The sequence below is a fragment of the Buteo buteo genome, chromosome 10 (assembly GCF_964188355.1).
Source record: "Buteo buteo chromosome 10, bButBut1.hap1.1, whole genome shotgun sequence".
In the NCBI taxonomy this organism is placed as follows: Eukaryota; Metazoa; Chordata; class Aves; order Accipitriformes; family Accipitridae; genus Buteo; species Buteo buteo.
Genome location: NC_134180.1, coordinates 4,275,251 through 4,345,398, shown reverse-complemented (window position 1 = coordinate 4,345,398; position 70,148 = coordinate 4,275,251). Strand labels below are relative to the sequence as shown.

Below are 70,148 nucleotides of genomic sequence, written 5' to 3'. Positions count from 1 at the left end.
CCCACAGAGGGTAAGGATTATTTCAAACTTCATTCCCCTGTAGCCGCAGGGTGGAGCGGGCTTGATCCAGCACACAGGTCCAGACTGTGGGCACTTGCTGCTCCTCCCCAGCTCCCACATTTTGCCCATCAGCATCTGCCATTCCACAAAGCACTGGCGCCTTCAACCAGCCCAGGCAGCTGCAACAGGCTGAGCCCCAGTACCATGCCCTCCTCCCCAGACAAATCAAAGTCTGTCAATGCAGCAATTTCGCGGAGTTGGAAATCAGGGCAGAATATTTTCACTGCATTCATTCGCTAGGTATGTTTAAAGGAGGTTTACGACTTCCTGTAATTACTAGTGTCCAGAATACCTCCCTGCTCCAGGCCAGGTGGCTTTGCACATGACACTACAGGATGTCACCTCAATCCTGCCTGTTCCTACCTACCAACGTCCTGCTTGTCCTGCTCTCCACTGCACCCACTCCCAGTTAACAATGCTTTTCCTGACAGTGGCTTGCCGTGGTGGCCTAGCTCCTCACACCCACCTAGCCCCTCACAGGGGGTTGGGGGCTGGCTGAAAGGGGCACAAGCCATCCAGAGAGTTTCTGGCAGGTCTGGGAGAGGGACCTGGCTGCAAACAGAAGAGCTTTGGCAGCTTGCTTGAAGACACTGGGCAGCTGAAGCTAAACCATCACCCAAAAGGGGCACACCAGCTCACCCTGGGCTTGTTCGCCCTAGAGGTGCCTGCAGGGAGATCATAGATGTCTGCAGCCATTGCTGTCACAGCAATAGCTGTCCTTCCAGTTCCAGCCTCGCTTCTCGAGAAACGCCTCTGCCCTGTCCCCGTGCCAAGAGTAATACCTGCTTCCATGAGATGCTTTCCACTAGAGATCCGTATCCTCTTCACACATGGAGATACTGAGGCACATGGTGGGATGGTACTTGCCCAAGATCATGCAATAAGCTGAATGTGCCTCTTGTTTTTCAGATCAGCAATGTAAGCTTCTTTGTCCTTTCTCCCGCCTTGCTCTACCTGAACCGGCAGTACCGTCAGCACCGTGCCGTGCCCATGTATGTCGTCTCCTGCCTGCTTTTCTGTGTAGGTGGGTGCCAAGGTTGTGAGAAGACCAGACAGGTTGCCAGAGTACCTGACTGTTCATTCATTATACCTTTGGAGGCTGGTTCTTAGTGGCCAAAGCACAGGGGCAAGCTGGGGTGGAAAACCAAACAGCTGCGTCTGTTTGAAGCCCTGCAGCTCATGGTTCCTGCTGGCTGTGGATGCACAGCTTCCAGCCCAGTAAATCCCCGTGGTGCTGTGTGGACTGACTCACTCAGGCCTCCATTAACACCAAGGTCCATGCCCTGCTCTTCAGGAACAGTGTGTCTTTAGGAATGGCCCCCGAGAACTTCCCAGGCCAGACAGGCTTGTGCAAGTATGCAACTTTGCTGACACAAACTGTCCTTGCTCCTCGCAGGTATCTTTTCCATGTACTTTCACATGACCCTGAGCTACGTAGGACAACTCTTGGATGAGCTCTCTATCCTATGGACGCTGGCTGTGGCATATTCCTTTTGGTACCCGAGGGTTTACTTCCCCAGGTGCATCAAGACCAGGTATGACTCAGAGGGACATAGGGTTGCAGGCTCTGAGGGGAGGGATGGGACATTGACATTGATGCATGTGACCCACAGATCCCCCCAGCCCACAGCCAGATCCCCTGCAAGGGGTCAGCATTAAGGTTACTGCGGTTTGCTTCGGGACCAGACCCTCCATCACTCAGTGGTGGATGTGCTGAGAGAGGAAGAGTAAGAAACCCTCCCACGGGGAAGGGCTGTGCTGTTCCTTGCCTCACAAAGCTGCAGGGGAAACTTTGCATGGAGAATTTCAAAATTAATTGGGAAATTAAATGTTCCTGAGCACTGACATTCAATTACCCATGCTGTCAAACTGTTATAGTGTCCCCTGCCATCCACAGAGAGCTTTCCCACAGAGGTGCCGATGGGGTTTCACATAGGACAAGCTGGTCCAAGTTAACACCCCACATTTCAAAGGTTGTTTGCAGGGCTGGCTGGGCTAGAGGAGCTCAGCAGAAAGGACAGGGACACTGGGTGAACAGAAAGAGAAATGCAGCAGGGCTTTGCTCAAAGGATGGTCCTATCCTGGCAGGCTTGCTGGAGCCCTCTGAGCCAGCCCAGTTAGAAGCCTTGCAAAGGCCTGCTCCAGGTCTGCTCTTCCCATGCCAAAGAGGAGGTCACCAGGAGTTCACTGTGGAGACATGGCTGGGGGAGAGGGGAAGGCACTTGGGAAGGGATTTGCATGTGAAAGGCCCCTCTGAGCCCTATTGTTGTTCAGTCAGCCCAAATCTGCATGTTTGCACAGCTCAAGCCCCTGCCCGCCACTGTTGGGACTCCTGCTTTGCAGCCCTTCCCTGTCAATGCCTTTGCCTCTCGATGCTCCTCTCTGGCATCACCGTGAAAGTGCACAAGTTACCTTCTGGGCTGTGTTCCCCACTCTGTCATGAAGTAACTGGGTGGCTTTGGGCAAAGCACAGATATAATCACATACCTCAGCCTTCCTGCCAGGACTACTGCAGAGGCTGAGGTCAGCCACGTGCAAAGAGATCTGAGGTGCTGGAGAAGGGTTTCCTCTCTCAGGCAATGAGCAGAACCTCTCCCATCCTTATCTTTCCATACTGTGAGCCTTGGGGGCACTGACACTCACTCCCAACTCCCTTTAGGAAGCATTTCTTCTGGTTGAGTGGTATCACCACCGTGATCAGTACCTTGATGTCCTTCATCAAACCAGCTTTCAATGCCTATGTGCTCAACTGCATCGCCTTCCACCTGCTGTACCTGACATGGCGTGAGCTGAAAAAGTAAGGAGGGGGCTGAAAGGGGTTATCTGCAGGTCCATTGCATGCTCTTGGCAGGCTCACATGTGGCAGTGACGCTGTGCACAACAGTGAATTGAGCCTAAGTCTTCAGCCACATGTTGGACTGTCAATCAGCTCTGCAAAGAATTGGGGCAGCCTGGGAGGGACCAGGAAGAGGCACAGGAAGGACTGTGGGAGGTTGGATGCAAGAAGGCCATCTGGCTCAGGTGCCACACAGAATGGGGACAGTCCATGGGACAAGTGTATCTCCTCCTCCCCAGCTGCCAACTCTGCAGCTCTTTCCCCTTTGTGGGGGATTTGGGAACCAGTGTGGGGTTGGGAGAACCCACCAGGATTTGGGGAGAAAGATAAGAGTGCCTCAGCATCTCCTAGCATCATCCTCACCTACAGAAAGTCACAAACCCTCTCTACAGAGCCACACTTCTCCAGTTCTTGTGCTCTGATTAATACCCTCCGGAAGAAACTCGCTGGGTTTTGCCCTGTTGCATCAGCATTTGCAGACAGGAAACCAGCCCTCTTTAAAACTCACTTTCATTCCAACACGATACTCCGCTTTCTCTCCCTCGCTGTGTCTTCCAGGTGCAATGACAAAAGGGTTCACCGGATGGCTGCAGTCATGGTCTTGTGGTGGGTACTGGCCATCAGCAGCTGGATAAGCGACAGGTGGCTCTGTGGGCTCTGGCAGGCAATCAACTTCCCCTACTTCCACAGCTTCTGGTAAGGGCTCCAGCATAGAGGCAGGAACCCCAACCCAAACATTTCAGGGGCTGAACGGCCACAGCTAGGGAGAAATGGCAGCAGAGGTGTGATACTGGACCAGGGAGCAGCCTCATCTCTGCCCAACCCTCTCCCCCTTTCCTCTGTTGCTATTGATGCTGCTCCTCACCCTGGCCCCAGGTCAAGGATTTGGTCCTAATCACTGCTTAATATCCCTTACCTCCTCTGCACCAGCCAAACAGTGTTTTGCAAGTGAAATTGTTCTAAAAGTCCCTCCAGGTAAGCAGCTTGCTTTCAAAGGGCTGCATCTGCTCCCAGGAAGCTGTATGAAGTGCAATGTTCTTTGAGTTATTTTACTAGCCAAACTGGATGACATTGATTTGCTTGGGCAAGATATTTCAGTGCCTGGCCAAGTATGGCTATAAGTGCTGCACACAGCTTGCATTCTCAGATTAATCCTCACAGATCACTGGCATGACTGGGACAGACACCGAGCGCTGCTGGGCTAGGCCAGGCAAGGTGGAAGGGGTGGTTTTGTTTAGGGCTTAAGTTGCCTATATCACCCCATCCTCTCTGCGCAAGGAATTGCCCCCGCCCCAGCTCACAGAGCTCTTCTAGGATTCCTGCATAGGCACAAACCCCGCAGGACCCACACTCCCTGCAGCCCTCGTGCATCACGGGACTGGGACCTTTGCCTGCCGTTACTGTACCCCTTGGTTCTAGCCTCACGGTGACAATGCCAGCCACACACCGCTACAAGGTGCAGAAGCAGCAGATGGAGTTACCCCTGTCCAACACATGTCTTTTTGATTTCCTTGCCAGGCACGTGCTGATAGCCATGTCCCTCCTATACTGCTGCCCACTGGTCATCTACTTTGATGTCTGCTACGAGATGCCATCATTCAAGCCAAAGCTAGAATATTGGCCCAGTGACTCCTGGCCGGTCGTGGTGCCTTACGTTACCCTGGAAGAACCCCACAAGCAGTGCTAGAGCCGGTTGCCCTCGGACATCCCTTGGGCATGGGGTGCGTGATGCACACGCGTGTGTCTGCATGGGGAACACCTCGGCTGTGCGCCTGTTCCTCGGACAAGGGCAATGTGGCTAGCGGATGGGGCAGGGAGCAGCTGAGGCCTCATGATGCCGGGCATGAAGCAGGGTGGGAACCCGCAGGTGCCCTGGAAGACTTTGCCCAGACTGGCGTCCGGGGAACCGAAGATCTCCTCCTCCAGCAGATCCCCACTGAGAAGGGGAGGGAGACTGTGCTTCTTCTGTGTCTTCTGCATTAGTCAAGCAGTGGCACCCCTTGCTGACAAGGGCACAGTGGAGAACACAGAAGCCAAACTGGTGGCAGCTGGGTTTGTTGGGGCTGCTCTAATTATTATTATTAATTTTATTTATTGATATATGTGGTCTTGCTCAGGAGGGCTGTGCATTAAAGCTATGGACACTGACTTGCACTGCCCCTTTCTTTTCCCTGACTGCACCACATCCCTTGTTATCTGCCAGTCACTCGCACAGACAGGGTGACCAAAGCTCTCTCTGACCTAGGGAGAGTGGTTTATAAAGAGAAATCCTCCTGGGTGACAGCCCAAAAGAGGCTCTGCTGGCCCAGGTCCTGGGGTGCTCTACCCGAGGCTCTACCCCTTCTTCAATCCCCAATAGCCCTTGTTCCTCCCCAGCTCTGACAGTCTCCAATGGCCATGTGCAACTTGGAGACTCCTCCGCTTACTGAAAGGGCTGGCTGGTGGCAGAGAGTGAGGTAAAGAGCCAGTACATTAGATAAACATATCGGTACCTTTGCAAGAACAAAGAGAAGATGTAAAGCCTCAGAGAAAGACCACTGCTGTGCCACGGGTACAAAGTGGTGCTTTCCAGGTTCTCCCCACAGTGTAACAGCAAAGAAATTGCTCTCTCAGCCACGGGACACAGTCTTGCTCTCCGAGCCTTGCTGTGTTACAGTGACAAGTTGAACCATGTCGTGGGTCTGGGTCCTTGCACAACGAGCGGGGACTGTCTCTGGAGAGCACCAGGAGGCTGGCAGAGTGGCTGAGGTTGGCTCCCTGCAATGCAGCCAGAACAAGGTAATGCCACTCCAGGGACCACAGGATTTTGGGGCCCCTGTGAGTAAAGCAAAAGCAGAAGTATTCTGGGCTTAACCTCAGAGGTAGAAGGTGCTGCACAGCGTGCCACGCAGCGCCTGTGCCATGGCCCTCCCATGGCCACCGCTGCCTCGTGGGTTCCTCTGCAATGGTCCCCAGAGCCACTAGATGGCAAATTTGGCTCGTGAACCCCAAGCAATACTTCATCTCTGGAAAGGGATGCCTTGAGCAAGGACTGAACCCCCAGGCCTGGTCCCCCTGCCCTCTCCATCCCTTGGCACCGGGGTCAGACATCTCTCCGCCAGCACAGCCAGCAATAAGACACCTGCAGAAGGTGCAGGACAAGGGGGACACAGACCTCCAGCCTTTGTGTGCCCTTGCCTCCCCATGCCCGTGCCCATCTCCTCTGCCTGCCTCTTTGTCTCTCCTGCATGCCATCACTCTTGCCTCTCCCCTCATCACCCCATCTCCCTTTCGCTGACCCTCCCTGTTTTGCTCCCTCTTGCTCTCCCCCTGCCTCACCCCTTCCCCAGCCCATCACATTCTTCTACAGCCTATTAATAACTTCTGGGCAATTGCACCGGGTCCCCGCTGGGCTCGGCCCCTCCGTCGGCGCTGCCCTGCACAGCCACTGAGCGCGCCGGCAGCAAGTTCAAAAGTGCAGCGGGGCTTTCACAGCCCCTCTCCCCGTCAGGGGGTGGAGGAGGCCGCTCGCAAAGAAAGGCCGCGTTGCCAGGGAGCCTGGCACAGGAAAAGGGGGTCACCTTCACCTCCGACAGGACCGCTGGAGATGGACAGGCGCCAGCAGGCCGGAGATGCTTGAGAGAGCCACGAAGGGATGGACGGAGGCTGGGACGTGGGCGAGGAGGGCTAATTGGCCGTCTTCGGCCGCGGAGCTGGTGTGATGCTCGGCAGAGAAACCCAGCGGCAAAATCCCCCGTGCGGTATGGTAATAAGGGAGGTGTCCCAGGCGCCGCTGCCTTGAGAACAATGTTGCTGCAGTTGAGTGACTGTAACAGGCCCTGATGACAGCCGGGGCCGCGTTAAAAATGCCTATTCAAGCAGATCAAGACATTGAGAGGCCTCGTGGGGATCTGAAACCCTCAGGGATTTCTGGATGAAGCCAGAAGCTGAATCCCCAGCCCTGGGAACCTGGGGGGGGAAAAAAAAAAAAAAAAAGAAAGAGAGAAAAGAAAAGAAACCCACAAAGCAGCTTTAAAAGGACTGCAGCGCCCGAGGCAGGGCCTCCTGCTCCAAGCGGGGCTGTAGCCTGAGAAAGCGAAGCAGCCCTGACACCAGTGTGTCCCCAGTTATCTGAGGCTGGGGTCGCCCCTCCAAAAGGTCCCTGAGCTGCTGGGGATGCTCTGTCCTTCCTGCCAGGGGGCCACGGCTCCAGCTTGTGGGGTGCAGCCTGCACTGCAGAGCTGACAAACACCCCATAAAAACGAGCGGGGCTGTCAAAGGGATGAGTCAGGGCATTTTTGCCTTGAGCTGAAAGGGATCCTGCAGGGATGACCAGCATGCTGAGCGGGTAAAGCTGGGAGCCCTCAGAGGGTGAAAGGCAACAGTGGCTGCTTCTTGACCCCCCCAGGCCATGGGGAGTTCTGATGGTACCTTCTGCAGCAGGACCCTTGGCCATGGGAGTGCCTCTCCGGGTGTAACCAGCCAGCTCGCTCGGCAGAGCAACACAGGAAAATAAGCAGGGCAGGAAGAGCTGCAAACTCGTGCACTCGGGGATTTGAGTTAGGACTGGTCAAAATTAAACCTTTCCTTATTTTTGCCAGATGAGCCTTAACCCGGATCATTTCCCTGATTTGGGTCCCCATGTGGCTGCCTAAACCACAAGAAAAGAGGCAAGAGAAGGGAGCAGGAATGAGGAAGAGGATAGAGGCTGCTCCTTTCAACTGATGCCAGATTAAAGAGGTTGTGAAACAACAGCATCAGTTGAGTCTATTTGGTGCAATTGCAACACAAATGAAATAATAATGTTGATAACGCACCAGTCCTGCAGCATCAAAGATTAACACTTACCTGTTCTGCTGCACCGAATTGTCTCCTGCTGTTACAGATTTACACTGCAGGATTTGGCTCGCAGAGTGGAAACTTTTCAAGGCAGAGTGATTTATCTGTAAAAGACATTGCACATTCATGGACCTGCATAAATAATGCAAAACTAATTAATAATAACCCAGTCCCTGCTCTTAACAATGCCAGGAGAAGAAATTGCTTCACTGGAGTGTCTCTTACGCCTTTTGCAAAAGATCTTTATTTGTTAACTGTCTCAAAGAGAAGGAAGATAATAGTTTTGAAACACAGAATGGATGTCGCTAGGTCCTGGCATTTTATTGCCAGCCTGGCAATCTTTACAACTGATTTAAAGAACCCTCTGCTGGAGTCATGTTAAAACAACGTTGATTCAGCTTTGATTTTTTTTTTTTTTTTTTAGTTTTAATCTCCAAAGTCTGCAGTCAAAAGTTTGAAACCATGAATACAAAGGGCTAAGAAACCCAGGAAAGAAAGAGATAAGCTCAAGAATTATGACCTCTCAAAGTTTTGTCCTTTTTACTCTAAGTGCTACTTTTGAGATTTGACACAGGATTTCTAACTCGGGGGCTGGCAGTTCTGTTACACCTGCATCACAACTGCTAGGCAAGATGTTTCTTCTTTTTTTAACTGTTCCACCTACATCCTTGCTCTCCGCTTTTCACATAAGACAAAATTAGCCATAGGGACATAAATGAATGCCACAATTTTCCAGATTTTGATGGCTATTCTGGACAGATGAAAGGTATCAGGTCTGGATTATCTGAAAGTCATATTTCAGCAAATATTCTGTCACCATGTTTACAGCAGTCAGGATCTTGAGGTCCCCTGCCTATGTCTTTCTGTATTAGCTCACGTGGTGGCTGCACATATAATCGGGGCTGGTTTTGACCAGTGACCACAGAGGAAATGTGGGTAAAAGTCACTTCTCAGTAAGGAGAAGCACAGCCATTACTTGGCCAAATAAACCAGTTGATGAAAAATGATTTTTAATTACAAGATCAAATGATTTCTTCAGCTGTTTCTATAAAACCCCATGATTTGGTTCCACTTAGTAAGACATTCTCACTGCTGTTTTCAGAAGAAAAACAAGCAGTTCACATTTGTCTGACAAAGTGGTTCAAATAACTTCAATTCTCTAGTAATGGCTGCTATCAAAATACCTAAAATGGGAGGATTAATTTTTCTGTGCCTTCACATTACAGCTCAAAACATGGTTTCAATTAGGACTGTTCTCTACTTTCTTTAATTCACTTTCTATGAACATTCAGTGACTTGGGTCCCGATTCATGAGCTCACTTAAGCACATGGGTTTTTATAAATGTGTTAAAGCGTAAAACTGAATCAGGTTGTTCTGAAATGGCACGCTTAGTTTCACCGTTACAAATATTTAACAAAAGGCAAAGATTTTTCTCAAATGCTGAAGTAGTCACCAAAAGCAACATTCAATTGTGCATCGGGTTATAAAATTCACAACCTGCAATTGATGCTGCATTTATTTAGATAGGCCTTCCATAAGAGACCAGCTGTCTCAGTTCACTAAAATGCTTAAGCATATGTTTAATTTTAAGAATATGAATAATTCCATTGATATCAATGGCACTTGCTTACATTTAAGAATATATTTTACTGGGCTGGAGCCAGAAATAGTGCCATGTAATGCCAATAAAGTGCAAACAGCAATATTTCTCTAACTGCTTTCTGGGACCAATTTAAAAATTAATCAATGAAGAACTGTAATGTGAAAATGCAAAAAATTAATATATGTGAGATTTTGCTGTTTACTATCCTAATATTGCCAAGTATTAACATCCACCAGAGCACTGCCAAGTGAAATCAAAACCAAATCTGTGAAACAGAGCAAAAATGGCAACAAGTTGAATTTGTTATTCATCATGAATCATCCTATCTGACTTAAAGATTTACTCATGTAACACTGAATAGCATTTAGCATCCTTACAGAAAGACATACATAGAGATTAAAGACAGGGTCTGACCCCATTTGTACCATCCCCAATGTGTACTAACTCTATTCAGCCCAGAGAGCGAGTCCAGTCCGAAGTGAATGCTTGAAAGGGAGAACAGGATCTGCTCTGTAACAGCAGAAAAGTGCCATGAACAAGGATGACTTAATGATCAAAATATCACAGAGCAAAGGGTCACTAGAAACATGATTCTGCTCTCCTGCTTACCGTGCCTTACCTTCCACAAAACTGTGAATTGATCTGTTATGAGGAACAGATGAAAATTTCCAGGCACCGAATACTTTAGCTATGTGTATGTGTTCTCATAACTTTACTCACCACGAGTCTGACAGTACCGACATTGCCAGTGACCTATGTGGACCTGGGACATACCCCTTATTCCCCTATGATGGTATCATCATATAAACAGCTATATATCCATATGCAAATGATTGCTGTTTTCAAGCTGTTCATGAGCGACCTTATACACTGCCCATACGGTACAGTAATATGTTTTCCACATATGTCAGATGTTTCATGACACATTTCACGCATATATTTAAAATAGATTTCATAGCATATAAAAATGCACAGGCAATGGAAGAAAATGGCCTGCATCTGCAATGTTTACATAATGCATTTCAAAATTGCATGAAATGTGTCCAAATTGATTGTATTCTTCATCTATCTAAAATATTGATGGCATCTAAAATGTATGTGTAATGGATTCACTCATGAGCATGTATTACATGCTTTATTTTGATGCCTGAGTAACAAAGGGAAAGAATTTGTTACAGCTCTGCCTCCACAGTGTAGCTACAGAGACAATTCCCACTTCTCCCTGTGTTGGTTGGAATGGTTATGTCGCATGTCGCTTTATATTCCAACCTGACTCCCTTGAAACTACACTGGCTGGGCCTTTATGCAACAAAATCAAGCTCCAAGGTGTTTGAGACGTGCCACACTGCTGTGATATGACTTTGCTGCAATCAGGTACACTATTGTCTCACAGGTGGCGATATCAGTGATAATGTTTGTTTCAGCGGGATAAATTTCAGTGTGGTAGGGCCAGCCAGATTCCCTGGGTCATAGGCAAGTTTGTATAGCCTATACTGCAGCGTGGGGGATTATCTGAACTGCTATCGTACCTGAGCTAGCTAGATTAGAGGTGGTTTGCATACATTTACATATGTGGCAACCCCACCTCCAGTTGCTGTGTAGACAGGTGAAAGCTCATTTCATACCATTCCAGCAAAACAGCTTAGTTTTGCTGGAATCTGTCATGAGAGCAGCTGACCCAGAATCCACAAAAATCAGAAATTCATGCTAATTTGAATGTTACAGGCTCTGAAACGCTGCTCCACTGGCTCTGAGATGTCTCACAATCTGCTCTGAGTATAGAGAGGATCAAACCACCAGGCTGGGTATCTGCTGATGTTGGAAACAGCCAGTTGCTCTGAAAACCACCAGGCTGACTTACTGGGGTTGGAAATAGCAGAAACACCAGTCCCAAGAGGAAAAGGCACCACACAATGTAAGCCAGAGCTCAGGATGCTCAGAAACATGGCAAGCATGAGTGTGCAGCCATCAGACTGCTACATTAGAGCCCTAGGGAACTCCAAACACTGGGAGTGCCTTGGGAGAGGTTGTATCTCAGACAGTGTATTTGTCTGGGATAGTAATTCCTACTCGCTTTTTGGACTCTTCAATCCAGAAAACAATTCAGAACAGGCTTTTTGGTGCTGGTCAGACTCCCCTGCTGATCTTCTCCTACCATGTACTACTTTTCAAGTTATTTTTTTCCCCCATCTGGTATTTTTCAGTGGCCTAAAGGTTACCCTGTCTAGGGTGACAGTCACCAGTCAGAAGCTGGCCTCTCTCTGAGCATGCAGATGAGCACCTTTCAATGACTTTGGCATCAACCAAAAGAAGCCCCATGCAAAGCAGACACAAATTTCGGCAGTGAATCTCACTCCCTCCTATTGTACCATCATTGTGTTTGCTCCAACGGGCACATAAGGTGCCTGGGCCCATCTTCTCCAGCCTGCACTTCTGCCAGCAGCTCGTATTCAGTGTTGGACAAATCCAGCTTGTGAAATGCTCTTCGTGGCAGGTCCAGCCGGCTGGTGGGTTTGGCACGACACAGACCGTTACATCACTTGGCCAAACCTGACCTCTGTCTGTAGAGTACAAGAGAAAGGTACCGTCATCCGACGGCTGCTCAATAGCCAGGCGAAACGAATTGATAGGTATCAATTCAGCCTGCAGTGGACCAGTAGCTACATTATAATGCCAACCTCACCTTTGGTGTTAATGAGGCCCCTTCATTAACAGCCTTGAGCAGAGGGGTCAGGGACTGAATAGAGACAGACTCCTTTCTCACCCAGAAAGCTGGTCCTTCTCATTCAGAATTGAAGCACGTTAGCGGGGCAGTTTGAGGACGCTTGTGCTGCCCATGTTGCATCTGCAAGGGACATGACGTATTTGTGACTATTCATCTGGCTCTTTTCACCAGCACTAAATACACAGAGAGAATAAAATAAATTCTCATTGTGTTCCCACTTACTAAGAAAATTTTCCCTCTTCCTTCTGGTTTGGAGGGTTATTGTACATTAAAAGCCTTTTGCATTTTTCAGTAGCTATAGTACGCTATAATTTAGATTTTCCTCAGGCACAAAAGAACTTAGTTAAGCTAAACTGTATTACAGTGTGGGGTTTTTTCTACTAAGTCCTTCATTAATAAGGGAACTAAAGAATTTCCAAGCTGTCTGTAATTTTTCCCAGATGCAGCTAGTAGTTGCTAGGAGTATCTTTTTGGCAATCAGACTTTTTGGCTATTAACAATCTGGACTTTCGCTATACTACCCTGGTGTTAAATATGTGCTGTGAATACTGTAGTGTGGAGTGTGAATTGGAGAAGGAGGGGAAGGCAAAGAACAGGCAAAACAAAATCATTTTTAGAAGAATAAATATTGCTAGGAGTAACAGCTGATTTGAACAGATATTCTTCCCTGCAGGGATCCCAAAGCTGATCAGCAAACCAGGAGCCCTGCTACACCAGAACAAGCATCGCTGCGGAACTAACTCCTTCTCACTCACAGCTTCTCTCTCTGTTACTACCTGTTCTGTTTTCTCCCTGGCAGCCAACACGGACAAGTCCAGCAGTGAGCCTGTGCCATGAACTAAAGACAACAGAGGCCACAGGCAGCCATACACAAACCAAAGCAACACCCAGCTCTCCTTGGTGCCACCAGAGAAACCAAATCCTCTCTCGATTCCTGAGGCTGTATGTAAGGACGTGACACTGTTGTTGGCAAAGCCATGGTAAGTACCAGGAGAAAGATGTCTGCCCCTTGTTACCTAAAATATCATCAGTTCTTTGTTTCGACTGCAGGTGTGTTCATCTTGGAAACGCCACAGAGTATTTGGCTTATTGGAAGTGCTTCATGAAAGTAGATGAAGATCACTATAAGAATTTTGCATCTGGTAAGAGAAGGCAGTGAAGAGACTTACACATGCCCAGGAGAGAACTTAGGGGTCTTTCCACTCAGTCATGTTGCATATGGACATGAAGTGGAGGAATGTATTGTCTCAGAGAAACCCTGTTCAAATGCAAGATTTGTGTCTTAATCGTTAAGTCTGTGGAACTATTACAAGACCATCATTTTTCTGCACTACCTGACTCTTTAAGTGCTTGTTGGCTGGCTGGTGTCCAGGCACTCAAAACACAGACTCACCGCAGAACTTGCGGTCTTCAGTTCAAGAGTGGAAACAGGAAAGATGCAACTAAATTAGTAATGGGAAAATAATAATGAATGACAAAAAAAAAAAAGTGAAACAAACTTGTTTCTCCAGGGATAGGAAGGGCAAGCCACAAACGTACAGATGCACACATACAATTTGACAATAGGGCCTTACAGCAGATGTACAGCCAACCACCCCGATGAGTGATGCTAAGCCCAGGAAAGTACTTTTGCTGCAAAATGAGAGATGTTGCTTGGAGGCTGGCGAGTAAGCAATTTGGGCATCTTGGATTGCATGGCAATTGGGATTGTCTGAGGGGGCTGCTGGCGGGGTGTGAGGAGGTGCTTGGTGGGGGTCAACATTGTGTTCCTGCAGAGAGGGGGAGATGAGGAGGAGGGAGGAGAGGTGCCTCGAGGAGCAGTTCTGATGGTTGTTGCCTGCTGCCCAGACAGAGCCTCAGAAAAGCTGGGGTGGGCTCTGTCACAGTTCAGTGCCTGCTGGCCAGTCCTCTCTCAGGAGGTGTCTGTGGACACCCAAGCGTGGGCCGCGCTGTCCCAACTCACACGTGACATGAATTTCCCCACCAAAGCACTAGGACTCATCTCTTCTCAAACACGCCAGTTCTTGCCTCCTTCCCTCATGCTCCCCAAGAACAGCCAGGTTTGGTCTGTAAAGCAGCCGTGGTGTGTACTGGCAGGAAAGAGAAAGGATGTGTTGTACTTTCCCAGGACTGTAGATTAGCCTGTGCTGGGGGAAATGCTCCAGAAATCTTTCCCATCCCTGGGTTTACCTGGCCAAGACAGGGACAAGTGCAGTGCAAAGTCTTTTTTCCACTTTATTTTCCACCATCCCCAACTCTCAGGGGACAGACCCAGTCCTTGGCGTAGTCCCCTATCAGGAGCCAAGCCAGATTAAACACACACCTTTCAGTCCAAGACAAGGATCTTTGAAGCAAGACTCTGGAAAGAAAAATAAAAAGCCCAAACAAAAATTAGGGAGAGCTGTCATGTTTCATTTGCATATTTGCATATGCAAATAAGACGTGTTTCTTATCCATTGGCACTGGCCCTACTGTAGATGGCAGCAACACAGCAGATCTCTGCCAGCATACAGTGCCACAAAGAAAGACGCTAATTGGATTTGCAGACGCTTATTGCAAAACCCAGAAGTTGCTGGAATAGATATAAAGAAACAGGAGCTCAGCCCACGGCTGCCTTGGGTGCGAAGGCACTCAGCTGACAGCTCGTTAGCTTGAGATGTCCCTGCAAAATTAGAAGTTTGGAGGAGCCTGGATGGCTGCTGGCTCCACCTTCCCCAGCACTACCCGGCACCTAAAACTCCCAGCACACTCCCATAGAGCCTGGCAAATTTTCTACCCTTGGCTGTGATATTTTTTTTTTTTGGGGGGGGGGGGGCAGGGGGAGCTTGAAGAGGAAATCGTGGGTAAGCTTGATCAGTCATTGGGCTGGAAACCATTCACAACTGGGAACTGCTAGTGGAGCAAAGGCTGGTTATAGGAATTTCTCTGCTTGAGTATTTTTGCAGTTGAGTGCAGAGAGCTGGGGCTCATTTTAAATTAATCCACTCTCACTACTTGTCCCAGCACAGAGCCCTGGGGTGCTACCTTGCAGCAGGCGTCAATATAATGATGTGCTTGCTCTGAATGGGGCACGCCAACTTCTTCAGTATAGTTTAATGGCCATGTATCAGACTGCCTGCCTGAGGTGCCGTGGAAGCTGAGGCGCCTGACCTCGGGGTTTCCCATCCCTGACCTGAAGTGTCTAAGCTCTTGCTCAGATCCCACCCCAGGCCACAGAGCAGCTGGAAGCTGGAGGAGCGACTTGTGTCCAAACCAGCAGAAGTAAATACAGGTGTGCTGAAGTGGGAGGGCAGTCCAGCTCCCGCACTGGGAGAGCATGAAAACAACCATTAACACTGGGCTGGGCAAAAATAAAGACACAGAACATTGTCACCAATGGGAATTAGAATAAAAAGCAAATTCTAATGATGTTTCAGAGGAAGTCAACAGACACTTTTTCGGGAAAGGGAGAAGTTCAGGGTCTTGAGTGTCTGAGCAACACCTCTTGCACAAGAAGGAAATTCAACAGAGCGAGAGTGGAGTCAAAGCTGGGAAAGACGGAGACATTTCCAGGAAAGATTCAGGCCTGGGAGCATGTAACCACCAAGGAGTGTGATGAGGCTGTGAGTGAATAGCTAGGACTGGGAGTTAGAAAATAAAAGATTTAGACCTAAGAGTCATGTGCATGGGAATAATGTCCACAATTAAAGATATCAATGAGAACTCCCAGAGAAAGAGGCCCTGTCTCAATGGAGAAGAAAAGAGACTGTCCAAGGAGATGTCTCTTGGGACTGCATCAGACAGAAACATGGAAAATTAAAACTGGAGCACTTAAAAGAATCCAAATCAGGCTCTTTTTTGTTGTTGTTGTTGTTAACTGAAGCGATTAAGCATTTTGCTTTACTAATATCCTCTATCAGGTTGATGAGGTAAACTGCCTCTTTAGAATGATTTGGGAACCGATTAATCCTTGCCTGTGGCAATCAGTTAGCAACACACACAGCGTTATTGGCTAACACGCACTTTTCTGCTGCCTTACAGAGATCAACAAACTATTTCAAAAAAGAAACTTGCACGAAGAAAAAATTCTGCCTTGCATCTAAAAGAAAATTTGCTCAAGAAACAGTCACAAATTGCACTTGTAATGACGGTCCGGCGTTAATTTAAGGCTCACAAAATCGAGCCCAATAACTTGTCATTTAGAGCTCTAAGAAAAGGTAAACAAAACCCACTTTTCAGATGCAAATGTCACGCTCAGAGTCAGCAGCGGTGCTGAGAAAACCGCGTTTGCAGGGCGGGCGGCTTTTAATGATGCCCCCGCCGCAGCCAGCAGCTCCTTTCTCAGCCAGGACAGTGACCTCCGGGCTCGTCACCCAGCTGAGCCTGCGGCTGATAACCACCGCTTCACTGAAGGAATCCCTGGGCCCATTTGCATTGCAAATGCCTCCCGCTACAGACCAGAAAACGAGATATTGTTTCCCCTGCCGCGAACACCTCTCTACCCCGCGGTCTCCATCACGGCACGGCCGCTGGCGGGGGAAGGCGGCGGGCGGCCCGCGAGGCCCGGGCCGGAGAGCGGCGGCGGCGGCCGGAGGGGGCCGAGGGGAGAGCGGGGAGGGAAGAGGGGAAACGCGGGAACGTGAGAGAAACCGCAGGGGAAGAAGGGGAACGTGAGGGACAAAGAGGAGAAAAGAGGGAAACTGAGGGGGAAATGGGGGAGACCGAGGGGGGGATGAGAGAAAATGGGGGAGACTGAGGGGGGGAATGGGGGAGAATGTGGGAGACTGAGGGGGAAATTGAGAGAAACTGAGAGAAAATGTGGGAGACCGAGGAGGGAAATGAAGGAGACCGAGGGGGAAATGAGGGAGATGGAGGGAAAATGGGGGAGACCGACGGGGAAAATGAGATAAACTGAGAGAAAATGTGGGAGACCGAGGGGGGAAATGAGGGGAGATCAAGGGAAAAATGAGGGAGACCAAGGAGAAAACTGAGAGAAAATGTGGGAGACTGAGGCAGGAACTGAGGGAGGCCAAGGGAAAAATGAGGGAGGCCAAGGGGAAAAATGAGAGAAAATGTGGGAGACTGAGGTGGGAAATGAGAGAAACTGAGAGAAAATGTGGGAGACCCAAGGGGGAAATGAGGGAGACCAAGGGGAGGGGGAATGAGAGAAAATGAGGGAGACCAAGGAGGAAAATGAGATAAAATGGGGGAGACTGAGGGAGGAAATGAGGGAGATGGAGAGAAAATGTGGGAGACCAAGGGGGGAAATTAAAGAAACTGATAGAAAATGAGGGAGACCGAGGGGGGGCAATGAGAGAAAATGGGGGAGACCAAGGGGGGGAAATGTGGGAGACCAAGGGGAAAATGAAACTGGGGGAAAATGAAACTGGGGGAAAATGTGGGAGACCAAGGGGGAAAATGAGAGAAACTGAAAGAAAATGTGGGACACTGATGGAAAAATTAAGGAGACCAAGGGGGAAAATCAGAAACTGAGGGGAAAACGTGGGAGACTGAGGGGAAAATGAGAGAAACAGAAAGAAAATGAGGGAGACCAAGGGCAGTTGAGAGGACAAGGAGCACAAGGGAAAACTGAGGGAGACTAAGGGAGAACAAGGGAGAATGAAGGAGAGTGAGGGGAAATGAGGGAGAACAGGAAAAAATTAAGAGAAACTGAGGAGAAATGAGGGAAGGGAGGGGGGCACTGAGGGAAAATGAAGGACAGTGAGGGTGGAAGATGAGGGGGAAGAGATGGAGGGAAAATGAGGGAGAAGGAGAGAGGCTGAGGGAGAACAAGGAGAACCGAGGGCGAGCAGTGCCGCCAGCTTCCTCCCCAGCCAAGCCTCAGCCCTGCCCAGCCATTCTGGACTGCCGTGTCCGCTGTACTGGGAGCTGTGGTTTCCCTTGTTCTCAGCTCGTTTGTGTAGGAAATTAATAAACGGGTGAGATTCGCTGCCGCCAGCGGCGGGGAAGCGTGGGCCGAGGGAGGGAAAAGGGGCGGGTTGGCGCGGCGGCCAGGGCGCACGACAAGGCCCAAGCGCTTGATCCCGGTGCCCGGTTGGCGGCCGTGCTGCACCGCCCCGGGGGTCCGGGGCTCAGGGCCAGGAAAGGCACCCGGGAACGGGGCGCGGGCCCGAGCCCGGCCACGCCGCAGGGCAGGAGCGCAGCGGAACGCCGCGCCCGCCGCGGGGGAAGCGGGGGGGGGGGGGGGGGGGGGCAGGGGAGGTGGCGAGGCCTCACTCCCTCCCACCACCCGCCCCGCCTCCCACTCCCCGCTTGACCCAGCGCTGTCCCCGCCCCTGCCCCCGCCTCCTTGGCAACCCGCCCGCCGCCGATTGGGCTCAGCGGCTGCCTATCAGGCGGAGACGGGGGAGGCCGGCGGCGCCCGGGCGGAAACCCCGCCTCTAGGTGTGAGGCGGTGCGGCTATTGGCGGCGGGCGGGTGCCTCTCTGCTGGCGTCGGTTTCCGGTTCCGCGGGGCGGGCGCCGGCGGGGGGGGGGGGTGGCGGGGCTGCTGCCTGTGAGTGACACACAATGAGGCGAGCGGCGGCGGCGGGGCCGTGAGGGGCCGCGACCGAGGAGGCGGCGGCGGCGGCCGAGGCGGCGGGGAGGGGGGTGGGGGGGGACGGAGAGCGGCTTCGCTCGTAGAGGGGGGAAAGCAGAGGAGGGGAAGAGACCCCCCCCCGCCGACCGGCCAGCGTTAAACCACCGCGGCGGGAGCGAGCGAGCGAGCGGGGCCCGCTGCGCTGCTGCGCCCAGCCATGGACAATCAGGTGAGGGGAGCGGCGGCGCCCGCCCCGCCGCGCCGCCGTGGGGGTGGGGCCCCTCGGCGCCGCCCCTCCCTCCCCCCCGCGTGGGGGGCACGCGTGGGGAGGGACCGGGCCCCCCCTCCTGCACCGGGGGAGGGGGGCCTTGCATCGGGGGGGGGCCCACCCCCGTCCTGGAGGGGGATGGGGGGGTGTGATTCTCCCCAGTGGGCTTTGGGGAGTCACACGCCCTCCCCACACCCCCCTTTTTTTTTTTGGAAGGGGGGTTGTTCAGCCCTCGCCCCTTAATGGGCGGCCGCGCTGCAGCCTCGCCCGCGGCGGGGGGTGGCAGCAGCAGCAGCATTTCCCGCAAATTCCTGCCCGGGCTTATTTACGGGGAGGGGTGGTGCCGGCGTTCCTACCCCCATCAGCGGCGGTGTAAAGGGTTAATGCCACCGAGAGAGTTACTACCGCTCCGGGGAGGCAGTGGGAAGCCGGCGGTTAGCGGACGGGTCGCGGCGGTGCTGCAGCGGGCGGGGATGGATGCTGGAAGTTTACCTGAGGTGATCTAGAGCAGGCTGGCTCAGGCCTTTTGTGTGCGAGTGCGTGCGAGCTGGTAACAGGTTACCTACGAGCCTGAGGTTCAGGAGGTGAGCCCCGCTATCCTTTGAATAATCGGCCAAAGGAGAGCGAATGGAAACTGGTTACGGCTTTCAGGCAATTAGCACATCAAACAAAAAACCGGAGCAGCCTTCAGAATGTTTATTGAGAAGTTGAAAAGCAGACTCCTTTGTATTACTACAAATTGTTTGAATAGGATCCTGATTTCCCTTTGTTGAGAGACACGCTTGGAAAAAAAACCCCTCCATTTTCAGTGGAGCAACTTTGGATGTTTGTTATGTTGGGAGATCTTATTTTCAAATGTGTTTCAACTTCTGGCTTAATTCGTAGTGATTGTTAATTGGACCGATATGTGAGGAGTATAGCAAGTACAACTTTCACTCTCAGTTAAGCAGTTCGCTTTTATGTTTAATTTTGTTCTCTTCCACATAGTCCCATCTGTTTCTCAGCTAAAATTTCTCAGCCGTTTCAACTAGAAAGGCAAATTCTGTAGACTGACAGTCATTTGCACTTCTCTGGAGAGGGGTAGTAACTGGCAACAGTAGCACAATTTAAAGGGTAATTACGGAATCGATAACGTGAAGCTGCAGAACAGACTGGCTCAGTTGATGTGAACGCTTGCATGAACACTGTGGGAAGTATCCCAGATAAAGCAGGCCTGCAAGCACCCTTCTATGTGAGCTTAGGATTTAGGCAGCCTGTCTCCACGTACTGTTCTTCCACCATAGGAGAGATTGGTGTGCTTTGAGTGAAACACACCTTGCTTTTTTTCTTATTCTTTAATACAACATGAAAGAACAGACAGCCGTGTACCTTCATTTTTAGCGCAGGAGCGAGATGGAGCCAGTGTAGATAAGCTCTAAAGCGCAGAATGGGAAAAAAATGGCCTGCCAAGAGAACTTGCAGAGGAAGGTAACCTAAAGAAATGTTGTAGTAATACCAGTGAAGCAATTAATGAGATGAGTTTGTCCCTGAGTCTTAGAATTGATGCGTTGGATGGCAGCTGAAGGTATTTTGCTATAAAGATAACTGCCTGAGAGAGTGTGTTAAGGCTTCTAGTTGAAATTAGAACTGGACTGCAATTTGGGAGGTTGAGCTTTGATGCCTGGTACTCTGTAGACCTCCTGGGTGATCTCTTTACAAAGAAAAGCATACTGTGATTGAGTGACTTATGCTTTTTCAGAAAGTATTGACCATGCTCTGAAAAATCACATTCCCATAAAATGTCAGGTTGGATATGCAAAATATTTTTTGAGCATTAATCATGGTCATACTCCTTGTTGCAGTTCCTCAGAGGGAAAATGAGGGTAATACTTTTCCTAAACATTCATCTAGAGCTCAGGAAGCTTTCTCTTTCCATGTTAGTTGTCTAACATCATGCCCTCAGCTTGGCTCTGTGTCCACCTATAATATAGGTAATGACAAATAATGTTGCCTCTCCCAATGGTAATTGAGAACTGCCAGAAAGAATGACACTTATTTTTAAGCCTCAGGTGAAGAATGGGGTAGACTAAAAACTGCCCCTTTTTTAATAAGCTTCCAGTTGCTGAAGGTGGATTTTGATGCGCTTAGTTCGAGATCACTGTGCTGCTGGTCTAGTTTGTGTAACATATATGCACAAAATGAGTAAGTAGTTGGATACCTTAGGTGTTATTCCCTGTCTACAAATGTTGCCCCAAGATTTGCTTGCTTTAACTTGTGTCTGAATCACGTTTGCCTTTCCTCTGTTACATCTGTTTAATTCATTTCCTTTCTTCTGGCTGTGAAGTCTGCAATAATATGTGGATCTTCACAATTAATTTAATCTGGTTTTTAAGACATTTAATGGGATTTTTGTGCTTTGAGTGAGACATTGAATACACCTTCTCTGTTACTCAATGATTAGAGTAGGATTCGGGAGTGCAAATCGGAATTAGGTCATTTTAGTGTTGGATATTGTGAAGGCATGCTATATGTTAACTTGGCCTTTGAAAGTGTCTTCATAAAATATACTTAAAAGAATACAAAGAGCGTCATAGTTTAATGGATTACATATTCTAGAGAATATCATAAATCACCAATTCATGATCTAATTTTTCCTGTTTTAACATTAGTTTTCTGTCAGTGCTGTGAATTCTGTAAGCTGTGAACATCAAGTTCTGTCTCTGACACTTTCTAGAAATAAAGATTCTGCAATTAGGACTTTGCTGACAATTTAGATGATAAGTGAGGCAGATAAACCTATCCCTCTTCTAAAGCTGTTTTCTCTGCAATGCTAATATTAGGAAGAAAACAGGTATGAAATGGTGCTGGGAGCTATTTTTATGGTACCTTTTCTGTTGACAACACTGTAGTTTTCAGTATGAGACTAATCTCTCCATGGAGGCTGTTGTATTCCTCCCCTGCGGTGATCTAGCATCTTCTGTTGGTGGGGCTCAGCATTATGCCTAACATGTAAGCTGTTTCATTTTGCTTATGGTCTTACCTCTGTTCTAAAACAGTGCACGGTTCAAGTAAAATTGGAGCTGGGGCACCGAGCCCAACTGCGAAAAAAGCCCACCACCGAAGGGTTTACTCATGACTGGATGGTGTTTGTCCGTGGCCCGGAGCAGTGTGACATCCAGCATTTTGTGGAAAGGGTGGTCTTTCGGCTACATGAGAGCTTCCCAAAACCCAAGCGAGGTGAGTGTATTTTTAAAGATCCATTGTTAGGTCTCTGTATGAAAGAGCATTGTGCAAGTCAATGTTGTCTTGGACTGTCACTTTTCTGTAAAATGTCTTCTTAAAGAGGAGCAAAACGTACATTGCGTGCACTTCAGCTTTAACCTTTACCGTCTTTGTTTGAGGAAGGTCAGAGAGAATGGGACCTTTCTTCTGATGAAAGGCCTGGAGGTGAGATGCTTTATCCTCTTACTTAAGCATTAGTACATGCAGGTTCTCAAGACACTTAGTGACAGCAGGAGATAATTCATATTACAAAATGGGAAGGATGAGTTTAATTTGTTAATATTTGCCAGTACAAGCTGGAAGCATGTGATTGGTGGGAGATGCTCGGATACTGGGCTCATATACATACTGGAGTATGTAGACTTTGGCATTGGTCATTAAGTAGCCATCAGGATTTCTGCAATTTCTAGTCTCGGGTGCCAGTTCAGGTAGTATTAAACCCAGCAGAAATCAGTGATGCCAAAGGGGTGATGATCTCTGCCACTGGCTGTACATTCCAGCTGCATGTATGTGTTCAAGCACTGGACAGGCAGCATGGTTGGGGAGAGTATACAGATTGTAGTGTTATTTTCTGCTGGATCTATTCTTTGCTGTTTCTGACTGTGCAGCAGCATGAACCTGATTCTTGGCATGGGGCAGCAGGAACGCGTGGTTGAGGTGGAGGAGCAGGAATTGCCCTTTTCGGCAGCAGCGCAGAGTTAGATCTGCTTAAGATTGTGTAACTGCATCTGCAGTGTTACTATTATGTAGTGTTACAAGGAATGCTGGCTGCCTAAGAGTACTGCTGTAAATTACTTCGTAATGTGCATTCTTTGAAATATTACTTTGAAGACTGCTGGTCACGCAGGATGTCTTAGGACTACCTACTACATTGGTTGTTTGTGAGAGTCCGCAGTGGAAAGTAACTCAAAGGTGTTCAGCTCATAAGGATGTGAATCTAGTCTGTATGTTAATAATATCTCCTTCAAATTGATGTACTAAAACTGATGTATGACAAGCAAGTGCAATACTGAGCTGAAAGCTAATTTATGAATAAAAGTTACAATCTGCTGTGCTATAATTCTTGTCGTCTGGTGTAATTACTTTATTACAAACAACTATGTTGGGATAGTACATGATCTTTGCTCAGTTGGTTGCCATATCATCTACCTTTAAACAGACAGTTTTTTCCGATCTCTAGGTTTTGCATGCTTGCTTAAGCTTGCTCATGATGCCAGCTCTCTTTTGACCGAAGTGTGTCTGGGTTGTACATAAATGGTATGCATACTATTTCTAGATTTGTTTGAAGGGTTTCTTCAGATGGTTTGCTGTTACTTGGAGCAAAATCTACTGGTGAAGGTAGGCTTGTGCTGCTAGCAGATTGCTTGTGTAGTAATTTTAATTTGTTAGAATAGAGTGGCAAAGGAACAAAGGCTGCTTGGCAGATAGTCTTAAGATTCCTGCTGCCATATTGGCACGGTTCTTTGGTTTTGGGCTTTTTCCCCTAAATGATAGGGTTCTTCTATGAAATTAAAGTTAAAGCAAGTCTAGAGATTTTTATTACTTTGAGATACGTTCTTTTTTTTTTAACAGCTGAATTTTGAGTACTGATTTCTAGCACCTTAATCATGGTGGAAGTGCTTAGAGCTGGGGATAATATATCTACATTAAAGGAAAAATAATTTGTGTGCCTTGTAGGTTGGAGGTACTGTTTCCTAATCATATTAATTACTTGGAATTCTTTAGAGAAAGTAAAAAGATTTGCACTGAATTCCTCTAATTACTTAATTGACTTTATTTACATATATTGTAGTGCATAAATTATACGCAAGTGCATCCGGTTCCTGAGAGGGAGAATATCTGTGTTGGTCTCAAGTTTCTTCTGGCAGCTGTTATGTATAGCTATGTCATGGCCCAATAAATGATCCTAGAATCTTTTGAGTCAGCTATCACTATACTGAAATGCAGTGGTAGATGATGGGAAGGATTCAGTAGCATGAAGAACAGGTAGTGGGACAGGGGGAACAGAGGCGGGAAGCACGCAGATTAATCTTAGAAGTGATTAACTTTTGTAATCAATGTTTCTGCAGTAAGCAGCGCTGTGACCTTAGCGGCAAACTGTTTATCCTTTCTCCGTTTCCTTGTATGTGAAATAAATAGCAGTGCTTACCTGCCCTTCAGGTTTGTTACCACGTTTGGATGAAGCAGCTTGTAGTATGGCCATTACGTAATTACAAGGATTGAGCATTGCAGGAAAGCATTTAAAGGAAAAAAAAAAAAAATCCGCTTGCGTGGTATAGTGTTTTGATTAATAAAGATGAGCATCAAAGTAAATTTTAGCTTCCCATACTCTTCCAATTACCACCTTTTGGACCTTTGCCTTTTTTTTGTGAGACAGCTTTAACTGGCAGTTTGCATTGTTGTGGAACAGCACAGAAATGTAATTGTATCTCACTGCAAAAGGAGGGGAAGAATCTCATGGAGACTCTGGCATGGAGTGTTTTATGTTTCCTTTCCATGGGAGGAGCTAAGAACAGATTTTCATGTTCTTAACTAAGCCTATGACCACCATCTTATTTTGGTTTGTTTTTTTTTTTTTTCTTCCCCACAAAGGTCAGTGTTTTAAATGTGTCCTGAGCTGTCAGAGGCCCATTTCTCATCTTGCACCTCCTTTTGGCTCAGGTTAAGTTGCATTATATTCAAAGTTAACATTTGTCTGTTCTCTTTTCAGTGTGCAAGGAGCCCCCTTACAAAGTGGAAGAGTCTGGCTACGCGGGCTTCATTATGCCCATTGAAGTGCACTTCAAAAATAAGGTAGAATCTGATTTCTGGTCTTCTAATTGTTTTGAGCTGTGCCAGAGCCTGAAACTGCCTGACAGAAAGACTCTAAATTATGTGACTGTTTTATGTGTGTGTTTTTTATTAGTCTAATAAATAGAATTTATCTGAGAGTTGGAAGCTCCTGCCAGACTTCAAAAGAAAGAGTTTGGCAGAAATGGAATTGTATAGAAAGGTAATATCAGGACAGTGTGATGGTCCTAGAGATTCTGAACAGAGATTGTACCACTTGTAACAAGCTTCTCTAACATGGATAATACTAAAGCAGTTTAAAATATTTTATGCCAATGGGGTAGTAAATAAACGTAAACCATGGATTTTTATAAACCTTTGTAAGTACTGTGTTGACTGGCAATATATTAAAAACCCAATTTTTTTATTTGAAATCTTATTTAACTAACTGTACAGGTATAAAATTTGTATAGGCCCAAGACAAACATTTGCATATATAGGACAGGTATTTACAGCTATGTTTAAAAATACCGTTGTTCTGATTCAGTACTCTTCCAAAAAGAAAACACCAAGTACTTTAAATCTTAAGATGCATTGCCAACAAGTGTATGGAAGTTAAAAGTTGGGATTTATTGCTTGCTTTAAGTCTTACCACAGAGGTCACGTGCTGCATGACTTGAAGAAGGTTATGAAAACTAGGGATTTGGGCACTTGTGTTCATATTAACTCAGTTTCAGTTAATTTGTTTTGTTAAACATGAATACCGAATCTTTCTGGGTTTGATTACTACTTAAATAAAAAATAAAGAAAATAATTGCTCTTATCATCCCTGGGAGGGAACCTAGATAAACTTGAAAATTTGACCATTAAGCCACAGCACGATAATGTATGCTCCCACGCCCCTCAACCCTCCAAGCACAAGCCATTGCCCCAGGTCTTGTTGACGGCAGACCACATGTAACAACCTAATTCTATTTAGCTTTCCAGCATCGTATCCACTGTACCTCCCACAAATGTATCTGTCTATTGTTTCCTTCTCGCTCCAGTCTAGCACAGAAAACTCTCCTGGCGGTGTCATTTGTGAATAATTAACATTTTAGTTTGTTTTTTAGCCTACCACATTGCTCTTACCCCACTTTATGAGTCTGAGTAATAAGCCAAATAATGAGACTGAACCACAAGAAGTCTTGTCTTCTAAACCTGGGAACGTTTTGCCCACAACTTTCTTTTGGGTGGGTGGGGTAAGCCAAAAGGATGTGAAGAGAAATGGCAGTTAGAGAATAGAGGATGAAAGTTGTTGATAGAAGCAGCTTTTTTGGCAAACACTGAAAACTACGGCTTGAATGCAAAAAAAAACCCTCAAAAGCTTAAAAGTAGTTTGACTTCTGGTGGCTTTTCTGAGGTTTTGGATGGAAATCAGGAAATTCTTCATCTGCACTGTATGTTGGCTTAGATCAGATTTAAAAACTACCTTTATGTTCCTGACTGAAAAATGTCAACTTCTCCATGATAACTTCTTGTAAGGGGAATCTCAAATGACTGTGATGGGTGAACTATTCTTTGTTTCTACTCTTACCTTTTATTTTTCCTTCCTTTCTTCTCCCAGTCTTTTCTCACACTTGCCTTTTCCCTGCAGGTCTCCAATGGCTTTGTCTTTCACAAGTCCTCAGATCCTTCTCTCTTCTTTCTGCCTCTCCTGTATTTTTTTTTGTAGGTGCGCTTAATTGCATTGACTGTAGTCTGCATTCATATGCTTTCTTTCTCTCCATCCCTTATATTCATATGCTCCTCGCAGAATATGGAACTGGCAGCTTTTCTGAATATAACTTGGTTTCACACCCACCGGGGTCATCACTTCTCATTGTTTCTATGAACACGTGACTGCATAGTTGTTCTTTCTAGTGTTAGGGATAGGATGGGTTTTATAAATAAGGGAAATAGGTGGTCTCTGTTCTTACTGGAAACAATGGAACTAGCAGTTAATTTAGGAGAAGGCCGTTTGGTTTTGGCATTTTGGTGTTCAGAAACATGAAAAATAAATATGAGAACAGGTTTAGCTGCAGAATTGTTTTCAAAACTACAAATCTTTAAAATACTCATCTTTGCCCTGTTTTTTAGATGCATGCATTATGGAGAAGTTCTTTTCCACTTTCAAGCTGATTGACAAATTGACTAATTAAGGAGTTTCAGACAGCACCTCCCATTATTAAATTGGGGCAAGCAGTGGTTGAGGGAAAACATGATGGCTTCCATCTTCCAGCATGTCATTTGAACAGAGACATATTCCCAGGTTCAACCATGAACTTGAAATACGTGAGCTATACTGAAGTTGTTTGAAATTTACTTTTACTGCTTAAAAGTAATTTTTCCATCCTTATGTCAGCAAATGTTATATTCTCTGCACATTTGGAAGTTAAGCATGGTACTTATGATTGCTGGAAGCGTAGCTGCCTGATGATGTGAAGAATTTGGCTCCTCTGACCACTATTACCCGGTGATAATGCCATCTGGAAATATTACCAGCTATGAGTATTTTCAGTAAGTGGAGTTGTAGGAAATGTAAGAGGTAAATCTGCAAAGATAGAAGTGCAAAGACAAAAGATAAGCAAAGACTGGGATAGAGCAGCAATTTGAAAGATTGGGAAAGAGGAGGAGGAGGAATGGCAAAGCCTTTAGAATACAGTCTATTTTCTCCTGCATTAAAGAATATGACATTAAAGCACCAAATAAATAAGTCTTTACTACTTTGAGACCATATGTTCGCTCTGATCTCTGTAAACCTGTTGACGCTGGTGGGGATCAGCTGTTGTGTATAGAGCATATATTGTTCTGAATTTGCCTGAATTGATTGCAGCATTTGGGACTCATCCTTGAATAACTCTTTTCAAGTAGATGTTATGGATTGATTCTGGGATTTGGTAGAAAACGCTATTTTGTAGGTGGCTGGGCAGGAGTCGTTGGGTGGGTCTTTCTGGCCATATGCTCCCTAAATTCTAGCACGTTTTTGTTGATGTGCGTCCTCTCAGTTGAAACAAGACTTGCAAAGGCTGTGGGATTTGTTTATCGATGCATGTTTAGCTTTGTAAGGGTGAGAAGAGAAAGGATTTAAAGAGGGAGTGAACTAATCTGTGGAGGTTGATCTTTGCCATGGTTGGCTGAAAATTTTTTTTCCACAGTTTAAGCCTCCTTTCTTAGCCGTTTCCTTTCCCTGTTCTAATTTGTTACTAGGATGATAAATAGTGGTTGTCAGAGCCAGTGTACTCTTTGCTTTGGCTAGAGAAGCATGGGCCTGTTCACTGCTGAGGAACAGTTTTACTAAGAATGGCTTAAGAATGATTTTAATGAACTTTATCAGGGATTTTTTTTTTTTAGGCAACTTTGCATAAAACTGCCCATTAACTCGCTTTTTTATATTGTTGTTGTCTGTTTGGAGTAGTAGAGTCTGTGCTCTTGGTCCCCCTGAAGCTTTTGGTGCCTTTCTGTCAGACAGGGAAGTGTCAGCAGAGCATTAAAAAAGGTGCAAGAGCCTGTTCTTGTCCTCTACGAAGTTATGCCTTGTTGGCATGTGTTTGTCCTTCCTGTGCTGTAATTCAGTTCCTCAGTAAGTAGGTGCTTTGTCAGTCTTGTCATTTGAATTACAGAATATATATTTTGAATATTGCTGTGAACCTGGACAGTTTGTATATCTGAGCTTTCTAGAGAGTTGCAGTGGTCTACACAGGCCGTAGGACTTGCAGTCTTATTTGATATTGGTGGCCTGGTAGAGCCTTTGTCTCTGTAACTGAACCTGAAAAACAAATGGCAGGATCTCAGTAGGTTGAGTGATAAAGCTTTTGAAAGCACAGTTGACTAATGATAGTGGATCATTTGGGATTGTTGGACTGAAAATGTTAGTATGCTATTTTTATTTTTAAATCTTTTGTGTTCCTTTCTCTAACGAGGGCTGCTGTAAGTGGCTTGTGGTGCTTGAATCAATACAAACTGGGTACAATAAATGTGTTGCTGTTTTTCTACTGCTCTTCCCTCTCCCCCACTCAATTTCAACAGTCTTGAGACTTTTTTCATGGCCTCATCGTTGTCTCCAAATACATCTCTTATAGTGGCGTATGTTGTAATCTGGAGGCTGTAATACAGGTATGACTTTGGGATTCATCCCGTTACATTTTTTGCATCCTGATCAAATTAGATCAATCCCCCCTGCCCCCAAAAGCTAAAGGTCTAGTATACTTTCATGCCATTCTGATATAAGGCAGATGATATTAATGCGACATGGATAAGATGTTGTATTAAACTCTCTTTAAAGATACTACGTCCCAATTTCAGTGCTAGAGATAAAAGGCTTCCAGTATTTACATAATGGGTACATGTAACTTGGGCTTTTTCTATTAGTGAAAGGGGAGGTAAGCAGAGAAATCTGTTTGATTTTTCCAGTGAGGTTCAAAATAAGACCATGCATATTTTACCCCTTCTACAATATTTAGAGGTGTGATATAAAATACATAGAAAAATACTGGGGAAAGGAAAAATTACTTATGTTTCAAAGTAGGAACTCAGTGGAGAGGAATGTAGGTTGCACGTGTGGCAGGGTAGGTGAAACTGGAGATCAGTTAGAACTATGTGTCAGGACTGTGCCATCAGAAAGGTATTGGCTTGTGAATTACACCTAAGGAAGGTTGCTGAAGAGCCCGTGTTTGCATAAAACACTTGATTTTACTTAACAAATGGGTGTGTTATTGGGGCAGGGTCTGCACAGGTTTGGGGAACAGAGGAGTAGATTTGACCTGCTAGTTATTCAATGTTGCTGAAAGTTGTGGAAGGAGGAGTAAAACTTGTTGTTTTGTCTAGCCTTGAAGTGGAAGCATTTGTTGCTGACATTTTTTAGGTCTGTTCTGTATGGTCTTACTTACCAAGCCTGCAGCAATTTCTTTTGTGCTGCTGCTGAGTGGTGAATCTTTTTTTACCTTTTTCTGTCATAAATTGATATGTATTATCAGTTTAGCCATTCTTCTATCTAAGCAGACTGTTTTCCTGGCCAAAACACCCAGGCTCTGTGTGTTTCGGTGGCTGTTCAGTGTGGCACATCGATAGGCATCTCCATATGCTGAATAGATTGCAGTGCCTGGCAAGGAAGCCTTGTCAAATGTAGCAGCTTTACTAGCCATGCCAGCATCATATCATGTATTTGTAAGAGCTAGTAGATTATTAAATGCTTGTCTTTGAGCAGTGAGTATATTTTCCTAATTTTGAAACAAAGTAATAGGCTTCAGATGGGGGAGAGTTCCAAAATGCTGTTCTCTGTTATTTTACTTAACCCTGTAGAATCTCAAAAAAGACAAGGGTGTTTCATGGACTTGTTAGCAGAGTATAACATAAGGCTGCTTGCTTCAAAAAATTAATATTGGGCTATTCACTTTTAAATGTTCTGTCTTGAAGCGGGGTGGAAGACTAGTCGAACGGGTTGTACGAGCCTGGAAAGGGGGTTTCATTTATACAGACGTTATGGACCGTTTACGGATAAATGACTCTGTCAGGCTGGATCTATGGCAAAAGGGAAGTAGTGTTAGATGTTATAGTTATTGAATAACCATGAGTCTGCTTCCTTGGTGTACTAGATTTTTGTAGATAATTTTGCTTTATGGCTTTCTAAAAGTGATTTATGAGCTTTATGCGCACGCTACCAGTGAAATTCTTTTGATTTGTGTTAAGTGGCAAAGGGCACACCCTGCCTTAAAAACAGGACAAGGAAATTTTAACAAAAGACTTTGAAAAATTCCTCCTCTTGCGAAAAGTGCCAAAAGAACTTTAACCCATTATTTCAGAACTCGGAAGAAAAATAAAGCAACTTTAGTGTTCGTAACAGTGCAGTGACAGTCAGTGCAGACAGAAAGCTGGAAAACAGTAAAAATAAAGTGTGATGTGCTCAGCTCTGGAGATTGGAGGTGGAGTAGGGGGATTCACTGGATGGAGGGAAATTTATGGCAGCTGCAAATAAAAGCTTGGCCCTAGGTCTGTGGTACACACTTCTAGTTTACTTCTATGGCATCGTAAGATTTAAGGGGCAGATATAAACTGGGGTTCTAAGGTGGCTTGCTGAGAGATCCCATACCAGGTTAACCATTGCATGTCCAAATTGACCATTGAATTTTAATCTGAATAACTGCAATATCTACCAGTTAGAAATGGATGTGATCCATTCTTTCTAAAGCCTTCCTTGGAAGTAAGGCCATTTAGAATAGGGTATGGTCTTGGAGGGCAACAAAATATCCACAGAAAGTAAGTCTCTCTTTCAGTTTTACTTTTTGACATCAAGGGTTGAATATCAGAAGGTGGAATCAGCTAAGAGTAAAACTTGGCTTGCACATATAATTGCTACTCAAGCAGGAGTACTTGAAGTGGTGTTGCAGGATGAAAACAGACTGCCTGAACCTAAGTTCTTAGGGTGAAAAAGTACTTACACTCTGTTGCAACTCCAAGCAGCAGGATGTGTAGATCTCAACGTGTGATTTAGAAAGGCTTTGAAGTGTGGCACTGTGGATTCAGTGTGGCTTTCCATTTAAAGTTAGATGTGTAGGTCCAGGTCAATTGAGAGAGATTTTCCTTGGTTTGGGGCTTCTTTTTTTCCTCCTTCTCCACCCCCCCCCCCCCCCCCCCCCCAGCCCCTTGGTGGTTGTTCAGAGGGAAGAACTTTTTAGGGAGGACCGGATGGGTTAAGCTTTGGAGTGTCTTGAGCTGTAATCATTAGCTGTCAGTGAAGGCAGTAAAGGAAAGAATGTTTATTTGCAGCTTTTTGCTTTGAGACTTTTGTACTCGTTCTTTTAGGAGTGCTGTAATCTTAACTATTCACTTGGGGGGGGGGGCTTCTGATGGCCTGAGACGATACAAAGGATATTTTAATGATCATGGTACTTGGCTAGGGCTTGGTTCCCAGGGCGGTCGTGATCTCTGAGTTGGAGAAAAATCACATTGAAAAACTGTCTTAATTTTACAAAAAGTGGAAACTCCTCAACAGAGGTACAATAAATATTTGGGAGGTTCTCTGCTTTTGAGTGTATATAAAAAAATGGGATACCTAAGATAAAAGGGAAATGAATCTGCTTCCCCTCTCCTGCTCTGAAAGCAAACAAGCAAATGACAAAGCAGAGCTCTGATAATGTGATGGCTTAACAGCTTTTGACTAAAGCCTGCTTTTGCTAATATAACCAAGATCAATTTACTCTGTGTTATAAACTAGGAAGAGCATTTTAGAAACCATTGTTAGGCCACATTTCGTTTTCTATTCATCCTTCATTTAAGTTTATTAGACTTTGAGGGACCCTCTACAGCTGCTGTTTTAACTCCAGTGTAAGCACACACATGCAGAGCTCACTAATGATTCAGTTAATGAGAATGGTTGTAGCAAAAGAGGAAAATGACAATGCAGTGTATTTTGCAAGTACTTCTCTTCTTCTTGCCATTCATCTGTTTTAGTAGACGTTGAACCCCTTCAAGTGTGCATGGATTCTTCAGGACTTTTCCAAAAGAGGGTCTGAAGACCCTTGTGTTGGTAGCGTGTTCTTGCTTGTTAATGGGAGACAGTTCTATTGTATGTGTCTGCTTAGATGTCTGCCTTCCGCTGTTTGGGGAGTTAAGACCCAAGACCTTGACTCCCAGGTGAGCTTAGGGTACTGATTTTGATGTAAACCAGGTGTGGTTACCACACTTTTTATTATTAGAGGTATAGTTTGTACAAGAAATGGTTTCTTTAGTGACGTTAGTATCCACCAAGCAAACAGCAGGAATCAGTGTGGTCTGAAGCTGTTTGATGCTTCAACCTATTTTCAGCAAATCTAATGGCTTGAGCTAGAAGCCTGCGGCGTCTGTTCCCATACAACAATGCAACTACACCAGGAAATCAAGCTGCTGGATATGAATTGTGGAAAAGACTGCTGTGCAGCTGCTTGATGTTGCGCATTGAATGAGGCATGTGGGATGCATTCATGTAAATACTGAATGTACTGTAAGGCTCTGTGTGGTTTGCCACGTTTTGAGTTTTCATCTTGAAATGCAGAATACAAGATAATACCAGGAAATGTCATATCGATATTTGTAATACACAAGAAGTATGCAATATTTGCAATTTGGGGAGAAAAAAAGGAAGAAATTTCTTCCATTCTCTACTGCAAATGCAGAGTATTTGCTGTGCTTCTGCAGCAGGTGGAACAAAACCAGTGAGGCGCAGATGATCCCCAACATGCATACAAACTCCGGATTTCTTCAGTGAAAGTGCCCTTGGAAAGTTCAAAAGCTTAGGATATGTTCCTATTCAGCCCCTGCAATATGCATATTGAAAAGGATTTTACAAAACGAGTCATCCTTTTACCATTGCTTTTAATCTTTTCTCAGTACCCGCAGAGATCCTGTGAGTTTAGAAGTTGTTCCTTCTCTAAATAAAGGATTATGCTTTTCTTAATATTGATACTTATAGTTCAGTTGCTTCCCAAAGGAGATAGGATCTGAATTTCAGTGAAAACAGAATAGTGGATAAAGCTTGTGAATCTGCTTTCCTAGGAAGATTTGAATGGCTTTAAACAGACAATTGTCAGTCAGTATCCTTGTCCGTGCATTGCTTTTGCAGTGAAAAGCCATGCCTGAGTTTCTGATGAATGGTATGTTAACCTCAGGCACTTTAGGCACAAATAGTTTCATTTCTAGCGCTCTGATCTCATGATGAAAAACTCTATAAAGGCAACACTTACTCAGTGGTTTATTTGGGATTTTCAGGAGTGTCTGTTTGAATCCTCTGACTTTGTGTACTTGCCAAACTTCTTCCGTTTTCCCAAAGTCTTTTTTGTTTTTAGGAGGAGCCGAAAAAGGTTTGTTTCACATATGACCTGTTCTTAAATTTGGAGGGAAATCCACCTGTGAACCACCTTCGTTGTGAGAAACTGACTTTCAACAATCCCACCAAGGAATTCAGACGCAAACTCATTAGGGCTGGAGGGGTAAGTGCCAAAGGGATTGGAGATCTGAAGAGGTTCTGCTAAACTGCGTAGTGATCTCATTTTGCTCTGGGGTTTCTTTTTAGCTGCAGCCCAGCAGGCTACAGTTTTCTACGTTCATCTAAAGGATGACCCAGCCAATTTTTACTCCTGGTTATACAACTGCAGCACTTGAAGCAGAACTAAACCATTGCTGGTGTGATTGGTGGCACTTTGTTTTCAATTTAAATGTGACCATTAATATCAAAGCACTAAAACCCCTCTGGAAATGGATGTCTTCTGTGGATGTTGCATGCTGTCCATCAGGCAGTTACAGTTATCTGTGACCTTCCTAGTGTCGTGAGCTGTATCAGTATAGAAAAGCTCAAGAAAAGGGAGAGGCTTCTAGTCTATTCCTTACTCACTTTTGCCACAGGAAAGCCTAATACTTAGCACTTCCTGGTCAATAAATGTCCTCTAAACCTGAGGTCAGCTGCTTGTGGCTTAGATAATAAAAAATTAAGGAAAAGTGTTAGAATATAGAGTGAAAATGGGTGTGGGAGGAAAAAAAATAGACTCTTGAAGGCACAATAAGATATGGCTTGCTACAGTGGATGAACTCTTACTTCTGGGAGGGTAATATGTAGTGATAAACTAAAGAAATTATCCTCAAATAACTACAAGATGTAGGCAAATTAGTACAAGCCATGAAGTGCATGAAGTTTTTAACCAGACAGAGGATGTCATGACTGTATTCTGAGACACCTCCATATATAGTAATGTATAATTATGTTCTGTTCAAGGACTTTATTTGAGATGGTCTTAATTGCTGGCAAAATTTTCTTCTGAAAAAACATGTTTCTAGCCTGAAAAATTAGAAAAGTAAAAAAGCTATGGGGAGGTTTGTCAATAATAAATCTCAGGAGTGGCAAGAATTCCAAGCTGATCTGTCCAGAACTTCCTCGGTGTGCCAGTGCTTTTCTGTATTGGGCACAAAGAGGAAGGTGTTTATTTCAGCCATAGGATGGCTGGAACATCATTTGCTTTCTAGGGTTTTCATAGTGCATTAATGTATTCCTTATGTATTGAGGTGTTTCATCGGTGAATCAGTTTTGATACCATTCATCTAGTGGAAATTTTCAACAGGATTATTCTGACAGAATATAGGGGAGGTAAGAAGAAAAATGTTTCATGGAGCTCAGTGCTTGGTGTTAAGATATTGTCAAGGGAAGACACCCAAGGCCTGCTTCCCCCCCTTCCCCCCAAATGAGTGAATTCAGCTTCTCCTAAATTGATGAAGTTTTGCTCATTCCTTCCAGATTTATCTTGCTACCCTTTTGCAGGGTAAGAGCATTTGCAGCAGAACACACAGTTCTTGTCCAGAGCTTTATTGCCTGCTTGTGCTCAGAATATTGGTGTACCCTTTGGGAAAGATACTTGATATTGCATGTTGCCTTTCACTTTTTTTGTGGTTTTAATGTTCTGTGTTTGAGGAGTTGCCTTGAAACTGAGCATTACCTAGACAATATCTTTTTATGGCCTTTAAGCAGGGGAAAAAACATTCAAAAGATGAATAATAGTGTGTTAATTGAGCAAGTGACTTAACATAATCATGTGTTAATAGTCCATGCAACTTTACTCATACATAATTTTTCTTCTCTTTATTACTAGGTAATGGTAATGCCAGAAGGAGCAGAAACTGTTTCAAGGCCAAGTCCAGATTATCCTATGTTACCCACAATACCACTCTCTGCCTTCTCTGATCCCAAGAAGACCAAACCCTCCCATGGGTCAAAGGTCAGTGAAGCATGCTTTTGTATCATCCTGAGGTGAAGAAGTCTTTCAGGACTTGCTAGTAAGAGTTTGTTTAGTGGCTGTTTCTGGCTACTTTAATTCTGCAACCTTCTTCCTTGTACTCTGTAGTTCACTGGGTAATGGTCTGGAACTTATCATAATTTAGGAGGCCTTTTTATGATTTGCTAGACTTCTCTCCAGGGAAGTTTTGAGAAGAAAATTAAATGTCCAAGATGGGAATTTTTGGTGAACCATATCTTCCTCCTGATCTGCTACAGAAGATAAAGTTGAATGAAGTCCTCTCTGATTGTTCTGACTTGTATCCTCGATGCTGAGGATGAATTATGTGGGTCTTTCACTGTCTGTCATGTAAAGCTGCACTCTTGAGTCCTTGCATCTCTTGGCAGCAAGGCTGAGTAGAGAGTCAGCAATTCCTCTGTCATTAGCACTGCTTAGGGTAGTGGTGTGAAAAACATAAAATATGCTGCACTTGGTCAAACTAGTGATTTCAAGATTTGATGTTTGCATCCAGCAGTATCTAGTTCTTGAGACTTCAGAAGAACCTTAAGTTTTCTTTTTTTCACTTATGTGATGGCGTTATTTTTGTATAATTCTACATAGGAGAAACAATCCACAAACGATGTCTTTTGAAGCAGATTACGTACACTTTATCAGCCTGAACAGTCACAGATACTAACACCAATTCATATTACAGTGTAAATAGATTCTGATATCCATTTTCTTCAGGCCTCTAAACACTTCTGGCACTTCAGTCATGCTTTTTGATGTTGATGTTATGAAACAGAATAAAGAGGACTTATCTGTTAGTGGCCAATTTAATTTTGGTCAGAAATTAAGCATTAGAAAAGAGAAGACGGAAGAGAAATAAAGGGTTCTGACCCAAGCTCTGGTGAAAATTGCCAGTAGCCAAAGAGACAATAGTCTCCTGCTTCTCTTCCTCCAGGTTGCCTTCAGAGGTCCATGTGTGTTTGCATCTCAGCACATCCAGTTCATACTCCAGTGTCTCCCCACAAGACCTGCTTCTATAAGTCTTTTGAATTCACATACAATTCGCAAAGGCTATTACTCCTTTGCCTTCCTGTATACCTGACTCTTAGGATGGGCAGGGTCCTAATGATTGGTGTCTTAAAGCTCTTATTAAAGGTGATAAAATGCCTGCTGATATCACAGACTTCAGCTCTCTTATCGTTGTAAGGACATTCAGCATTTTTGTTGAAGTTGTGGTGTGGTTGATGTGGTTGATGTGTGAGTTGGGGGCTAGGCTGCGAACATAACTTGGCGTTTGCCATGGATGTGATTTAACCTAAAAAAACCCCTCTTTAGTTGCTGGGGTTTTTTTCTCTGAAATATGGTGCGAAGTATAACTTTGCGTAACACAGCTAGAGTGAGTTTCCTCTTATCTGGCTTCAGATGTTAACCCTGCAGATTAAATCTGAACTAAACATCTAAGATGTTTATAGACCTCCTTTTATAGACCATGGAAAGGAACAGGCATTTATGAAACATGTTTCATCCTGTTCCAAGGTAGATGTTTAAGTGCCTACTGTCAGTTTCTCTCCATCAGCTTTAGGGAAATCTAGATGTTTACCTCAGAGGTAGATAAGTACATTAGGTATCTGTGGGTGGATGTCTACATGAAACAAATGCTTCAATGTGATTTATGAGAATGTGTTTATAATTCTGTGCAGAGCTTCAATTTCATACCTAGCTTGCATGTTTCTGTTGCTGAATTTTAGGATGCAAACAAGGAAAGTAGCAAGGCATCCAAGCCACACAAAGTAACCAAGGAGCACAGAGAGAGGCCAAGAAAAGACTCTGAGAGCAAAAACTCCTCCAAAGACCTTGAAAGAGAACAAAACAAGCCTTTGAAGGACTCCTCCAGAAAACCAACTGAGAACAAACTGCCTAAGGAGGAGAAGGCACCTCCAAAAGCTGCTTTCAAGGAACCAAAACTGGCCGTGAAGGAGACCAAACTGGAGAACACTTCTCCAAAGGGCGGGCCACAGCCGGAGTTAAAGTCTTCCAGCAAGAGGCCCTCCAATGTCGAGTCACCAAAGCCTAGTGCCAAAAAACAAAAAAAGAGTAGCTCCAAAGGGGTAAAGAATATCCTAGGGACATCTCCCAGAACCTCGTCTTCCTCATATCCAGAGAAGAAACAAACCAAGGAGAAGATGAATGCCAAAGTGGAAAAGGTAAAATCTGAAAGTGAGGCCAAGGAGATCAAAAAGCCTGTGGAAATGGAGGAGTCAAATTCAGAGGATGAAACTTCTTTCAAGTCAGAGGTGAGTAGGGATTTGTCCTTTACCTGAATTTTATAAGTATGCTGTTTAAATCCACGTGTGAAAAAGATGTTCAAAAATATTCCCTCAGGCAAGATAGAGAACCAGACTGGCAAATGCTTAGGCTGGGTTGTATCTCAAATAAAACTCTTCTTTGAAAATCCTATCAGTATTTATCGTTACTGCTGCCTGGTTTACCTCCTGTTTCAGATATGCAGTTCTATTTAGATTTATCTGCAGGCAGAGTTATCTAAAAGTTGGAGTTTAAGGTTATGGTCTCTCGTTCATCCCTTGCAGTGACATTTATAGAGCTAGAGTATAGTACACATAGATAAGCTTTCTACCTGCTTATGATAACATAATGTTTTTGAACGTGATCTTGATTCAGAAAAGGAGCAAATAATTTCAATTTTGTTTCTGGAAAAAAAACCAACCAGTATTAAAATGTAAATAAAAACCCCTATTCCTGACATGGCCTATAAGAAACTTGCTATTGGCTAAAGCTCAAAATACAACCGCATGCCACTAAACCTAAATTAGTTGTGTTGTAAAACATAAAACAAATTATGTTATTGTACTACTATTTTTAAAAGCTGTCTAAATATTTTTTCTTTTTACAACTAAAAACATTCCTCATCCTCTGTCGTCTTAAAATCGTTTTCCGAAAGAAGGCAAAAAAAAAAAAAAAGAGGGGAAAGTCGCAACCTAAATCCAAACTTTCGCTACTTTTTGCTTGTATATTTTGTATTAGCTATAGAGAAGCCATATATCTTCTAATAGGATTCACAGGTAATGTCACATTAATTTTTGAACTGCTTCCTACTGACCTCTTCTAGAAAGATTTGTTTTACAAGAATAAATCTAGGGACAATTCATATTATGATTTAATCAGCGCCATGATACAGTAAGTATTGATGTGTTTATTTCAGAAAGGATTTTTTGCAAAGGATTCCCAATAGAAGAGTTTATTGGGGAAGTGTTAATTCAAGTTACTCTGCAAAGATTTTTTTTTTTCCAGATTGATTAAATGTGTAGCTTGTGTGTTAAAAAGAGGCCACTCCTCTCCACTTTTAGCCTTATACCTGAAGTGCATCAGTGTGTAGCAAGCCTATCATTTCTGCTCCAGATACATGGCCCTCGCTGCGAGCTTCTGTACTCTGCTGATCTCTGTTAAGTCCTGAGTGTCTTGTACTTCATTATTTCTTAGGTGTCATCCATCCTCTTGGGACTCACCACGCAGCTGTAAGCTGATAGTGCTGTTTAGACTGTTCTGTGAAACCACAAACTGTGGTTGTGGGTCCACAGTGTCTGCTGCAGTCCTGTCCTGCCCCACCAAGCTTTCTATGCTTCTGTGTCCTCTCTTGCACCAGCTCTTGTGTCTGTTGGATGCTTGACAGAGGTATTTGAGTGCTAGCCCAGAAGGAGGGTAGGAATACTCAGTGTGATGGAGGGGGAACCGTGGCAGCTGCCAGTCAGATCAGCTTAGGTTTCTGTGGAACTTGAAGCTTAAGGGTATAACTGCATAATGCATTGGCATCAGCAGAGAAGACTGTTTGAATTCCTTTTCCACCCTGGGGGGTTCTTTTTGCTCCCAGCGCTGCAGTTTGCTACTCCATCGTTTGTACTGGTACAGCTGTTTGTGGATCTGTGTGGTAAGCCACATCACTAAAGCGAATGAGCAGCTGGAGGTGGACCGGGGCCCGGAAACTCTTAAATCAGCTTTGCTTCTGCAGCCAACGTATTGTGCAACATGCTCTGAGGCTGCAACTCCACGATTGCTTTGAGTTGACATCTTTGCAGGCTGCTGTTGAGAGGAACAGTCTTGCTCTCATTTATGCTGCTGGCATGAGAGCTCGTGTGACTTTGCAATGGGCTGGAGGAGTTTCTCCTTCCATTTCAGCTCCTGCTGAAAGTTAGTTGTCCTTTCTTCCCCCCTCCCCTCTTTTTTTCCTTCCCCCATCAAGTCCAGTTCCCTGAACTGGCCTCATGCTTGGCTGCCTAAATGCTAGTGCTGACAAAAGGGAGAGGCTGAGATGTGAGAGCAGGATTGCTTTTTTCCATTGTCGGCATGTGCTTTTGTCATATCACGGTGACAGTAACTGCAGCCTGGGCATGCAGAGCATGTCCAGCTGGATGCCTCCTGGTTGAAATAGCTGATAGGGTTAACGGCAAAAGGAAAGACAGGGGTCTATGCAACTTCCAACCTCTGCTTCTGAGGTCCTGTTAAGTCATTTTAAGGGAACACCTGCTAGATTATCAGGCATGAAGGATGTTAGGATTGAATCTGGGTAAGACACAAGAGCTGCGCTCCTTTGTCTTGAAAATACTGCTCTTTTGCTTTCATGTAGTAATTTTTCTAAACAAATAGGGCTGCTGCAGTGTGCCAATATATCAGATATTGGAATTGTCAAATTATTCTCCTTTGCTACTGAATAATTCACAAGGGTTGTAATACCTCTTTTTGACATTTTTCCCTGCCTTCTTACAGCTGAATAAATGAAACTCTTAATACTTGGGTGATAAATTATAGGGAAGGGTGGTATTGGGATGAAAGTCCTGCCACCGCTTTCATTTATTAATGCCCAAAGCTGCTAATGTGCCTCTTTCTACCTGTTTACAATGTTTTTATAGTATTAACACTTTCTGTAGTAAAGTTTCTTGATCAATGGGAATGTGTGATTTTTCTAGCATCAGGATTTGGTAGTGGAAGAAATAGGTGTATTCCCAGGAATGGTGCAATGAAATTGAAATGCTAAATTTCAAGGGAATTGCTTTTAAAAAGGCAAGATAATATTACAGTACATTGAGAATCTTTAAACTAGATCCTACTGAGTAACAAAAAACCTTTAAGATTATTGTAATAGTCGCTGCTGCTATTGGGGATGAAATAGTTGATTTAGCCTTCACTGCCACCTTGCGGTCATTTAAGCTAAAGCATGTGATTGCTGTACAATATCTGGTTTTATGTTAAACACGTAGCACTAAAACTTTGTTTCTGAATTATGTTATTAGCAGTAGTTCGTTATATTTTTTTACTAACTCTTACTGCATAGTATGCTTCTGGCATTTCTGTTGAATGCTAACAGTCAGTGGAGTTGGTTTCACAAGAGTTTAACTGGTTATGTTATGTTTTCACAATAAACTGGAAACAGTACAGTGGATTGCTCGAATTGATGTAGAAACAACTGCTTTGAGGGTATACTAATAAATTAGAACTAATTTTGGAGTCAAGTGAGCTAATTAGGATAGGTGTCCTTTCTGTGTTTAATGGTTGGTACAGGGTGTTCAGAGGGAATGTTGGTGGCTTACAATAAATACACTTTTTTAAGAGGGCTTTGATATTTGTTCTAGGTTGTATACAAGTCATCTTTCACACTTCAAAGTAAGGGGTTGTTCACTTTGACATTTTTCAGATGTTATATTTCATCACTTGAGGCTATTTGAAACTAGTGGCGTGAAGAGTTTTGGTGGGAGCTGTTGATGCCACTGCCCAGGAGTGCTGAGCTACAGTTTTCATAAATGTTGTTTTTATTCACCTTGCATTTCGTATGTTTTTTGTAATTCCAAGAGCTGCATTCAGTGATGTACGATGTTATAGAGTGCTCAAATGCTTCTGTCTCACTGTGCTTTGTGCTCTGCACTGGTTTTCCAGATTAGAAAGGTTAAGATTGTTTTTCTTTTTTTCCCTTTTATGGGGGGTTAAGTCTGTCCAGTCCAGCCCTTCCAACTCCAGCTCCAGCTCCGACTCCAGCTCTGACTCTGATTTCGAGCCATCTCAGAACCACAGTCAAGGTGTGTTGCAAGAAATAAAATTTGTTAAAAATCTTACTTGCATAACCTTAAAAGGCTCATGAGAATGAGATCTGTTTTCCCAGCAACATATATAAGGCTAATATGGTTTCTTGTGTGCAACCATGTGTTGAAGCTGTGATGCTTCAGCAAGAAAAGGCAATAATGTCGTAGCATAATCGTGAACAAGTATTTTTCTTGTTTTGGCAGTTAATTTGAGTAGGGTATCTCTCTGGGTTTGGTTCTTTCCCTGTTGACTTTGGTTTCTGCCTCAGTTTATAAATGTGTTTGCTGCTGCTTGATCTGTAGTGTTACCAGAATATTTCTTCTCCAATTTCATATGTTTTATTAAAAATTATAAATGTGACATTCATCACTTTGCCAGTGCATAACATGTCTTCTTTTTCAGATTCCTCCACTAATAATCCAAAGAGATATACTGTGGCAATAGTAAATGTTCTAACATTAGCATATGCGGGGTTACTACAAGTACTGTCTCTTGAGTGACATTTAAAATAGTCCCCAAACATGTGAAAAATGTGTCCTTTTGTTTTCATTTCAGAAGAGAGTGGGAAGGTTTGGGGGGAGGCTAGGGTGGCTTTGTGGCAGTTGTAAGGTTTGTCAACTCTGCTTTAGTTTTGAGACTGGGATACAGTGTCTTTTAGCAATATCTTTGTGCAAAATGAAAATACCAGTGATGTCTTATTGAGAAATCTTGATGTATCTTAATAATCACTAATCCAGTTTAGATCAGATAGCTTGGATGGAGTTCTGCTGCACGTGTCCTGGTGTTGAATTGCTTTCTCCCCTCTGATCCCAGGCCCACTGCGCTCCATGGTGGAAGATCTACAGTCTGAGGAGTCAGATGATGATGACAGCTCCTCTGGGGAAGAGGCAGCAGTCAAAGCAAACCCAGTCAGCCGGGATTCCAGGTGGTAACAAATCAGGAAGAAAGATGTTTGTTGTCTTTTTGCCCTCCATGTTTGGTATTTTTGTGCCCTCCGTTTGGAGAGAAGAATCAAAGTGATGGGGCTATGTGTGAGAGGAGAGTGTGAGAGAAGGAGAGAAAGGGCAGATGTGTGAAGTACTCAGCACAGAGCAGGGATACAGAGTCAATGACAATAGCAGACTGGGAACAGAATTGGATGAGGAGAGATCACCAGAGCTCAAAGAGAGGAAGCCACTGCGAAGTGGTACATGTTGAGCTTTGCAGGTGTTAGTGACTGAGCCCCTTAAAATAGTCACCTAATTGTTGTCTTCAGATCTCTGCTGAGCTGAATGGTGTGTGACACCTTTGATCTGCAGAGATTAGAGAAGTGTTGTGGAGGCTGTCAGCATGTGTGCTCTTCTTACTGCATGTGACTGATACAAAACTGAGAAGTCTTAGTCTGCTGATAGTGCGTGCTGACAGTTGGTTACTTGACTCCTGTGGGACTTGGTTAACAGCTGTTTCCTGCTTTAGTCAATGGAAATAGTTGAATTTCATCTTTCTCCCCTCAGGAAACGCTGTTGTAGCCAAATCTGGAGTCTCAGGCTGAATACTTGAAACCAAAGGCTTGGCCCAGATAGCAGCTGCAAATTTCAAGTGATGCTTGCGCTCACCAAAAACAAACAAACAAAAAAGCCATTGTTGCACTCTGTCATTATCAACTAAAAGAGGAATGGAGAGACTTTGAAGGATGTTTTTTAGACCTTTAGGGGATAGGTAATAAAGAGTTTTTCAGGCTCATCAAAAGTAGGATACCTGCTATAATACATCTGCAGGGCCACAAGAAGAACAAGAATAAATAGGAAATCTCAAAGGTCACAACAGAAACACTAAATGCTTTTTTTTGGGGGGAGGGGGGCCTGTGTTTTCAGTGGAGATGTTGGTAAGCCGATCATGCAGGTACTTGGTGATCTTGGAATGAATCCCCCAAATGAACAGTTGCCATTTGTGAAAATCAGGTGGTACTTAGTTGTTCTAAGGGGACTTGCGTATGAAAGAGTTGAACTGCTAGCTGTGATGTGTAAACTAAAACTCCCTACTCTGCCTGCTGAGGGAATGGAAGATGGCAAAGGTGACATCAGCTAGGAAGAAAGGGATTCTTGGAAATTACAGACTGACCGTTTCTCCCAGACAATTTATAAGTCTATGATAAATAAGAGAATTTCACTTAACACTGTGTGGTTCAGTTGACAGCTAAGTAAGTTTCCTGTTACCTGATGATGCTAATTCTCTGCTGCTTGTTTTTCAGACTGAGCCTTAGTGACAGTGACAGTGATAACAGTGCAGATTCCTGCCTGCCAAGTCGAGAGCCACCTCCTGGTCAGAAACTGCCCCCAGCAAATAACAAGGTACTGCATCCTACATGCCCTTACAATACTACTTTCCACCACTCTTGGTTCCTGCACTGTATTCAGTCCATGGTGTTAGTTCTGACTTGCACCAAATTTTCCCTATTTCACTGTCTTCATCAGACAGGTAATTTCTCTGTTCAGTGCTGTGCATCCAAGCCATTAAACCACCATGTTGTCTGAACTACCTTTGCTCCTTAATGTTGATTTCTCTTGCCCTCAGGCATCTGGAAGAAAAAGCCCAGAGTCTTGTAACAAGCCAGAGAAGATCCTGAAGAAGGGAACATACGACAAGGTATGTCTGAGGATTTGCATATCATAGAACTGTTGGATGCTCCCTAACATTTCTGTGTAGAAAACAATTTGAATCAGCCTAGCCTGTTCACATTGTTCTGTCTCGGCAGGTTGAAAGCTTGAGTGTAATGAAAAACAGATGTTGAAAGGACAGGCTTTGGAGAGTGACACTGCAGAAATTGTGTATATTAAATAGATGGACCCCCAGTTTGTTCCCATATGCAAAATGTTAGAACTGTTTTATTTGTCTGCCCTTTGTCTGAACCAATGGTCTGGCCACTGCTGTGGTGGCAAGTGCCTCTTCATTAAAAGGCAATTTTCATCTGTCTTTGATCTTGCAAATTAGAATGGCTCAACGCTCGCTTTGCTGGGTTAGTTGAAACCTTTATTTGTTCAATGAAATTCCCTTTTTCTTGCCTCCACTGAAAGCAGAGCAGTGTACATGCTCTTAAGGCATGGCTAACTCACAAGCAAATAGCCAAACCCCAAGTTGTCCAGAAGGTTCTCCCGCTGTGACTTTTTTTGTAAAGAAATCAATTAAATGGGAGCTTAATACTTTTCCTTAGTCTAATCACTGAGGTCCTTACAGTAGTCAAAGAATCAGTCTTCAGCTTTCACTTGTGTGTGTGAACACTTTTTCAACAGGACAATACAGCATAGGTTAATCACTTCATGTTAGATTTAAGTGTGATCTTGGAGGTACTTGCGTCCGAGTCTCCTGCTAGCTACAAAATCTGCTGTTAACCATAGCTGAGATGGCTTATCTGGGGCAAGGTTTGTAGGTAATAGTATCTTTTATTAGACTACTTAATACAGATAGAAGGGGACACCCTTGAGACCCATTGAAGAGAGTGCCTGAAATACCATCAGCTTTTCTAACTGTCAGAGGTCTTATAAGAGATACTAGCTCTCCCAACAAGCATAGCATTCAGTACTGTTTGGGTGTTTTGGGAAAAATGCTTGTCCCTGTGTGAATGTGCTGGGGAGGGGTATATTTCATAAATTTTTGCAGGGGGATGAGTTTAGGATTTTTTTTTTTGCCTTGGTACAGTTACTGAAATTAGTTCAGTTTTGCTGATACAGACATGAACACCTCTCAATCTACAGATTAAGAATCTATTCCCTGTAAGTGATAGTGTGCCAACAGAAACTTGCCTTGTTGGCTGCCTAAATTAAAAAAAAAAAAAAAAGGAGAAAAACAAAATGACCCTTATATGAGAACAATTAACATGTTGAGCTTTTAAACAATTCTGCATTTACCATTGTGGTGTACGTAAAACTACCAGGGAATGCAGTGCACTCAGAATTTTTCCTTGCTTAAACACAATCATTGTTCAGCAGATTGCTGGGATATTGGTCACTGATGTAGGTAGTTTCAGGTAATGAGTAGTTTATTAGTACAAGCTGCTGATGAAGAACTCACGCTGAAGTTCACCAAGGTGAACTTCACCTTGTTGAGGTCCTCTAAGCTCAAAGGTTCTGATCACTTCTTAAAGCTGGTTACAGGTGTTTGTTTAATGGTGTCATTAAATAGTCTTGCTGATGGTCTTCAGGCCATCCCTATTTATGTGAAGTCTTTAGTCTCCTGGTACTTGATAAGGATGGAGGAGGCAGTAAAAAATTTAGGGAAAAATTGGGAATAGGAACATGTCTGAAAGGGCCTCAAGTTCCTCTGATCCTCATTAGGCAAGTCACTTTGGCAGTCATACAAACATGCCACATATGTCACTATTTCTGTTCATGCCTCCTTTACAGGCCTACACTGATGAATTAGTGGAGCTTCACAGGCGACTAATGGCACTACGAGAGCGCAATGTGCTACAGCAGGTAGAGATAATTTGTCAGCTTTCTGGCAAGCTGTTGTACTGTGGTAACCTTTGTGTCCAAGGGTCTCAGCTGGACCCCTGTGATGCTTGACCTTTCACTTCCCTCTCCTTCATGAGAGTCTGGTTCACTTTGAAACCAAAGATATGTCAGAAAAAAAAAAATCAGATGTGCATGCAATGTTTGTTGGAAAAGATACAGAAGTGTGGTTTGTGCATCTTTCCTCTGCCATCCTGGTAGCAGTCCCAACGCTGGGCTCTCTTGGTCTAATTTAAAAGGAAAGAAATATGCCCACCTCACTTCCCGGACTGAGCTAGTCAGGCAAGCAGGAGGAGCTGGTTTGCTTTTTTGGGAGAGCATTCCCTTCATGTTGCAAGACATTCTCATTTCTGAGGCTATTCTAAAGGGAGGAGAAAAGGACTGGATGGGTTGCTTTGTATCTGCTGGCCTTTCTGCTGTACTTAATCTTTATGGGGTCTCTGTATACATCCTTGCTTGTCTCCTTTCTTACAGATTGTAAATCTCATTGAGGAAACCGGGCATTTTAATGTTACCAACACAACCTTTGACTTTGACCTCTTCTCCTTGGATGAGACAACCGTCCGTAAGCTGCAGAGCTACTTGGAAGCAGTAGCAACATGACGCTTGGCCTTAGAAGCAGGCTGCTTTTGAAACCAGAAATCCCGTTTATTGGTACCAGGAAACGAACCCATGGAACTAGGCCTTCTTATTATCTTGATTCACCCGAAGCACTGCCTTAGAGAACAGCCATGCTCTATGAATGCACAGCCAGCTGCACTTTCTTGTAGGCTTCAAACAAGCACCCATATTGCTGAGTCTGTCCTCCCTAGCTTCATAAGTACGCTTGGGCACAGGTCCTGAGTAGAGCAAAAGATGTGCTGCACTTAGCTGCACAGTGTGACCGTTTTGGTTTTACTTCGAGAAACTGTGTTTTAAGAGCACATTATCAGGCGTCTCTGAGATCTGAAGAAGTGTGGACGATGTTTTCTTCACCAAATCTAGGGACCAGCCTGCCTGCGGAGAGCTCTAGCGAGTCCCGTTTCCTCCAGCTCTGTGAAGAAGCGTTCATGCTGTGTAAGCGAGATTGGCTTTTACAAAGCTAGCCAAGAGACTGATGACAGAGGAGGCTTCCCAGGGGTCCTGCTGGTCTGCTAAAGAGGAAAGTGGACAGATTCCAGTTTTGATCACTTGCAAGTTAGTTCTGCCGCGGTTCGGTACAGAGCACTGCTGTAATTTGGCTCCCGATTCCTACAGGGCATCGTTCCACGCGCAGGACCTTCAGCTTCCTGCAGAGACAGTTCGTGCTCTTTGAAGAGGCCTCTAGAATCTGCTGTCTCCCGCTGGGGTTTTGAGATGTCTTGTTTGTTGATCTGAGCTCCTAAACAAAGTCTCACTCCTTTCAGTCTGCTTTAACTGTAATAGGACTACAAAACTGTAAGCTGTATATTTTATATATATATTATATATATGTATGTACTGTATGTATAAGAAGGGCCTAGTTGGGTCTTACAATCTTAAGGGTGTGTTTTTCTGTTATGTTTTTTTTTTTAATGGCTATGGCAGGGGAAGGGCGCTTAATAAGATTTGACTTGTTTGTTAAAATGCCTCTTGTGGACAATTTTTAGTGTATGGAAGCTGAACAGCAATCTTCAAAGCATTTTGTGCTCTGGAAGGGGCTCACCTGTCGTCTTTTCATTTGTCAGTGTTTAATAACTTTGCCAAAATATGTGATTGGTTTTGTTCTATGTTCTCAAAGAGGAATCTCCTACAGTGGCCCCTATAGTAGTGGCTGTACTTTGGGAAAACCAAAACAAGGGAGAATTTTATCTTCTGGACACACCTGGAAAGCGCTGATGTAAAAAGAAGTAAAGTCAGGTTTGTTTCTTCCTCCCTCTCCCGCCCTGCTGCCTGTTCAAGAAATGGCAGGAAACAGTAAACACTAATCCAAAATCACTCATATATTTCTAGTTAAACTAGTATTGACTTCCAAGTGTTGTCTAGGTTGGTGTGAGGAAAGTCCTGTAGCTTTCATCCAAACTGTATTACACTCCTGTTCCCTAATTTCAGTTTTTTGGGGGTGTTTTGGGTTTGTTTTGTTTTGTTTTTTGTTTTGGTTTTTTTTTGTGGTTTGGGTTTTTTTTGTTGTTGTTTTGGGGTTTTTTGTGGGGGGTGGGGTTCTTTTTTTTTTTTTTTTTTTTAAGAATTGCTCAGTTTTTCCAATCAGTGTGTAAGCTTTTGCCAAATGTTAAGTGGGCTGCAGGCAGTGAGGAGGAGAGCTGCAGTCCAGAGGAGCCCTCTGCTCATGAGTGGACCTCCCATATCTGTGAAAGCCCCATGTGGGAGCTGGGGGGTTATATCACTCCAGGGTTTGCTGTCCCTTCTCCATTATGAAATTACAGTCCCTTGTTTTGGGTTACCCCTTTCTTTATCATGGAAATGTTGCAACTAATCAACTTAAGTGGCAATATGATGATAAGCTTGTTTGAGTTGGGTCATGTTGACCCGATTCCCATTAATTTTGTCTTTGTACCATCTTTCATGTGTCGTGTGTGTGTATGTGTGTGTGTGTGTATATATATATATATATATGTGTGTGTGTGTATATATATATATATATAAAAAAAAAAAGTCAAGCTCATACCAGGTGCAAACCCTGTCACGACAGTGATCTCAGCTGTTTTCTTTCTTGATGGACAATGCCAAGCCTGGATAGAAACCCTGTGTGCAAATGTACACATGCTGAGAAGGTGGAGGACGGTGGGAAGAGGAGGAGCGGCAGTTCTGTCTTGGTTGGCAGTGGGATGCACTGTGGTGGAGGACAGCAGACGCAGTCCACGAGTGTCACAGACTCTCCTGTGTGCTGTGTTAGGCGTGGTGGGTACGTGCGAACTACTCGTGGTCTCTGTTGGGTCTGTGGCATGGAGGAGGCAAGCCTTGCGTGGTCACTGCGGCCCTGGACTTGGCTCCCTGGGCGTGCAGAGCAGCCCCTGGCGCGCGATGCCTCCTGCCCGCTGCCCCCAGTGAAGGGTGGGGTTGGTGACATTGTCCTGTCCCCGAAGCAATAGGAGCAGCGGTGGTAGCTCAGCCTGAGCCTGAGATCCCCCGAGGTCTTTGCCTCCTCTCTCCACCCAGGTAACTTACTCCCACAGCTGTTGCATCCATGTTGCCCATCCTGGCAGTATTTCTCCTGGGACTGTCAGTAGCCTCCAGAGTTACCCCACGAGGGATCGGAGGTGCCACCTCCCTTCTGCCCTCTTCTCAAGTTAAGATCTGAATGGTCATGCTGCTCCCAGCCAGTCCAAGAACACGTGTGGGAGGGTGTTCCTGAACTTGGCTGGAAGTGCCCGGGGCTCCCGCCTGCGGCTGTGGCATCGTCCTGTCCTGGAACCGACTTTATTCGTGAAGTCTAATGAGCATTGATAGGAATTTTGTTTGGTTTTTATAAGAAGTATTTTACACATGGATTTTTTTAGACTGTTTATAATCTCCTTGAAAACCTGAAATAGGATTGTTCCCCCAGCAATAGTTCTTTTTCATTGTGTGCACATGCTGATTTGTTACTAAAAGGTTTCTTGCAAGTACTTAGTTGTTCTACAGAGTTGTTGTTTTATGGGGTATGTGGTAGCATCGGGGACCACAGGAGGAATGACTCTGCAAACAAAGAATGGTCAAATTTGGGCCTCATCTTGTGTCCCCTTCTAGTTACATATGAACGAGTTCCCTGTGTAGATTCTCTATAGGCTGGCTGAATGCTGTTCTGAACATGCCGTGTACAGGTATTTGTGGATAAAGTGTTTGTTCTTGTGTCACTCTTGAGAGCATGGATGGATTATTGTACTATAGGAAGGAGGTGGCAGTGCTGCTGTCAGCATTGCTTCAGGTCTTCGAGGATGTGTAGTAGCTTGCATTGTTAAAAAAAGGAAAAAAAAAATATATCCAAAATTGACTTCTAGCCATAATGGTTTTTCCAAGGAAAATGGACAGAACTCTGTTACTTTTCAGTGTCCTTCATCTTGTTACTGAGGGCACGAACAAGTGCTGATCAGTCTGAAGGCTTTCAGCGTTGCTTTGAATTGAATCGCGTTGGAGGTAAGATCAGGACACAGCTTTTCCTTTGTCCTTGGCCTTTGTATTAAAGGGCAAAAGAGGGGTCAGGAGTATTTTCCTGTTGTCTTGGTCTGCGTATGTATTAAGCCTTGAGGCTTTGATTACTGACATTTACTGTTGGAAAAAAAAAAAAAAGAAAAAAAAAGGATAGTAAGGCTGGCTGGATCCCAAAACACCAGCTGAGGAATATTGGACACGTAGGTAACGAGACTGGCTGTGCCGTGGTCAGGCTGAATACATGGAAGTGCAATGATTTTGCCACCAGTTCTTCTATTGCTGTGTGCGGTGGTAGCATCAGAACTAGCAAAGCAATTGATGCAACAATCCAGAAGCAGTTTTTGTCAGATCTTGAACGTATTTGATGGTGAGAGAGGTTTAAACTTCCCTTACGGAGCTTGCCCTGTCACGTTCTCTGCGAGCAGAGACCCAAGTCACTCTGATTCTGCAAATTTCAGCTGCCATGTTGGCGAACGCACTGGAGCACGGGCAGTGTACTCGGACGAAGCTTCTCTCTCCTAGCCCAGGTGCCTGGCACTCACTAGTTGGCACGCTCGTGTCGATGCTGTAGACAACCATCGTGCACCTTGTACGAGTATTACTTCTAAAAAGATGAAAATCGATTGGTATTGCTTTCCTGGGGGCGAGAAATAGCCATCAAAAACTGACAAGATGAGTTTGCACTCCTAAAGAAAAATGTAAGTACTTCAACTTCTAGATAATTTTTAATTGTATTTCTGCCTAGAGCCGAGGTATTAAATACCTTGTCACTTGAGGATTTTAAAAGTTGTGTTGGGAAATGAATTCTTCACTCGGCTGTAAGAAATTCAGCTGGCCCAAGACTAACTTCAAGATTAAAAAAAAAAAAATCATGTTTGTAATACGTTACAGGATTGTTTGTCCTGAATTTTAAACTTTTTGTTAAATTTGTGGAACTATGGAGGAATTTTCTAGAAAAAGTGAAATAAAGTAAGATGGAAAAGTAAAACTTCAAGCGTTTTTTGTTTGTTGTATTGCTTCTCCATGGACAGCAACGAGGCTTTCCCGAAGCACCTTCTTATCGACAGTTTTCCATTAGCAATACAGAAGCTGGCAAGGCCGGGGGCTGCTCTGCAGCTCTGCCAGCCCCTTGCCTGCAGGCAGCACCACGCCAGGGCACAGGAGATGAAAAGCAAAGGAAAAGGAAACTTGTTTTAAGCACAGTTATGTCTGGGGGAAGGCTCAGATGGCTGTTAAACCAGTGGAGTTTTAAGTTGGTTGCTTAAATCCTGTTGCCACTGCTGCTTCATGTTTGAGTTCCCTGCAGTTTGCCAGCAGCAGGAAGGAGCCGTGAGCGCTGGGGGGAGCGAGCAGGCCAGAACAGAGGTTTGTCTCAGGTGGGTGCACGCCTTCCCTCTCTGCTTCCATGGGGGCTGAGAGGTTATCATCTGCTGCTCCCAAACTGTCTCAGAACTTGGCATGCAGTGACAGGCAGAGCTCTGTCACTGGCAGTCCTGGGCCACAGGCTGTGTCAGCAAAGCTTTAGGCCAGGAGCTGAATTCCCCTTCTGACTGCTGGAGTGTTTTGTACACGTGGATCTCCTCCTGCTGCTGTGAGGAGCATCTTCACCCTTGATAATGATCAAGGATGGGCTCTGGCTGTGATAAGGCAAATGAACCTTTTTGCTGCTCACTGCCCTGTCACTTTGGACCCTGACCTCACCACGGAGTCAAGTGTTATTTTGCAGAAGTTACTGAAGTATTAAGAGACACAAACTGCAGAGTTTATTTATTATGCATTCCTCTGAACATTGGAGACATTTCAGATTCATACAGCTGAGAACGCAGAAGTTTGCAGATCAGCAGCGGTTACAATAATGCATTACCCACCACTCCATACAGGTGCTGTAGGCACATGTGCAAGGGGAATTTCACTGATCAGATACAAAGTTCTAGGTTTAAAACCCCACCTAAGGTGCCCAATTCCAGGTACTGTTACTGCCCACCACAGCAAGGTTTCAATACCAAGTAGGGCTGTAGGTATAGCTATGAGCTGCAGCCAGCAGCTTGCTTGAGCTATTTGTGTTATTTAATAGTGTGGCTGCTTCCCCTCATAGCACCTGACAGCACTTGGTGCTCTGCCTTTGGCCATGGGAAACATTACTCATACCTGAAGACTAGGGCTGGCTGTTCTACTTGTACTCAGCTAATGATTTCTAGTTAAAAGCAATCCTTCATTTGCTGTTGGGGCCTCAGCCAACCCCACCCCACCAGCATTCCACCTGTTTCAGGACACTCTAGACAGCATTTCTATGATTGTAAGACTACAGACAGACTTCACACACATTTGTACACAGCCTTGTAAGTAGTCCCTCGTGTAAAACACTTCCCAGAGCACAGGCCATGTATACTACTTCAACAATACATTTATGGCTTCATTATAACTCAAAGATAAAACAGACTCAAAATATTGCACAGAAACTGAGTAAATGTGAGGTTCCACATACACACTGAGCCAGTGTGTGTGGTCACACAGCATTTGTCATCTCTGACAGAAGACAGTTTGTGGGTAAAGAGGTTTAAAATAATTCAGATGTCATCAGCATGCAGTTAAACATGCGTGGGGGGGAGTGAAGTACACCGCTATAACAAGAAATCTGCCTTTCTCCCTCAGCAGGAAAAGTGCAGTTCCTGATTGTTTTACATTCAGCTCAGGAAAAGAAAACTTTGGTTAAAACATAACATGTAATATGAATTTAAGATAAATATTGTATAGCCCTTATGAAAATGGAAAAACAAAAATAGGAAGCAGAGATATTTGGGAATATCTCAGCATTAGAACACAGACACAGCAAAACATTGGGCACAAACACACTTAACACACTGCAGTACGCGGGCCAAAAAATGTACAGTTAAGTGATGCAGAAAGGTGGTGTGATGACCGAGCCTCATTTATTTCGACAGAACCCAGGGAATCCTTCCTGGGGAGCCCAGGCTGACAGCAGGGGAATCGTCCTCCAGGCTTGACTGCAGTGCACAGCACAAAGCCTCCACACTACTGCTGAAGAGCGTTCTCTGTTGTGGTTGGTGTATCCGCATCCATGTAAAACTGAGCGATTTGGTCTTTGTACTTCTGTGCCACCACTGGTCTCTTCAGCTTCATTGTTGGGCCTGAGGAGAAAATACAGCACAATATTTTAATGGTGACGGAACCATTTTGGGACACAAACCAGTACTGGAGTGAAGCAAGCCTGGAGGACATGAACAGACGTTGACTTCTAAATTCCTCTTTGCAATTAGTAAAATCTCCCTTCCTTCCCCTGTGAATAGGAACAGCACAACCATCCTGCAACAGACAACACAGAACCAAGGGTAAGCACTGCTCAGCTCAGCTCTGCCAGAGAGAAGTGGGAGCTCATCCCACCCTCCCCAAAACTCTTGACATGGAAAAGCCACAGCAAGGAAGGACCATGGGTAGCTCTGTGTATTCGGGGTCCTGGTTGTGTTGTCTGTTTAATATCCAAGGAAGGGGTGACAGGGTAACCCCAAATTCCCCACCCACCACTCACCAAGCTCTCCACCAGCAAGAGAAAAGTCCTTCTCCAGAAGGACCCACTTCTGGACTTTCTGAGCATTTGAGACAGCGCCCTCGTTGACTGCCAAAATTCCCTTCTGGATAGCCGCGTAGATAGCCTTGTCTTTGCTGTTGATGATTTCGGAGACTTTTGTAGCCTTGCTGCCCAGTTTTTGACAGTATTCAATAGCTTCTGGAGTGAGATCATCTCCTGGCTCGCCAGTTCCTACATCTACATTGCACTGCAAGCCAAGTCAGAACAGGTAACGCTGTATAGCTGAACACTTAATTCCCTTCATACAAGTGAGCTCACCACCATGGGAAGCTGCCTGCCTTATCTCCTTCCCCACCCCAGTGCCAACTGTCCCGTTAAGCAGCCCCTGCAATTTTCATACACTTGACACAAACTGCTGCTTCAAGTGAAAACCCATTGAGGCCAAAGGCAGATGAAATTCCATCAGATCTCTGCCTACTCAGCAGCCATGTCAATACCAAGGAGCAAGCTGGTTACAGAGCTCATCTTCCAAATTCCTCCTGTGCTATCCTAAGTTGATCCCTTTTTTCTGGACCTTTTTTCCAGGCCACAGTTTACTTCCCTACATCCCACAGCAGCCTAACAGTCTGTTGGAAGTCAACGCATGTGGCACTTGACTAAGACAAGCGCAGCACCACCACCTCCAGGGCCTGGCTCTGCGTCCCCCGCACAAGGGCGAGGAGGCTGGCAGTCAGTCTCGCTAATGAGCAAATTACCACTGTCCTGAAAACTCACCAGCCAGCAAGGTCTCTAGACAGAAGTCAGTGCAGGCCACCACAGATGCGTCACTGTGGAGTTTAAAGCCCGTGTCTTAAAAAGAAAACACTGACAGCTTGTTACTGTCCAGACTGCTCTGGGAGCTACTCAAAATGGGTAAGAAAAGCAGAATGGTTTCTTTTTTCAGTCTCACTTTTAGGTCTTTTACTTCTGTTTGTCTCTGCCCTATGGGGTACAGAGAGAAACAGTTGCCCTGAACAACAGAAAATCAAGTGGCAACACTCATTTTTCTGTACAGTTACAACTGCTGTTTGCAAGTCAGCTACAAGTCATACTCCACTATGCCTCCTGCCTCTAGGAGACAGTGTAAAAATGTGTAACAATCATCTTCCTCACTGGAATCAAATGCATTCAGCAACAAAGCTGGATTCCCATCCTCTTTTCCATTACCTTTAGTGTTAGAAGCATAGCAAGGAATTTTGCTTTGTCTCCAACCAACATTGCATTGCTGATGATGGGAATAGCATTTTTTACAGCATCCTCGATTGGAACGGGAGGAATGTTCTCACCTCCCGCAGTGATGATGAGCTCTGGAAAAAAGTCGAATCTTGATTAATGCTTAGAGTTTTTCCCCCTTCCTTCACAGTCTGAAGCAACTTTTTAGCTCCTTTGTGTCTACCGGATCAAATAGTGAGTCTGTGTCCCAACATCCAGAGAAGGCAGCAAACCAGAAGGACTCAAGTCTGGCTGAGAGATCAGACTGAGGTCTGCGTGCAAACAGCATTGCAAAAGCTGCTTTAATGCTCTGGAGATGTCTGCAGTTTGGGAACATGGGGTGTGGCGTACGAGTGCCCTAGTACCCTGCCACAGTCACCTTACACTCTAAGGTAATGCAAGTTGGTACCCAAATTGTTCAGAAACTGAAGTAAAAGATTTGCTGAAGAAAAGCAGAGCTTTTGAAGTTACGCAGTGTGATGCAGAGCAGAGGAGAGCCTGCCTTTCTTGGCTGTCTTTTATAGATTTCTTAAAGCAGCTCCTTTGCGTGACCATTTATCTCTTTTTGATGATTGAAATCTTGCGTGAAATTGCATTTGTTTGGGGTTGGTCAAAGTGGTGTCCCAAGAACTGCCTTGCTGCAAGCCATTTTCACAACTGCATTAAGCTGTTGTTTTCTCTTAGCGATCAACTAGCAAAGCTAGCTGAAACTGGAGGGAGCTGGCAGTACAAACAGCTGGACCTGGACAGGTTCAACACTGTAAAACAAGCTAACAAAGCATTAACCACTGCTTCTGAAATCAGAGGATTTCTTCCCTACTCTGCAAACACACAGTGGTTTCAGAGGTCATCCCTCTCCTCCCATTGCACACCATGTCACAGGCTCAGTGGCAGGACACGCTGCAGCCATCTTCGTATTAAAAATTTAGAGGGAAAAGTATTTATTCTTCTGTGCAAGCCACAACCACATAATTAGCAGGGTCTGAATGCATCGTATCACAGTACTGCGCAACCTCAAGACAACAAAGTCAGGGGATGCGTTACCTTTAATTCTGCCAGTGATGTAGAGGAATCCATCTTTATCCTGCTTGCCAAGGTCACCTGAATGCAGCCAGCCTTCTTCATCAATTGCCTCTTTGGTTTTTTCTTCCATGTTCAAATAGCCCATGAAGATGTGCCTTCCTGAGAAGCAGATCTCCCCATTGCCTTCTCCATCTGGCTTATAAATCAGTGTCCGGCAGCCTGCAACTTCCTTTCCACAGCTTAAAGAGAACACAAACACAAACCCATGGCTTGCTGCTTTTTTTTTTTTTTTTTTTATTCAGTAGCTGAGCAGCAGAGTGAGATTATAGCAGTACCCTCTCAAGCTAAAGCACTTGAACAAAGCCAGGCAGCTTTTTATTACAACTGCTTCAGCAAGGAACTTATAAACTTAAAAGGCATCTGCTTATGTAAGGGGAACTACAGAAGAAGTTGTTATGGCAGAGATCAGTGCTCATACACCTGGTGTTTTCCACCCATTGTTCCCACACACCTGAGCTTTGAATTAGAAGATTTATGTCCTTGGCAGCAAGCTTTTACTGACAGTGGTATTCACTCTGCAGACTGAACCCACAGGGACTGAACAAGCCATTCAAAGCAACAGCAGAGCCTTACTGCATTTATTAATTTGACAATAAAGTGAACTGTAGGCTAGAGTTACTAATTCTTCCTTCTTCCCATGAATTCTTTGCTTCCTCTTCAGTTCCTAGAGAATCCAGGCCAAGTTAAATTTAAGTAACACGGCTGTTGCCCTTGGCAGATGTCACTATCTGCAAGATGTGACCAAAGGAACTGACTCCCTAGCGACTTTTTACTGGCAGCAAAACTCTGGGGATGAGCGGCATCAGGCAAGATGGACATGCCAGATGCAAGAGATACCTTAAAGCAACTCTTCCTCCCAGCCAGCAGTGCTCTACTCACAGAAAGATATTTACCTGGTAAGCTTGAATGCGTGAGGTAGAGAGGCTGTGTGAGGCCCAGAGCTCTCACTCATGCCGTACAGCTCAAACACAGGAATGTTCAGACTTAAAAAAAATTCCAGCGTCTCTCTGGTAATAGGAGCAGCCCCCGTGTAGCACTTCGTGCACCGGTCCAGCCCGATGGCCTTTCGCACTTTCTTGTACACCAAGTGCCTGGCTATGCGGAAGTTCACCGGGACTTCCGAATACCTGTAGGAAAAAAACTGTTACAAGATCTCAGTCACCAAGTAGAACTTCTCCCCCTTCTTCCTTTCATCTGCATCCTATTTTAGTTTATTCAGTAAAAAAATTAATTATTTTCCCCACCAGCCCTTGCTGCTCCCCCTCTGGTCCAAGCACTATATTTGGCTTTTACTGTCCATAAGTCTGGCATGTTAGATGGGATATAACTCCTGATCTAATAGTAAAGTTCTCCTAATATTTGTAATATCCCTTAAGCATAGTTCATAATTACCCATTCATCCGCTTCAGGTTTGTCTGCAACCCAACTCCCTTGGCCCACGATGCCACTTTTTTTCTGAATGCTGACGATTTTGCTCCTACGGATTTCATTTTTTCTTCTATTTTTTCCCAGACACGAGGAACTCCCAGAAAAGCAGTTGGCCTCACTTCCCGCAGGGTGTCTACCAAGGTGCCCTGAGCAAAGCAGAATTTAATACAGCTTTCAAAATTGCTTCACTATAGGCTTCAGGTCAGCATTGACCACTAGCCGAGGCCTACAACTCAGCCATCAATTCCGAGGAATTGCTCATTTTCAACTGCATTGCCACTGAGAGAAAGGAACCCCAGGAGCATTCAAATGCCACAGTGGTTTCGAGAAGACAGCAAGGGTCGATGCTTTCAGTGCCAACACTGACACCACACCAAGAGAAGAATCGTTCTCTTCTCAGGACACAGATTTAACGGTGGTGGCATTTTGCAATGTGGACAGAGCAAATGCAAAGCCATTGCTCAACCAAGCTGTCGGGGCGGAGAACTGGTGTCAGGTGAGACACCCAGAAGCTCCTACTTGTGAAGTGCTTGGTCAGCTTATCCTAGCTTGCGATACAGAGTCAAAAGGCAAAGGTCAGAGTGGCTATACTTGTCAAACCAACAGACCCTTAAACAGGAGCAGTTGGTCACTATGCAAACAAACCGAGTTGCACAGCTTTCAGAACGATGAAATAAGTCAGCCACATTTGGTTTCAAGCATGCAGCCCAGCTACAAGCAGGTGGATGGGTATAGGGTTTTTTATCATCTTACATTTTTACCTTTAATGCATCTGGTTGAGCAAAGAAAACTTGTACACCGAATGTCACTGCCAACCAAATATCTGCCATCTGTGCAGCAATATGACTGAGCGGGAGATAGCTGACCAGCAGTTCCTGCTGTTCTGTAGCATCCGTCAGCATTATGCAACGCCCTGCCGCCAATGCCGTCCACGTCAACTGTAACAAGAACCCGCATCAGTATTTAGTGACAGCTCTTCCAAGGAGGCACAACACAGAACATGCAGCTCACAAAAAAAAGTCTACAATTTCCTGTGATCTTAATATCAGGCATGTTTTTCAGCTGATCTGTGCCCTCCCTCAGCACCCACCTAAGGTCACAGTTCTTGGAATGGGCAGCTATACAAAAAGATACTTACGTTGTCATGACTGAGCATTACTCCCTTTGGCTGTCCAGTTGTCCCCGAGGTATATATTAGTGTACAGCACTGGTTAGGCTTCTGTGACTCAATGATTTCATGGAGCTGCGTATCTGGAACATCTTTGCCAAGGTCCATGAACTCACTCCACTGTAAATATAAAAGAGCTCAATCACTTTGTAGGCTATCATTCACATGCAAAATTAAACCTTTTGCTACACATGAAGATAAGGAAGCTGTCTCCTACATCCAAACCTCTGGCATAATCTGGAAGAGGTTGTAAATATGCAGTTAGCCCCAAAATGTTTTCTGACTGCCACAAGAGGCATGGCAAGAAGCAGAAAAGGAGACTGATCCACCCTGTGGAAGCTTACTAGCTCTGTAGCAACCCTGGTATTCACCAGGAGTGCTGAGCTGGAATAACTGTGGGACCTGAGGCTGCCTTGCAGAGGTCAGTATGCTAAAACCCTCCCTTACAACACGGATTACCGAGGTTTGAACAGTAGACATCTACTGCTTCAGCGAGGCAAGCAATCCCTCACTAAAACCCACACAAGCTCACAAGATGACAGTCCCGTGGAAGGTGATGGTTGCTTGCAAGCCGTCAGCTAATCACAGCCAGTGTTTACAAGCCATTAAGATGCCCAATACTTACAGAGTACAGATTTGGTCTCTTCTCTTTTAGCTCTTCCCCATACTGGATAATAGCTTTCAGATGAGGTAGTTTATGCTGAATCTGTGTTAAGAAGGGAGATTAAGAAGGAATAAATCCTGCTTGTCCCTTTTAAGCCTAAGTAACCCACCACTTAACATGCTACCGCTAGTTGCCATTTTAAGTAAAGCTAAGAGAATCTCATCTGTGCTATTGAAAAAGAATGGGGAAGCCTCACTGGAGACAGTAATCATTTGGACTGCAATGTTGCCAGACAACCTAGGGGATGCTCATTGTTCATTTTGGCTTCTCAGATTTTAAGCTCAAAGCTTTGCTAAGCTGTGGAACCACCATTTAACCTCTCATGAGATTTAGCATTAGTGACCACTCATCTGGCTTGAACAGGGAGCACACCAAGTAGTCTCGATGGGTTCACCTCTGCTTTCAGGTTCACCATTTCCCTCAGGTATTACCCTCCCACATCTGTCAATAGGATGCTGTAGCCCCCAGCCATTTAAAAAGTGTATTTACTTCTAAGATTTTCTGCAGCTGTTTATGGTTTTCCACAACCAGAACATTAGCACTACAGTTCTCTGCTACATAACGACAGGCCTCAGGAGAGTTTGTAGTGTAGATACCAGCAGCCACTCCACTACAAAAGAAAAGGAAAAAAAACAAAACAGAAAAGCAAAACACAGAATTAGAGGATAAGCAGAGTTGCTGGCAAGATTCAGACCATTTAAAACTTTAACAGAGGAAAAACTTTAGGAAGACTATCCCATAGAACAACAACAAAAAGCAGAGGGCTTAATTCCAAGAGCAAAGGCTCTCTTCTGGGGCATGGGAAATGTCAGAATGGTGTAAGGGACCAAAATGTCTCAGGTGGAAGAAGGGTATCAAAATGCAGTGCTGTGATTCTCTGGCATTTCCCATCATATTATTAATCACAGTGTAAGTAAGCATGCTTTTGGATTAACCTACTGTTTATCTTATTCTGAGAAGCACCTGGCTAAAAAAAAAATTAATTTGTCTCATTAATTCATAACGAAATAAAGAGAGAGTTTAGGTTCTAGCTATCTTCATTAAACTCAAACATAAGCAGTTGTTTTTGTTCTGGTTTTTTTGTTTGGTTTGTTGTGGGTTTTTAATCAAAAACTGCTTCTCACATGAATACTGAAATTACTATCTGAATGCTAAAGCAAAATGCATGTCAAGGGACAACACTCATTCTTACCCTGCAAGGATAGCTCCAATGTCAGCAATAAACCACTCTGCAGAATTAAATCCCAAGATACACACTCCATGGAAACGCTCTAGTCCCAGCTGTAAACAAGAGATGAGATTACAGCAATCTTGTTTTCCTTTTGACGAATGCTTAGAGTTAATTTACAGATCTCTGCTGTGAGCACAATGTCAAGGGAAAAACTCATGCTATTATATACGATAATTCACATTGAAAAACTTCCCAAGACCTAATATGGAACCAGTTAAGTTTCAGATCAGACACTGTCCCACTTTATCAGTAGGCGGGGGAAAAAAAAGGATTTGCTTAGGTCTGCACTCAGTATCACTAGCTCACTGATCCTAACGGTACTATAAAACTGCAATCCAGGTAGTCATCAGTTCCCTTTGGGCTGGCAATGAGAAGGTGAGAGGTCAAGTTAGACAACATCTACTGAAACATTTAGTCATTTAGTACAGGTTAGATATGTCAGATATCAATAATGACACCAGCAACAAGCTCCAATGACAGTCAGAGACACTTTGCTATGAAATTCCAGCTGTTGAAGTCCCAGTCTTTAAATCTCCTTCAGCCATTCTCTGGTTTTGTCCCAGAGTGGAAGTACGTAGACTGGAAGATCCCACCATAGGAGTAAAACCAGAGTGGCCTTAACTTCAAGAAGTAAGACTTCATAATGATAACGGTAAGTACATGTAATGTTGGTTTCTCTCTCTGTCTTAACTCCCAACAGTACAGGCAAAAGGATCAGCCAGTTTGGACATTTAAGTCTGATTCATAAGCATCCCTTCAAGTTTTTTCTTAGAAAGATTAAAATTGACACACCACATGAGGGGTGTTGTCCAGGTTTGACATATACCTCAAACATCTCTCTTTAAATGTTTCCTTATGCACTTTTTGTTAGTTGAATGTGGAAGCAACTTGCAAGAAATTCAACCAAAACCACTGTGGTAACTACCAAGCTGTTCATGGCTTGTTCAGGTATTTCCCTGTCACTTTAAGACTCAGAGAATTTGCAGGTTTAAGATATAGTTGACCACAGCTGTTTCAGCAGTTAAATTGAATATGAAGGAGGAGCAGAATTAATCAAAAGCTTACCTTCAGAAAGCTTTTTGCTGCTTTCCAGCACTCATCATAGTACATCTTAAATGTTAGTTTTATCCACTGGCCACCCTTTTTGGATGCAAGGGCATAATAATCACCATATTTACTAACAGCTTCCTGCAGTAGCTCATGAACGGTCTTTGGTGGTTCACTGCCTATGCCCTGTTCATCCATCCTCAGTCTGACCTCTCCATCTCGTCGTGTTGTCCACACACTGGAGGCAGGAGGTGAAGGGGCTGGTTTGAAAGAAAAGTGTTCAGCATCTTACATTTAGAAATTGCTTGCTGCTGTAGCAGAAATACAAATACAAGTATCAAACATATGAAACCGAATGCTAATATACCCTCTCCAACGCCCCTTTTTTGACCTTTTATTCTTGGCAAGTTTGTCATATGACTCCCAGTATTTTAGACCAGGACTAACAGATAAAGCCTCTAAAGCACTTTCAAAATTTCGTTAAACATTTCCCACTTACATCCCCCTCTAACCTGCGTGGCTGCCCTAAAGCTGTTGTACTGGTAAGGTGGCTGCTTCCTGCAACAATCATATACACTGTACTTTTTTTTTCTTTTTTTTTCTCCTTTTTTTTTTTTTAAGGAGGACTGAAAGTAGTACATTATTACCTGGTAGACAAGCATTAGGCAGTGACACTCCCTATCTTACTCCTCAAAGCACATGCGTGCTTTAAAGTCAAAGTTCAAGAGGCTTCTGGACAGACCATCCTGCAATTTGAGTTTCTTCTTCCGTTGTTATGGTTTGATAAATCCCTCTGTCATTTCAACAATAATTTTAGGCACACCACAGTAACTAAAAATTCCTTCTACTTACCTTTGAAACCAAGCGTGTCTACCTGACATCCCTCCACCTTATTATCTTCAACTGTCTCAATGCTGTGGGCATCAACAGCTCTGCAAGGCAAAAGCAATTAGCGCTGGATAAGCTTTAGCACACTGGCTGAAGAACACCTTAGGCATGCTTGCTCCATCACTTAATTATATTAGTCCTTGGGTGTCAAACAAGGATTAGTGGTTCCTGATGTTCTGCAGACGACTTTATTAATTTTACTAGCCTGCATGGCTACAGCAACGAAAGAGGTCCCTCTCAGAGAGTGTGCAAGCTTTGCCTGCGCTGCTTTTAAACACATGTATGTTGTCCTAGTTGTAGCTATCATTTCAGATAAGCTGCAGAAGAATTCATAAACGCGTCATCCAGAAAACAGTGATAATTTAATACCAGAGGTCTGCTCTAGGTGCCTGAAACAAAGCATATACAGCAGTGAGGGGGAGGGGGGCAGGAAGGGGCACATGGATCTGGTGCTTATCTCCTGTCTGCAATATGCGAGTTTAACGAAGCCTCTCTCCTAAGCAGTACAGCAATTCCCCTGGCCTGTCACCCTGTGGGGAAACCCACAGAGATTTCCTGCAGAAGGCCAGGCCAGCTGAAGAGCAGGAAATTGATTTAGCAGGAAATCTTGTTCTTAGGTATTCCTAATAAAGTTAGTGCATCGGGCTCCCACCAGATGTTTGTGAAGGAATGGAAACAGGCACATCCCCCATCTACTTCAGCCACGCTCCTCACCAGCAACTTGTCCTGTGGTGCCAGCTGAAAAGTTGCCCCTTTTACTTTCAGCTTTGCACTATCTGGTGAAACACCACCTGCCCACAGTTGTAGAACAGTGTTCTTCCTCCGTCCCTTTCCAAGATGGACTTCCTCACAGTTGTAAGTGATGAGGATAAGGAATAATCAAGTCACATGTCCCACTTCAGACCACGAGTCAGAAGCCAGACCCTGCGAGATCTGGTATTCCGAGTTCCTGTGCTCTGCTCCCTAGAAGGACATACCACCCTCCAAGCTACAGGCAGATGATGCTTGTTCCCCTACCCTGGGCAATACCCCACTTGGACCATCGGCGTAGCACTAAGGTCCAAGTTTTAGTTGACCCAAGATTATATTTCGGAGAACCAAAATTTCCATCTTGCCTTGCCAAACAGCCCTGCCGGGGCCCTTCGCTCCAAGGCATCACGACGGTGTTTGTTTCTTCCTGCCAGTGCTAGGTGTTCGCTCTTCCCCATCGCAATGTTTGGTGCAAGGTTTCTCCCTAGCACAGATTCCTGGGTCTTCTAGAAGGGGTGCAGACCACTGACATCACAACACCCCCAACCCAAAGTCCCGACATCTCGGCCTGTCACGATCGTACCACACCTGCACACAGGCAGGGGCTCCTCTGGTCCCATGCGAACTCCTCAGCCTAATCCCGGCAGGGTTCCCACCAAGCCCCACATTTTCTTCCCTTTCTACTAGACCAAAGAGAATATAACTCAGCACAAGGCACTGTGTGAATTTCAGTGTAAGGGGTAAATTGCTTCCCTCTGGTTTATGTTTTCTCTGAATTTCTAGGGGATAGTCAACTACTACTGCTTTGGGCATACAATAAGGTTTAAAGCATAGAGAAGATTTGACATGGCTACTCCCATGTACTGCCCAAAAGCAGAACTGCTTCCCCTAACTAAACTGCAAGCCAGAAACCAGAGGGAAGTAAACAGGTTTTTTTCTTTATTTCCCCCAAAGCAATTACGAGATGTTCCCTACTACGCATTTCCTCCTCATTATTGAGAGCATTTTTCAGCACAAATTAATCCTCAGTTGCAATAGTTCTGCACCATTTCTCCACCCGCTTTTATGATCAAAGTATGCAAATGACCCAGTAATATGGGCAAAAAAGCCCCAGCTATTTCCCTTACAGTCAATCAAGTCATCTTTTTCTCCCCCTTACTACATGTAATTCAAATGCAGCCTGAAAAAATTTCAGTAAAGAGGTTTTTGTTAGCTATATCCCATTACACTGTGGTGAGATAGAGACCCTTAAACACTAATCTGCTCTTTAGTAAGAGTCTGCTTAGATTTACAGAGAGACTACTTTGATGAAAATCAGCATAGGTACTGCACAGAAGCTACCCCCTACAGAGGCACGCCTCTGTTTACAACACCACTTCACAAATAATGTAGTACTTGCTAGGTATTCTAAGTATTTGATCAGTGCCCTCCCAATTACATAGAATTAACAATTATGCGAGGTTCCTTTGTAAGATATGATCTTTCTGACTACACAGAATATTCTACCATTCCTGTGCTTTAAGTTTATATTAAATGCACACTACTTCAAGCTCCATACTCTGTGTGATAGCTATGTACAGCAAATTTAATTCTGTTCCCAAAAAATCTTGATTAATCAAAGTAAACATGACAGAATACAAACTATATCCTATGTATACAAGTCACCAGAGAGAATATAAAATCTTAAATTAGACAAACCTAGCTGAAGAGCTGAGCAGTACATCATCCAGTGACACCTCACAGTTCCCTTGAGGATCTGAATTAAAATAAGCCGTGGGGACTGGTTCCGCAAGTGCCATACGTGCATCTGACTCACACAGCATTGTCCCTGTAAAAACAGGTTTAAAAAAATTAAAATACAATCAAACGCTACAGTAAAATCAGCTTCCACTGAGGTAGCTATCTGACTAAGGCAATCCCAAAACAGGCACGACTCGAGACTGCTGTATTTGCATGAAATACGGTAAATTCTAACAGCAGACACGGCACACTCCACATCACGCTCAGTTCATTCGAAAAACCTGATCAGTGGTAGATACTACGTCCATTCCCACATCTGAATACAAGCGTGACAATTACAGCTTTGAAATAGCACCTCGAGCCTAACAATTTAAATTTTACACTCCCTTTGCCCCAAACGTTCCCATTCGGCTCTCAGACCCCCCCCTCAAACCCACCACCACAGGACTCCGGGTCCAGCCTTACAACGCATCGCCTTTGTGCAGCCTCTCCTCCCACAGCCGCTCCGGACCAGCGCTGACGATGATGTGTAATATCCTTTATTTTTAAACTAGCGCCCAGGAGGCAGATCTGGAGCATCTTATGTCATGTGCTGCCTGCCTCGCAATTGGAAGCGGCTCGTCACCCCACACTGCTGCCTCTTAAGGAAGCTCTGGCCCCATTCCTGCCCATCAGATTTGGGCACACGGGGGGCTTTGGGGTCCCTCTCGGGGGGACACAGCTCTGGGACACCCCAGAGATTTAACCGGTTTTCATAAAAATCAGTGCTGTTGCAGCCGTTGCATGTTCAGCAGCTCCTACGCTGCTCTCAGTACTTTTGTCGTTAGGGGATGTCGTCACCCAAACAAAATGTTTTCTAACACTGAAAGCAACGTTGATTTTATTTAAGGTTTACATTTGTCAAAAGCCTTTGATGCTTATGACTTGACAGCCTGAGCTTTAATTGTTTCAAGGGATTTCTAACCAACTGGAGATGAATCTCATTAACCTTGGTCTTTTTAAAAAAAGTGGATTTTAGCATGCTATTTTGTACCTGCATTAGACAGAGGCAATTTAAAGCAGGCAATGTGAAGAGCATGTTTGTCTCAATGATGACAGACAGGAGCAACAGGAAAGAGCCCTTTTATCTAATGAATTCGACACAGCCATGCTGCAGCCTTCTGCCTTTGGCGCGTGAGGAAAGCCACGGCCAGCCACAATTCACAGCAGGCAGACCTGCCTCCAGCCCAGAAAACCACATCCCAAAGCACCCCCCCCACACACTTACTCATCTACGCAAGGACACATCACCGCTCACGCCACGCACTGCTACAGGCTACAATTCACAACACAAAAAATAGTTGAATTCACAAGCAGCTGAGAAAGGGATGTCTCCAAAAATCCCACCTCTGAAGCTCCGAGATAACTGGCCGACATCACCCAACACCCCATTCTAGGCTAAAACACCAGAGCAGTTTATTCTGGGTTGTTTTTTTTCTTTTTTTAATAGGACAGCTGTGAGAAAAGGGGCATTATCTCTACAGAGCAGCCCAGTGCTAGGAGCAGCCACCCAGACCTGTGAAACCTGGGTTTTAGTTCCCTCCCCAGCCTGGGGGAACTCAAACCCACATGCAGAAGAGCATGCCAGTTACCAGCCTGAGCTGTGCTTGCTGGAGGTGTCACCACCGCCTCTCTTGCTCAAGCAGAGTCCCAGGCACGAGGCGAGGACGAAGCTGTCATCAGGTCTGACCCCCTTTCGCAATACTGCACCCACATTCCTTCCCAGCTCCCCACAACAAGGCGTGTAAGGCTCCCCATGTCCCTGAAGGAAGCTTTTCTCTCTGCACTAATTATAATTTCTCTTGCCACCTGCTCTTTAACACAGCAAGAAAGTTTCAAGGGAAAGGATGGGAGGTGTCCTCACGCGGGCTATCTCGCAGCACAGCCCAGCCAGCTCTTGGGTGGCAGAGGTTGGTTGGAAACACGTTGGGCAAAGAAAGGCAGAAGCCTCATCTCCCAGACAGGCTGGTAGGCTGCAGGTTTCTGGATCATCCCCAGTCACCCAAGAGGAAAAAGCGTTTTGGAGACCATAACTGCAATCTGCCCTCGCTGCGCTGTGCATGTGCTCTTCACCAAGACCCCCTGTATGGGGCACAACCCCGACAGCAGGGTCTCCTGCTGACGGGTGTTTGGTTCCCAAGTGTGGGCACAGCAGGTACGGCACAAAGATCGAGGACACGAGGCTGCACAACTGGAAAGTCCAGGGAGAGACAGCAGGACGTCACTGTCACCACCACATCCAGCAGGATGGGTTCTTCAAGGAGAATCTAGGTGTTAATGCCACACAGCCCTCAACACCAAGAGGGCAGCAGCACCTTGCTGCACCAGCAGCAGCGGAACTTCTGGGGCGCCCACGTACACCTGCACCACAAAACAGAAAGCTGAAGTGCAACCTGGTTGTACAAATTTAAATTTCCTTGTGAACACAGACCACAGGAATCCCAAGTCAGTCATGCATTTTTATATAACAAATTTAGGTTAGAAACAAAAATTTGCTAATATATAGACTCTCACTAACTCTGCTAAGTACCGCAGCTAGCCCCTTCCTTCTCTGATGCTGTTACCAACACAGCTATGCTACACAAGCCACTGGAAAACACGGACATGCTTACCAGAGCCATGCTCAACCCTCACGGTAGCTCACTGGGGGTGAATGGGATCACAAATGATCCTCTCCTGCCCCATGCTGTTTCCAGAGGAGTTAACACACTGTGATGCACGGATGTTCAGGAACATGAAGAACACACCCCCAAACAAAAACCTGCTGAAAGAAACCTCCCTTTTAATTAAGCCTGTGTGACAACCTAAGCCATTTAAATACAAAGCTTCTTCTGCTTTGAGGGAGTGTTGTGTCCTAGAAGAACTGGAAGTTGGTGAATGATTCCACTGAAACTGTTGCGGAGCTTCACTGACAAAACAAAGCAAAAGTTCTGACTATGTGCAAACTTATGACAGTCAATGAGACAGGAGTGAAGGTTTCATTTATAATAGGCTCTGAACATGCCTTTACTTAAAACACACCTAGAGTTTCAAAAACATCACTTCAAATTCAAATTACTGCATATGTTCATCAGCCATCTTGACATTTTCCAGCACAGCCCACTTTGCTTCCTGTGGCTGATTTCTTTTCTTTTTACTGGTAAAGACATCATGTCTGATCCGGTCCAATTTTTGCAGTGCAGATTAGCTTTAGGAGATTGCCACATTCTCCCGCTGCCTTTCCACATTTCCACCAAAACTGAAACGTGGCCTTTTTGTTCTTTTCTTTATATATTTATTAAGTGAGGAAACAGAAACCAAGCAACCCCCTCTTCCTCTTTTAAATAAATTCCATTTTTAAAAGAGCAGTGATAAAAACTTCCTAAGCACTAGAAGTCTTCTCCTGGGCAGTACCACAGGTCGGCGTACAGCTGTGCTGGGAAATTATTTGATGCCCTCCCGATGCAGGAGCGGAGAGAACACGAGATAAAATAACCCCAACCTCTATAAGGATAATACCACGCCAAAGATCTTGAACGAACGACACGACTGCAGGCAGACATTTGACTTCACTGCAGCCCCTTCAGAGCTGAGCTCGGGCTGAACAGAGCTGCCCACAGAACATCACTTTGTCAGCCAGACCCAGGGCTCGCCCACCCCAAGAAGGGCACCGGCGTGGGCTGACACCGAGGGCTGGAGGCATCGGCCACCACCGAAGCTGTTATTCTAAATTTGATGCAGAAGGCATCTCCAGGACACTGGGATATTTTAGGTGAAATCCCCAGCAATGTGACTCACCAGGAGACTGTTAAGTTCCTCTTTCCTAAACTGCTCTTCCCTTTACTACACCATATGCGCTCATTTGCCCGCGGGTGGGAAATCCCCTCAGGCAGAGTAAGAAAGCAGAGGGATACGTTTTCAGAGACACATCACCCGTGTTTCTGCCAGCTTCCACACCGCCCAAGATTTCATCCCCACCTGAAGTCCAGCCCGCCTCGGAGCTGGCGACGCAGTCGGGACCGGAGCATCCCAGCACACTCGGGTCACCTCACGTTAATTCACTGTTTGCACTGGGACAGCACTGGTGACCGCTGCCCACGGGGAAGGGACGGGCCTTCTCCTCCGCCTCGGCCCACAGCGCTGCCCCCCTGACCAGGGGGGTCGGCCCCAAACGGACCGTGGGTTTATTTAACCAAAAAACTCGTTAGTATTTCTGGTCTGTCGGCTGGGCCGCCCCACTCGTGAAGGGGGCGTTGAGAGAAGTTAGCTCAGCAGTTGCCAGAAAGATTAATTTTGCAGTAAAAGAGTGACACACCCCCCCACCCTGAGACGGGTGGGCTCAGGCGCGGGTTCAACACCCACCCCAGCCCCACGGCCACGCAGCCTCCCACTCGGGACACCCAGAGGTCCACAGGGACATCGCGTGGGCCCGGCCAGACCGGAGACCGCTGACCTGAGACCCGTCCCCCAGCGCCGGGAGGGGGAAGAAGGGAACGGGACACGGGCCTGTCGCGACACGCGTGGGCGCTAGCGGGTTCCCCAAACCGCCCCTCGCCGCGCGCAGCCCACCGCGAGCGGAAGGCGGGACCACCCGCGTGGGACGACACCCACCACCCCCCTCTCCCGCCTTTCCGCGCACGCGCCGTTACCTCAGGAACGCGGACGAGACGCCTCCCCCCCCCCCTCACCCGGCGCGTCGGCGGCTGCCGCGCGCCGCCACGCGGGGCCCTTTAGAGCGCTCGGGGGCGGTGCCACCGCCCTGAAAAGGCGGGACTCTTCCCTCCGCCCCGCCCCCCGCCCCGCTCGAAAGACCCGCGCGGCCGCGCCATTGGGCGAGGCGCCTGTCGGAAGGCGGCGAGGCCCCGCCTCCCCCCTCCCCCCCCTCCCCGCCTTCTCCCGCTTCCCGCCTCCGCGGCGGAGGTCACCCGCGGTCGTTCCCCCCGTCGCCGGGCCGGGCCGCAGCTGAGCGTCGCCTGCCGGCCCCGGGCCGAGCACCGGCGGCAACTCAGCTCCCTCAGGCTCGAAGGCAGGACGGGCTGAGCCAGCGCAGCGG

At 45.2% G+C, this 70,148-nt stretch overlaps 3 protein-coding genes across 10 annotated transcripts in view; 2 read left to right on the top strand and 1 right to left on the bottom strand.

Annotated features, from left to right (window-relative positions):
* ACER1 (alkaline ceramidase 1) overlaps window positions 1–5,035 on the top strand; it is a 12,776-nt gene extending 7,741 nt beyond the window's left edge. For 3 of the 4 annotated variants that reach the window (XM_075037484.1, XM_075037485.1, XM_075037483.1), the window contains exons 3-7: window positions 970–1,084; window positions 1,457–1,595; window positions 2,720–2,857; window positions 3,455–3,592; window positions 4,415–5,035. In XM_075037484.1, coding sequence (XP_074893585.1) covers window positions 970–1,084; window positions 1,457–1,595; window positions 2,720–2,857; window positions 3,455–3,592; window positions 4,415–4,583 — 699 coding nt within the window. In that variant the 3' untranslated portion in view covers window positions 4,584–5,035. The remainder of the gene's footprint in view (window positions 1–969; window positions 1,085–1,456; window positions 1,596–2,719; window positions 2,858–3,454; window positions 3,593–4,414) is intronic. The other variant, XM_075037486.1, reaches the window with a different exon arrangement.
* Window positions 5,036–18,606: 13,571 nt separating this feature from the next.
* On the top strand, window positions 18,607–51,259 carry MLLT1 (MLLT1 super elongation complex subunit). Its single transcript, XM_075038130.1, has 12 exons — window positions 18,607–18,791; window positions 21,866–22,046; window positions 24,802–24,884; window positions 33,698–33,841; window positions 35,489–35,614; window positions 37,369–37,914; window positions 41,616–41,703; window positions 42,521–42,632; window positions 43,938–44,037; window positions 44,261–44,332; window positions 46,087–46,158; window positions 46,669–51,259. Exons 1-12 carry the CDS (start codon window positions 18,780–18,782, stop codon window positions 46,795–46,797), a joined length of 1,665 nt encoding a protein of 554 aa, XP_074894231.1. The 5' UTR covers window positions 18,607–18,779; the 3' UTR covers window positions 46,798–51,259.
* Window positions 51,260–52,020: 761 nt separating this feature from the next.
* Window positions 52,021–69,813, bottom strand: ACSBG2 (acyl-CoA synthetase bubblegum family member 2). Of its 5 annotated transcripts, none has more exons than XM_075038128.1 (15): window positions 69,745–69,813; window positions 65,036–65,165; window positions 62,552–62,631; window positions 61,718–61,959; window positions 60,614–60,702; window positions 59,911–60,031; window positions 59,383–59,463; window positions 58,728–58,877; window positions 58,351–58,527; window positions 57,554–57,735; window positions 57,055–57,288; window positions 56,123–56,340; window positions 55,034–55,173; window positions 53,828–54,074; window positions 52,021–53,429 (listed from the first exon to the last, which is right to left on the bottom strand). In XM_075038128.1, the coding sequence occupies exons 2-15, from the start codon at window positions 65,158–65,160 to the stop codon at window positions 53,314–53,316; spliced, it is 2,202 nt and encodes a 733-aa protein (XP_074894229.1). In that variant the 5' UTR covers window positions 65,161–65,165; window positions 69,745–69,813; the 3' UTR covers window positions 52,021–53,313. The 5 variants fall into 5 exon arrangements, with proteins under 5 accessions (XP_074894229.1, XP_074894230.1, XP_074894228.1 ...); XM_075038129.1 differs by lacking the exon at window positions 69,745–69,813 and adding an exon at window positions 68,894–68,914; XM_075038127.1 differs by lacking the exon at window positions 69,745–69,813 and adding an exon at window positions 66,345–66,382.
* Between the last annotated feature and the right edge of the window lie 335 nt (window positions 69,814–70,148).

What these genes read in the sequence shown, in the direction of transcription:
- MLLT1 (XM_075038130.1), top strand. An exon ending in AACCCTCCCATGGGTCAAAG is followed by an intron (nt 35,615 to 37,368) that starts GTCAGTGAAGCA and finishes GCTGAATTTTAG; the next exon opens with GATGCAAACAAGGAAAGTAG. An exon ending in ATCTCAGAACCACAGTCAAG is followed by an intron (nt 41,704 to 42,520) that starts GTGTGTTGCAAG and finishes CTCTGATCCCAG; the next exon opens with GCCCACTGCGCTCCATGGTG.
- ACSBG2 (XM_075038125.1), bottom strand. Translation starts at nt 65,656, where the DNA reads ATGCTCCAGATCTGCCTCCTGGGCGCTAGTTTAAAAATAAAGGATATT. An exon ending in AGACACGCTTGGTTTCAAAG is followed by an intron (nt 61,960 to 62,551) that starts GTAAGTAGAAGG and finishes CTTTCAAACCAG; the next exon opens with CCCCTTCACCTCCTGCCTCC. An exon ending in CTATGCTTCTAACACTAAAG is followed by an intron (nt 54,075 to 55,033) that starts GTAATGGAAAAG and finishes CTTGGCTTGCAG; the next exon opens with TGCAATGTAGATGTAGGAAC.